Source organism: Impatiens glandulifera, chromosome 3 (assembly GCF_907164915.1).
Source record: "Impatiens glandulifera chromosome 3, dImpGla2.1, whole genome shotgun sequence".
Lineage (NCBI taxonomy): Eukaryota > Viridiplantae > Streptophyta > Magnoliopsida > Ericales > Balsaminaceae > Impatiens > Impatiens glandulifera.
In genome coordinates, this window is record NC_061864.1 from 3,200,735 (window position 1) to 3,265,509 (window position 64,775).

At 32.0% G+C, this 64,775-nt stretch overlaps 9 protein-coding genes, 1 long non-coding RNA gene and 2 pseudogenes across 14 annotated transcripts; 7 read left to right on the forward strand and 5 right to left on the reverse strand.

Moving 5' to 3' along the window:
• The first annotated feature begins 3,863 nt into the window (after nucleotides 1-3,863).
• On the forward strand, nucleotides 3,864-8,241 carry LOC124928891 (annotated as a pseudogene).
• Nucleotides 8,242-12,885: 4,644 nt separating this feature from the next.
• On the forward strand, nucleotides 12,886-15,557 carry LOC124929415 (probable methyltransferase PMT21). The gene is made up of 6 exons (XM_047469770.1): nucleotides 12,886-13,106; nucleotides 13,279-13,599; nucleotides 13,669-14,224; nucleotides 14,310-14,973; nucleotides 15,039-15,116; nucleotides 15,177-15,557. The coding sequence occupies exons 2-6, from the start codon at nucleotides 13,309-13,311 to the stop codon at nucleotides 15,373-15,375; spliced, it is 1,788 nt and encodes a 595-aa protein (XP_047325726.1). The 5' UTR covers nucleotides 12,886-13,106; nucleotides 13,279-13,308; the 3' UTR covers nucleotides 15,376-15,557.
• A 6,701-nt stretch (nucleotides 15,558-22,258) lies between these two features.
• On the reverse strand, nucleotides 22,259-26,419 carry LOC124928904. The gene is made up of 12 exons (XM_047469156.1): nucleotides 26,096-26,419; nucleotides 25,933-25,994; nucleotides 25,692-25,742; nucleotides 25,565-25,591; nucleotides 24,923-25,027; nucleotides 24,453-24,560; nucleotides 24,107-24,178; nucleotides 23,975-24,025; nucleotides 23,621-23,683; nucleotides 23,409-23,533; nucleotides 23,198-23,339; nucleotides 22,259-23,128 (listed from the first exon to the last, which is right to left on the reverse strand). Exons 1-12 carry the CDS (start codon nucleotides 26,172-26,174, stop codon nucleotides 22,379-22,381), a joined length of 1,635 nt encoding a protein of 544 aa, XP_047325112.1. The 5' UTR covers nucleotides 26,175-26,419; the 3' UTR covers nucleotides 22,259-22,378.
• Nucleotides 26,404-30,146, forward strand: LOC124928903 (pentatricopeptide repeat-containing protein At5g24830). 4 transcript variants are annotated; one of them, XM_047469154.1, is made up of 6 exons: nucleotides 26,404-26,532; nucleotides 26,659-26,789; nucleotides 26,869-27,029; nucleotides 27,117-27,293; nucleotides 27,366-28,974; nucleotides 29,213-30,146. In XM_047469154.1, exons 2-5 carry the CDS (start codon nucleotides 26,781-26,783, stop codon nucleotides 28,801-28,803), a joined length of 1,785 nt encoding a protein of 594 aa, XP_047325110.1. In that variant the 5' UTR covers nucleotides 26,404-26,532; nucleotides 26,659-26,780; the 3' UTR covers nucleotides 28,804-28,974; nucleotides 29,213-30,146. The 4 variants fall into 4 exon arrangements, with proteins under 4 accessions (XP_047325110.1, XP_047325111.1, XP_047325109.1 ...); XM_047469155.1 differs by having other exon boundaries at nucleotides 29,216-30,146; XM_047469153.1 differs by having other exon boundaries at nucleotides 27,366-28,961.
• On the reverse strand, nucleotides 29,140-29,805 carry LOC124928905 (leucine-rich repeat extensin-like protein 1). The gene has a single exon (XM_047469157.1). The coding sequence runs from the start codon at nucleotides 29,803-29,805 to the stop codon at nucleotides 29,197-29,199; it is 609 nt and encodes a 202-aa protein (XP_047325113.1). The 3' UTR covers nucleotides 29,140-29,196.
• Nucleotides 30,147-30,484: 338 nt separating the features above from the next.
• LOC124929399 (U-box domain-containing protein 34-like) lies at nucleotides 30,485-33,277 on the reverse strand. The gene is made up of 7 exons (XM_047469751.1): nucleotides 33,194-33,277; nucleotides 32,980-33,101; nucleotides 32,701-32,889; nucleotides 32,428-32,632; nucleotides 32,235-32,336; nucleotides 31,740-32,162; nucleotides 30,485-31,335 (listed from the first exon to the last, which is right to left on the reverse strand). Exons 3-7 carry the CDS (start codon nucleotides 32,778-32,780, stop codon nucleotides 30,652-30,654), a joined length of 1,494 nt encoding a protein of 497 aa, XP_047325707.1. The 5' UTR covers nucleotides 32,781-32,889; nucleotides 32,980-33,101; nucleotides 33,194-33,277; the 3' UTR covers nucleotides 30,485-30,651.
• Nucleotides 33,278-36,014: 2,737 nt separating this feature from the next.
• On the forward strand, nucleotides 36,015-39,477 carry LOC124929400 (peptidyl-prolyl cis-trans isomerase CYP57). Its single transcript, XM_047469752.1, has 10 exons — nucleotides 36,015-36,284; nucleotides 36,376-36,554; nucleotides 36,673-36,774; nucleotides 36,932-37,035; nucleotides 37,116-37,239; nucleotides 38,100-38,328; nucleotides 38,469-38,511; nucleotides 38,605-38,800; nucleotides 38,905-39,048; nucleotides 39,158-39,477. Exons 1-10 carry the CDS (start codon nucleotides 36,065-36,067, stop codon nucleotides 39,296-39,298), a joined length of 1,482 nt encoding a protein of 493 aa, XP_047325708.1. The 5' UTR covers nucleotides 36,015-36,064; the 3' UTR covers nucleotides 39,299-39,477.
• A 98-nt stretch (nucleotides 39,478-39,575) lies between these two features.
• On the reverse strand, nucleotides 39,576-40,284 carry LOC124929401. Its single transcript, XR_007098655.1, has 2 exons — nucleotides 40,128-40,284; nucleotides 39,576-40,044 (listed from the first exon to the last, which is right to left on the reverse strand). It is a non-coding gene; the product is annotated as an uncharacterized LOC124929401 (long non-coding RNA).
• Nucleotides 40,285-43,349: 3,065 nt separating this feature from the next.
• On the forward strand, nucleotides 43,350-46,324 carry LOC124930852 (protein PLASTID MOVEMENT IMPAIRED 1-RELATED 1-like). 2 transcript variants are annotated; one of them, XM_047471215.1, is made up of 3 exons: nucleotides 43,350-43,511; nucleotides 43,755-45,190; nucleotides 45,292-46,324. In XM_047471215.1, the coding sequence occupies exons 2-3, from the start codon at nucleotides 43,755-43,757 to the stop codon at nucleotides 46,145-46,147; spliced, it is 2,292 nt and encodes a 763-aa protein (XP_047327171.1). In that variant the 5' UTR covers nucleotides 43,350-43,511; the 3' UTR covers nucleotides 46,148-46,324. The 2 variants fall into 2 exon arrangements, with proteins under 2 accessions (XP_047327171.1, XP_047327172.1); XM_047471216.1 differs by lacking the exon at nucleotides 43,350-43,511 and having other exon boundaries at nucleotides 43,735-45,190.
• LOC124930853 (ankyrin repeat-containing protein NPR4-like) lies at nucleotides 46,232-48,473 on the reverse strand. Its single transcript, XM_047471217.1, has 2 exons — nucleotides 47,837-48,473; nucleotides 46,232-47,112 (listed from the first exon to the last, which is right to left on the reverse strand). The coding sequence occupies exons 1-2, from the start codon at nucleotides 48,425-48,427 to the stop codon at nucleotides 46,432-46,434; spliced, it is 1,272 nt and encodes a 423-aa protein (XP_047327173.1). The 5' UTR covers nucleotides 48,428-48,473; the 3' UTR covers nucleotides 46,232-46,431.
• Nucleotides 48,474-50,961: 2,488 nt separating this feature from the next.
• Nucleotides 50,962-52,659, forward strand: LOC124928892 (annotated as a pseudogene).
• Nucleotides 52,660-62,020: 9,361 nt separating this feature from the next.
• On the forward strand, nucleotides 62,021-63,202 carry LOC124932097 (solute carrier family 25 member 44-like). Its single transcript, XM_047472702.1, has one exon. The coding sequence runs from the start codon at nucleotides 62,105-62,107 to the stop codon at nucleotides 63,086-63,088; it is 984 nt and encodes a 327-aa protein (XP_047328658.1). The 5' UTR covers nucleotides 62,021-62,104; the 3' UTR covers nucleotides 63,089-63,202.
• Nucleotides 63,203-64,775: the final 1,573 nt, after the last annotated feature.

Genomic DNA, 64,775 nt, shown 5'->3' on the forward strand with positions numbered 1-64,775 from the left:
GTAGCGGCACGACAGCGGCACGATAGCGGCACGGCAGCGGCACGACAACGGCACGGCAGCGGCACGACAGCGACACGGTAGCGGCACGGAAGCGGCACGGTAGCGGCACGGAAGCGGAACGGTAGCGGCACGGTAGCGGCACGGTAGCGGCACGGAAGCGGCACGGTAGCGGCACGGAAGCGGCACGGTAGCGGCACGACAGCGGCACGGCGGCGGCTTTGATTCTCAACGGTCGCGACAAACGCGACACCAACAACGGTTGAACAAGACAACAACGACTTGTTATCCAGAGGCGGCAGCGACAAGAGGATTAAAGAAGGAACAGAGGACAGATCTGCGCTTACTGGTGAAGATAACTTATATCCTCCAACCCAATCTCAAACTTCAATTACAAACCCTAAACCCTAGCTCTGATACCACTGTTGGGTGTGAATGCGATTGAAGTTTGGCTCAGTCCTCTTGTTTATCGATTCCGTTGCACCACTATCTCACACAAAGGAGGCAACCCTCTCACTAGCATCCAAACACCACAAAGGAATTTGACCTCTACCTCCCACCAAGAGAGTAGTATCTATTTATATTATTAGGTCAAGCCCAATAAGCGGGTTACTAGAGATTGGGCCACAATGTTGGGCCAACCAATACCCAACAGGGTTCGAATTGCCGTATAGAGAATTGTGGTTAATTTAGATATATATATGTGAGAGTAAATAAATATTTGAGTCGAATTTTGAGTTAACCCGCCCATAAACTTAAAACGGTTAAAAAAAATTAAAAAGTCTATAGATATGTTTCAAATTTACAACCTAACAAAACAATTATAACTCTTTAACCAAATAAACTAATAAGACTTTATATTTTAAATTCAACACCAAATTTAATTAATGCGGGCCGTTTTAACAAGTTCAATTTTTTAACTAATATATATATAGATGCTTAAATTTTAAATTGTTCGAATTGTCGGATCGAGAGTTGGTTAATTTGAATATATATGTGAGAGTAAAATTAAAAATGCTATCACATTTTAATCGTAATTATTTTTCTTTATTTTTATATCATTATTCGTACAGATGCACTTGCTAAATGCTAGTTATTATAGTATAATTTATTTTTAATTTAAATCCTAATAATTAAACAGAAAATAAAATTGTAGATATGACAGGTGGGTGGGATAATATAATATAATATAATATAATATAATATAATTGGATAATCAATATTCAATAGTACTTCATATTTTAAGTTTTAACTATATTGTATATTTATAATGTAGATGAATATTAAATGAATAATCAAGAACTTTAATTTCAATCTTAACATAGTACTCAAGTTCTTAATGAAGTTATGAATAGGGGTGAGCATAATTTGGGTTTACTTAAACCTAACCTTAACCCAAACCCAAAATATTAATTTGAGTAAGTTAATTTGGATTGGGTTGGGTTAAGTTTAATTTTGGTTTAGTTAGGGTTACCCAAATTACCTAAATTATATAAATTTAATTTAATTTTCTATTATTAATCCAATATAAACTAATCATCTTCCAACTTCAAGTAGAACACTTTTTTGACATTTTAACACATTTTTTACATTTTGGTCACATTTTTGACATATTTAACACGTTTAATACGTTTTCACACTACTAACACGTTTTTCACATGTTTCATAAGTTTTTCACGTTTTTGTCACGTTTAACACATTTTTAACAGGTTTAATACATTTAACACGTTTTTGAAAAGTTTAACACATTTTTCAAAATTTTGGCACTTTTAACACGTTTTTGACAAGTTTAACACGGTTTTCACGTTTTTGACACGTTTCACATGTTTTTGACATTTTAACACGTTTAACACGTTTTTGATATATTTAACACGTTTTTCACACGTTTAACATGTTTTTGATATGTTTAACACGTTTAACACATGTTTTTAATGTTTAACGCATTTTTCACACGTTTAACACATTTTTGATATATTTAACATGTTTAATACGATTTTCACACGTTTAACACGTTTTACACTTTTTCATATTTTTTACATGTTTAACACGTTTTTGACATGTTTAACACGTTTTCACATGTTTACACATTTTTCACATGTTTAACACGTTTTCCGCATTTTAACACGTTTAACACGTTTTTGGCTCTTTTAACACATTTTTAGCACATTTAACATGTTTTGGTACGTTTAACACATTTTCACGTTTTTGGCATATTTTTCATGTTTTGGGCACGTTTAACACGTTTTTGACATTTTAACACATTTTGCACATTTAACATATTTTGACATGTTAACATGGTTTTGCACTTTAACACGTTTTGACAAGTTTTAACACGTTTTTGAATATTTAACACATTTTCACGTTTTGGCACGTTTAACACGTTTTTCACGTTTTGACATGTTAAACGTGTGAAAATGTATCAAATGTGTTCAAATTGTGAGAAACATGTTAAACATGTCAAAAACGTGTCAAAACGTACCAAAAATGTGAAAAACGTGAAAAACGTGTTAAACATGTCAAAAAAGTGTTAAACATGTAAAAATGTGAAAACATGTTAAACATGTTAAAAACATGTCAAAAATGTTAAGCGTGTCAAAACGTGTTAAACGTGCCAAAAACGTGAAAAATATGTCAAAATGTGTTAAATGTGTCATAATCGTGAAATCGTCTTAAACATGTTAAAAACGTGTTAAACGTGCCAAAAATATGAAAAGCGTGTTAAACGTGTCAAATACGTGAGAAACGTGTTAAATGTGTCAAAAACGTGTTGAATGTTAAAAATGTGTTAAACGAATAAAAATGTGTTAAATGAGACAAATAAATGTTAAATAAAAAATATTTGGGTTACCCAACTCATATTAGTAAATAATATGAGCTGGGTTATGGGTTGAATAAATTTAATTTGAGTTGAATATGGGTTGAGTAATACGGATTGAGTTTACCCGTTTGCTGACCCCTAATTAGGAATACTCAAGTTACTAATTGAGCTACTAGTGAAGCTCATAGTAAAAGTTAATGAAGCTACTGTTGGTAAAAGAAAAAGAGATGAATCTGATATTATTAATATTCCTAAATCAAATAGGAAAGCATCTCAAGTTTGGGATCACTTTACAAAACTAGGAAATTCAAATCCACCTAGGTGACTTTGCAACTATTGTGGAAAAGATTATGCATATGCCTCTAAAAGTAATGAGATAAGTAATATGTGCCTCCAAACTGTTTTGTGTTTGATACCAAAAAAGGTGTTGTAGGTGATCATTTGAAAGTTACTTAATACATTTATGAAGCTTCTAGAAAGTCTTTAACATAAATGATTTTTAATTTTTTTATCCAGATATTTGGAGATTGAAGGTTGGATGTTCAAAGTCATAAATGTCATGTTGGTGTTTTTTTTTAATTTCAATATTTCCATTTTTGAGTTCAATTGTTGTTTGTTAACTGAATTTTTGTTTAATTATTGAAAACTTAAAATTGGTTTGATTTTTTCTTGACTCTCTGGAGTGGATAATAAATTTTTGTTCAACTGTTGGTGCTTGATATAGTTTTTTTTGACTTGTTGTAATTGGAACAGATTTTGAAAAATATATTTTTGTTATTTTAAAATTTTGTTATTTTATTAAAATTTGATCTAACCGAATAACCGATCGAGCCGATCATCAAACCGATCAATAAACCGAAACCGATGATTTGTAATTTAAACAAACCGACTCAACAGTTTAGTTGTATATTTTGATCTATAAACCGACCGAACCGAACCGCTTAAAAGTCAAATATATATATATATATATATATATATTACAATTGTATTGATATATACTAGCTACTTAATTAATTAACCTCTTTCTTTGATCTTTGCCCGCAGCAGCATGACGAATAGCAGCTCGGATTCTACGGGTCAGATCGTAATTATTACCTGCAAATCGGATGTAACGGTACTGGATGCCCAACCGTCCTCCTCCGGTCTGGCGTCGGCGGCCGAGGATCAAAACGATGTTCATCAGATTCAGGAACAGGTAATTAATTAATTAAACAATATTGTAATATAATTAAGTTCAAATCATGATTAATTAATTAATCATTTCCAAAAGAAAATAACTAATTCATTTGAAAAACAATGTACTATGAATTTAACAAGAAATTAATAAACAAAGTTTAGTTATTTCTATGTATTAAGCTAACATGTAATTTATCCATTAATAGAGCAGGGTTAATCAACAGAAAATCACATAATTAATTAATTTTTTAAAAAACAAACTGTCAAAATTAAGAATTTATTTCAAATAGTTTATAATTTGTACAATTTTAAACCTAAAGTTTATTTTCAATTGTAAATATATAAATTATATTATAAAATCAGTTATATAAGTTAATTTATTTGGAAGAATAATTCTTTTTTAATTTGTAATACAATTCTGTTTTAAAAAAGAGTAGCATAAAATAGTAAATTAGTAAATTCGTAAATTTTAAATAGTAAAGTTAAAACAGTTTAGAGTATTTTCAATATCTTTTAAATTGTAATATTTTAAAAGTTCAATATAAATTTTAACTATCTTGATTTGAAATTTTTTACTAATCAACTAAATTTAATTATTTTATTAATTTTAATGGTTAAACTATTATATATCTCTAAATTATATAAGTAATGATATTTCTTTTTAGCTTTACTTATATCTCATACAATCACTATATTTTTTTTAAGTAATCGGTTGATTATTTAAATAATTATTACTTGTGATAATTTAAGTAAGTAGGTACTTAAATGTTATTAATACACAATAATAAAATAATAAATATTTTAATAAATTGAGTAATATAATTGATAAAAGAGTAGTTATTATTTATAAAATTATAACCTTGTTGGCTTAAATTGTTTTAAAAAATCATTATTAAATTCTTTATTTTTTAGTTTACTTCAAGCTTACGGAAATTAGGACAAAGATTTTATATTATAAATTAAAAGTTTTGTATTAATTTTTAATTAAAAACAAAGTTATTTAAATTTTAAGGAATCTCATAATTACGGGTTCATGACTTCATGTTTAATTCCACTAATCATGTTAGCCACGTGCACCCAAAAAAAATAAAATCCGGTTCATATATATAAAAATAAAGAAAAGTTAATAGTTTTAAGTGAATAAGTCTTATATAATTTTTTATATAATATTTTTTTAATAAAATATAATATATTCAATTTAATAATTTATTACTAATTTAATTTAAATATACTATTATTCTGAATAAACATTTAGAACTGGTTTGATATGGGATTTTAGGGATCTTTTTGAAATTTTATTTATTATTTTTAGAAACTATTTATTTATCACATTATTATTATTAGTTTAATAATCAAATTATTATTTTATCTATTAAAATACTAAAAAATACATTTATTTTATTTTTATAAAATTAAAATTTTAAATACAAAGGATATTAGAGTATGTTTAGATGAGTGAATTAGAATTGGTATTAGAATTCCAACTTTGTAGGAATTGAAATTGAATTACAATTTAATTATTTTTATTATGTTTGAAAAAACTATAAAATTTTAATTCATATGTTTAAAAAAAATATAATAAACAATTTAATTATATATTATTAAAATATTACTTTGATATAACTTAATTAAATATCTTAATTTGAAGAGTTTATTGGAATTTGATATTAACTTTCTAAATTAAAAAAATATTATTTAACATATTAATTTTTTAAATTAAAAAAAAAAACAAAATATTACTTTTTAAGGTTAATTTCAAAAAAAAAATGATATATATATATATATATATATTGACATTTTAATTTTCAAAATTAAAAAAATATATATGTTCAACAATTTAATTGTAAATATAAAATATTAAGATGTTTTATTTAAAAATATAAAATAAATATTAAAATTATAATTTTGAATTAAAATGAGTGGAATTGAAAATTATAAAATTAGTTCTAATTATATTATTGTAATTGTAATTTCTAACTTAAAGAATAATTGGAATTGAATTTCATTGGTTAGTAAATGAACTCTCTTATATATATATATAATGATGCTTAATTTTTAAAGTGTCCGGAGGGTCGAGAGATGTGGTTAATTTGGATATATGTGAGAGTAAATGGATACTTGGGTCGGATTGTGGGTTGACCCGTCCATAAACTTAAAACGATTAAAAATAAAATTAAAAATATTAAGTATGGTTTGAACTTGCAACTTAACAAAAACAAATACAACCTTTTAAGCAACTAGGCTAATAACACTTTATATTTTAAATTCAACTCAAAATTTGATAAACGCGTGATATTTTAACAATATAAGTTCAACTTTGTAGCTAATTAATATATATATATATATATATATATATATATATATATATATATATATATATATATATATATATATATATATATATATATATATATATATATATATATATATATATATATAATGATGCTTAATTTTTAAAGTGTCCGGATTGTTAGGTCGAGAGTTGTGGTTAATTTGGATAAATGTGAGAGTAAATAAATATTTGGGTCGGATTGTGGATTGACCCGTCCATAAAAATTTTACCGTAATATTTTTTTCACGGTTTTGTATAATTATTACTCGTGCAAATGTACGGTATACTAATTCATCAACCATTAAAAACCCCTCAAACAATCAAACATCAAACAAGTAACTCAATATATATTAATGTCATATATGTTTCTCAAAAACTATGGATCGACATTCTTTAACCATACATGATCACCATCTTTCTTCTTCTCATGCAGAGACTAATACACACAACAAGCAACAGCAATATTAGCAATAGTGCGACTGCAGAAGGAGAAGAAGGCCGCCAATCTCCTCCTCCTTCTCCCGCTCCAATATTATTAATGCAGCACAAGGAAAGAAAGTTGCCAGTTTTACCCCTTATGTTCCTCATTTACTATGAAGTTTCAGGGGGTCCTTTTGGGATCGAGGACGTTGTAGGAGCAGGTGGCCCCTTCCTTGCTCTCATGGGTTTCATCATCTTCCCTTTGATATGGAGCCTACCCGAAGCTTTCATAACTGCGGAGCTCGGCACCATGTTCCCCGAAGATGGTGGCTACGTGGTTTGGGTTTCATCTTCTTTGGGCCCTTACTGGGTTTTCAGGTCGGTTGGGTCAAATGGCTTAGTGGAGTTATTGATAATACCGTTTATCCTTTCATGCTCCTCAAATATATCCAGGCTGGAATTCCCGCTCTCTCTGAAGGCTATCGGAATGTAATCACGGCACTTGCTTTGAATCTTTTCCTCACTTTCGTCAACTTTCGTGGCTTAACCATCGTAGGTTGGGCTGCCGTTGCAATGGGATCGTTCTATCTCGTCCCATTAATTTCTAGTCATGATGTTCATTTCAATCCCAAAATTAAGGCCGGGACGATGGCTTGTATCCAAAGAACTGAAACAAGTCAAATGGAAGTTATATCTCAACACGCTTTTCTGGAATCTCAACTTTTGGGATTCGATAAGCACTTTGGTCGGAGAGGTTCGTGATCCGAAGAAGTCGTTACCCAAGGCTTTGTTCTTCGCGTTGATCCTCGTCGTTTGTTCCTATTTCTTTCCCATACTGTGTGGGACAGGAGCTGTCCAAGCAGGCGTAGTAGAGTGGGAGGAAGGTTCGTTCGCCAAAGTTGCCGAGTTAATAGGAGGAGCTGGGTTGAGTTGGTGGATTCAATGGGCGACTGCGATGTCCAGCATGGGGATGTTCGTTTCGGAGATGAGCAGCGATTCTTTCCAGCTTTTGGGTATGGCAGAACGAGGAATGCTTCCGGAGTTCTTTGCTAAGAGATCTCGATACGGGACACCGTTGATTGCGATTTTGTTCTCGAGCTCGGGGATAGTGTTGCATTTTTGGTTAGAAAGTGTTAGTGATGCGATCGAGGTTCAAAACTTTTTGTATGGCGTGGGGATGATATTGGAGTTTGTGGCGTTTATACGTTTGAGAATGAGATATCCAAACGCATCGCGGTCATACAAGATCCCTGGAGGAACATTGGTTGCTGTTTTGATCTGTGTTCCTCCGACGGTGTTCATTTGTGTGATGCTGCTCGCCCTGTCTGCTCGCAATCTAAAGATTTTCATTCCGGGTTTAGCTGCAGTCATTGCGGGGATAATTATTAGACCTTGTTTGAAGATTGTGGAGCACAAGAAATGGCTCAAGTTTTCCACAAGTTCTCATCTCCCTGTCCTTCCAGGGTCTGAGCTCCAAAACATTATAAGTAATTCATAATTGGATAATCGAATAATCTTAATCTATTACATAAGCTATCCCAGTGAATTAAATTATGTAATGTTTATCGGGTTTAATTGGGGTCTTGTATAATTTTGTTTTTTTCTTTATATATTATTTCAAACTTTAGAAAGAAACATATATTTTTATGCAACAATTTCATATGAAGGCTATAACTATATATATTGAGTAGTTACTTCGATCCTACTACAACACAGTGTCATCTCATTTGTATAAATAAACAAAAATCAACAAACAAAATGATGTTTTATTTTTGTGTATATATATATATATATATATATATATATATATATTTTTGTGTGTATATATATATATATATATATATGTCATTTCATTAGTTCGAACTAACACTGTATAATGTTATTCAATATATTCAAAATGAAGAGTGAATAAATTGATAAGCAATAAATGCAGCATTTACTTATTTAATACTCTCTCCATTTAGCACTAAATTTAAATGCTTTTATGTCTACATCTTACAAAACAATTTTGTTTAAATTTGTAGATATTTTCTATAAGAATTTGTTTGATCTTGTGATATTTTTTTAGATATTTATGATTTAAAAATAAAATATTGATTATAAGAAAATGGGTTATTTGAGATTTTATTTTAGGATGAATTATTAAAATTAAATTTAATAAAAGTAAAATAAGAATATTAATTTTAATGGATGAATTATTAATTTAATAATTAGAATATGTATGATATCATAAAAATATTTTTTTTTTCTAAAATAAATATAACTAACCAGCTAATATGAACCGAATTTTCCTAAAAAAAAAAGAAAAAGTGTGTAAATAATTTTTATCATCATATCCATCTTTGCTGCAAAAGTCAAAAAGCCAAACTATTTGTTTATTCAATACACATGAAAATCTGATGATATATATGGCCCATATGAGCAACTTTCTTCTCATCTATTTGAGTAGATAAAAAAAATTAAATACTATTTCTAAACAATCTAATCATCATATCTTTAGTTTTCTAGACATAGTTAGAAATTCAGAATAAATTTTTATTTATTTTTTTATTTTAAACATAAGACAAAAGAAAATATTATAATATATATATATATATATATATATATATATATATATATAAATGTCCATAAAGTCTCCTACCAAAACACAACTTGAGCTCCTACTTTTATTATTTATTTTGCTAAAAAAATTATAATCACATTGTTAATTGTTACTTAATAATGAAAAAAAAAAACAATGTTTGGTGCAACTCCACATTTTAACTACGTTTAAAAAATAATTTAGAGTAGTTGCCCTAATATCGTGCTCTCTATTTTAATTATTATTATTATTATTATTATTATTATTATTATTATTATTAGAGGAGTGATAGAGGAAGAGAATTTGAGAAAAGAAATGATATGTCACTATGGTTAGAAAAAAGATAAAAGGTGAGAAGAGATAAATTTTTTTTGTTAATCAAATTGGGCCACTTCATTCTTTCAACCGTTCCTTCCCTAAAATTCTATCTCCCAATTATTATTATTATTATTATTATTATTATTATTATTATTATTATTATTATTATTATTATTATTATTATTATTATTATTATTATTATTATTACAGTGACATACATAAAATGTTAAAAGATTGAGAAAAAATAAATAAATATAAAATATAAAATTTAAAAAATTATGAAATAACGTGGCTCTAAAACAAAACAAAGGCATTGATCTCATCAATCCCATACCGTCACGTCGCTACAAGAAGAATGGGCCTCGTTTGGAAGATAGACAAGCCATGTGAACAGTCAATTTTGGTTCTATTAAGTCAATAATGGTCAATTTTGCAACAGTTTATTTTTGTCAATTATTGTATCATTCAAATTAATTAAAATCCTGAATTAATCATCTTAACAAAGAAAAAAACAAACTAAATTAGCTTATTTTATCCTTTATTTTTTTTATAAAATGCAAAAGATGTTTTTATTGTTTTTTTAAAATAAAACTCAGCATAAATAATTAAGGACAGTAATTCTTTCTCTCTCTATAAAAAGTCACCAACTCAATTTTTATTCGTATTAAATTGATGAGAAATATAATGAATTTTAAGGTTATGATTTTTATTCGTATTAAATTGATGAGAAATATAATGAATTTTAAGATTATGACAATTACCTTTTATCTTTTATGCAAATACTTTCTACTACCCAGTACCCACCTCAACTCTTGAGGTTTATTAGTCAATTTAGTTATATATAAGCAGTTATTTAAATAAAAAAAATCTTTTGTTATTTATTATCATTTTATATAACTATGAAAACTAATTTTGATATTAACAAAAATGACATTTACTTTTTGTTAAATATTTTTATTGAGAAAACTCTTCCCAAGTTTAAATCATATCTTAATATTAATATGAATTATGTGTTGAATTTTAAGAGTAACTATTATTGTTTATCTTTTATTTATTTTGCTGGAAAATCCATGTATGTGATTGTGTCGGTGCTCTGCTTCTCAATAATTTATTGAGAATATTTATCCTCTTACATTAATATATTAGATGTTCTTGAGAAATCACCGTATATACTAATTACTTATAAGAGTTCATTTAATAAATTATAAATAAATTCATGAATACTCAGGGATGGATCTTTGTAGAACTCGGGTAGGTTGAAGCTCACCCCGAAAAAAAAGTATATATATTTTTAACGATATAAATGTGACATAAACCTTAATTTCTTAAAAAAATTCAATAGAATTCATTGTTTGTTTATTTAATTAATATTAATAAAATGATAAAACTTACTTTTATTCACTTATTTTATAAAAAAATTTATAATTATTCTTTTAAATTTAACATAATTTTTTTTAAGTTCAGTCCAACTCAAAATTCTGAATTTACTACATTTTCCTTATGTAATCTTAGTTGAGTTTAAGTTGTTATTGAATAAAATTAATATACACCAATTAAATTCATACTAGACTAATAGTAAATATAAGATGTGATAGAGTGATTAATTGTCTTGATAATATATATATATATATATATATATATATTAATATTTTTTTGTTAAAAAAATAATTATTTACATGAATTTAACCATATATATTTGATTCTAGTTCATAAAGATAGTATAAAACAAACATTGATTTAAAAAAAAAATTAAATTAAGAAAACTGATCATTTAAAACCTGAATTTAAAGACGTAAAAAGTTTAAAAGGCTGTCACTGATTATTAAAACAAAAGATAAAGATAGTAAATAAAGGAGAAAACGACATTTTGTTTTAATTAGCTGGATATTAATTAGCCTCCACACAAAAATAAATAATAATAAATCCCTTTTGAAGGTGTGTTGCAAATTGCAATGCACCAATCTGTATATTAATTGGGGTTTATTATTTTATATTAGTATTATTTATTTTGTCTTGAATTCTCTTTTAAATTTTTAATGAAATAAATTCTCATATTAAAATTCAAAATAATATTTTCTGCTATTACATATCAATTTTAATTTTAAATTAAAATAAACTTTTTTCTAGGATTGTCATGATATTTTATGAAAAAATAATATCTTGTAATCAAATTAATATCAATATTGATTTTATAAGGTATTTGATCTTTGGTTATTAGGGTTAGTTTAGGAAAAAAAATTAAAAGTTATATTTGATAAATTAAAAAAAAAATTAAAGATTAAAAGTCAAATTATATTCTTTTTAAAAAAAAAAATAAATTTTATATAATTAAATATGAATAAGAAAATGATTATATTTTAAAATAAAAATTCTGAAAACCATTACATCAAACTAGTCAATTACTTAAAAACACACAATTGTGCTATTCTCTTTGGATCAGAAAAGTACAGCCTAATCAATGTACTCTCACAGTGTTTTAAAAACACACAATTATAGAAAAACTTATTTAAAAGATCAAGGGTTTTAGTGAGTATAGATAAAAATAAATAATGCTAGCTTGAGGAGAAAAAAACATTTTTATTATTTCAAAATGAATTTCCAAAGGAATACATGATATAAAACCATGTTACTTTAAGCACAAATATATATTAATAAAGAAAGTATAAAACACTTAATATATGATAATTAAAAGTTAAAAAAATAAAGAAAAGTGTGAAGAGTGGCAGTGGCCAGTGAGCACAGTACATGTGTACATGGACATATGTATAACGATGATTGCCAGCAACATGGCATGTGATGAGGGAAAGGGGTCTTGTATTTATTCTTGTCGGTGGTCGGCAATTTTAATATCTTATTTATTTATTAATATTCACTCATACAACCAGAATAAAACACTAGAGATTCATTTAACATTTAAATTTACTAACTATTCACCCTAATAAGTAATAATCATAGTTTGATTCTACTTATAATAAAAGTGAATATAAGTAATATTCTAACTTATAAATTTAATCGAAATTTGAATCACTTTAATCTGAGTTCTCAAAAAAAAAAAAAAAAAAAAAAAAAAAATCAAACGATGAGGCTTGTTTGACTAACACTTAAGGCGTGTACACAGAAAGAAAATTCTATCTACCATGAGTTACCTACCAGTAAATAGTTTAATAGAGTAATTTGAGTTCATTTATTTATGGAGCAGGCAGGCAGAAAGAGAGTGCCATTATTATATATCTGTGAGACCTACTTCTTCTTCTTTCTTCTTCCTCCCCCCACTATTTCTTCAACCTCACACACACACACACACACACACAAATAGAGAAACCAGACAGAAGAAAAAAAAAGAAAGAGTTCATTTGTCTGAAGGCCAGCAGCTAGTTGGAACCGAGGATAAATGGTAACTGCTGTTTAAGGTTGTTGTTTTGGATCTATATACTCTTTTATCCAAAGCACCAACAACCGACGGGGTACGTACACATCTATACTCCCATATTTAGCTACTATGAAAATGGCTCATCATCAATTATTCATCTTCTTCTTCTTCATTCATTGTAAAGCAAGATCTCATAGTAATCTGCTCGAATAACTGATTGTATTCATAGTTTGTTTGTTTGTTTGTTTGTGTCCCTGTCTCTGCAGGTAATTAAGGTACTATTATTATTATTCATCATGAAACACAAAGATGATGATGAAAAACCAATCATTCACCCAGATAAAAGATCCAGACTATTTCCAATGTCGATCGTGTTCATCGTTCTATGCAGCTTCTCCTTCTATCTTGGAGGCAATTTTTGTTCTTATAACAAGAACAACAACAACAACAACACGCACAGACTGTTTGATGATTCTCCAAAGAAAGCAGCAGCCATTGCTATCACCTCTGTACAGAAGATTAAACCAATTTCCTTCCCTCAATGTTCCATTGATTATCAAGACTATACTCCCTGTACAGATCCAAAGGTATTTTAATTATCCTTCTTGCTTATTAGTTATAATAATATGAATGCTGATTGATCAATTTATTTACAGAGATGGAGGAAGTACGGATTGCATCGGTTGACGTTCATGGAACGACATTGTCCGCCTGCCTTTGACAGGAAAGAATGCTTGGTTCCACCTCCAAAGGGTTACAAGGTTCCGATCAAGTGGCCGCAGAGCAAGAATCAATGCTGGTATCGGAATGTGCCCTACAATTGGATCAACAAAGTTAAATCAAATCAGAATTGGCTAAGAAAAGAAGGGGAGAGGTTCCTCTTCCCTGGCGGAGGAACTATGTTTCCTAATGGCGTCAGTAAGTACGTTGATTCGATGGAAGCTCTCATCCCAGAAATGAAAGACGGTACAGTTAGAACCGCCATTGATACCGGCTGTGGTGTTGCTAGTTGGGGAGGTGATTTACTTGGACGTGGTATTTTGACTCTTTCACTTGCGCCTAGAGATAATCACGAAGCTCAAGTTCAATTTGCTCTAGAACGCGGAATTCCTGCAATTCTCGGCATTATCTCAACTCAGAGACTTCCTTTCCCGTCTAATTCGTTTGACATGGCTCACTGCTCCAGATGTCTCATCCCCTGGACTGAATTCGGTAATTTCAAATTTGAACCAGTTTCTAGAATATGAAGAAGAAGAAGAAATCATAATTAATTTTGAAATCTATTTTCTGTATATAGGTGGGGTTTATCTTCAAGAAATACATCGCATACTTCGACCGGGAGGATTCTGGGTTCTGTCCGGACCTCCGATCAACTACGAGAATCGTTGGAGAGGATGGAACACGACAATCGAAGCGCAGAAGTCAGATTTCGACAAGCTTCAAGATCTACTAACATCAATGTGCTTCAAGCTGTACAACAAGAAGGATGATATTGCAGTCTGGCAGAAAACTAAAGACGGCAACAATTGCTACTCGAAGCTATCTGAACCGGAAGCCTACCCGCCCGCCTGCGACGACAGCATCGAACCGGACGCGGGATGGTACACCCCGCTCCGACATTGCGTCGTTGTCCCAGATCCTAACCTGAAGAAACTCGCGTTAAAGTCGATTCCCAAGTGGCCGCAACGCCTCCATGTCGGTGCCGTTCGCGGCGGAAACGAGGGAGCGTTGAAGCAGGACGAGAGTAAGTGGAAGAAGAAGGCGAAGCATTATAAGAAGCTGGTCCCGGCGCTTGGATCGGATAAGATTAGAAACGTGATGGATATGAACACTGTATATGGAGGTTTGGCTGCCGCTTTGATAGATGCTCCTATATGGGTTATGAACGTGGTTTCTTCGTATGCGGAAAACACGCTCGCGGTTGTCTATGACAGAGGACTGATCGGAACTTACCACGACTGGTAATTGGTAAACAACATATATTCATTTCCAGTAGTTGAATCTGATCTTATCTTAATACATGTAGGTGTGAGGCATTCTCTACTTATCCTCGAACATACGATCTTCTTCACCTCGACGGCCTCTTTACGGCGGAGAATCACAGGTAACAATTTCGTTTTGGGTCGAAAATTGAGAATTGAATTTGACAATAAATGATTGGCAGATGTGAGATGAAGTACGTGTTGCTGGAGATGGATAGGATTTTGAGGCCGAACGGGTACGCGATAATGAGGGAATCGAACAACTACGTGGACGCGATTGCGATATTGGCGAAGGGGATGCGATGGGGTTGCCGGAAAGAAGATACTGAAAACGGCGGTGCTGGGAAAGAGAAGGTGTTGATTTGCCAGAAGAAGATCTAGTATGCCTCAAACCAGAGTTCAAGATGAAGATGATGATATTTAAGAAAATTATTATTAATTATATATATTTTTTAAACAAAGCTAAATAGCAACTGTACTATTAATTAATTTAATATTTACATCTTTTGAATTTGGAAATGTAATACAATATTGACTTTATTAGAATGAAATGCTCTTATATACGTTCTATGTCACAATTAATCAATAGTCAAAAAATAATAATTTCATATGTATCTTGATTGAGAAATTTATATATTTGTAAAAATATATATATTTTTAGATTAATCTTAATATTATTATTATAGATTTTTTTTAAAAAAATAATTAAACTTAATATCATTATAATATATATTATGTGATACTATTTGTATTTGTACACGTAATTATTATAAATTAAAAAAAATGGCTCATTTATCCCTTCAATCTCTAGCTAACTTTTATTTTATTTTATTTTAATGACTTTTCAACCTAAAATCTAAACATACATTTAAGACCAAGGTCTCAATGTCTCGTTCTTTGGACGCACCATCGTCCGACCATCTAGATAATAAGTGGTGTATAATGAAGCCTTCGGTTAGGATTCACAGTCGGGCGCCGATGATAAACTATACTTGTAGTTTCACTGAGTGTACAGACTCAATTTTAGAATGTTGGTAAGATTTCTGTGCTCAGAATAATTAGGAGAGCTTGGGAATTGTAAATTTGAAGTTATGATTGAGCTTTATTATAGTGGTACCACGAGGAGAATGAATATCTAGAATGGTTTGGACAACAATTAATTTTGTTAAGGATAATTGAATGTACTTTTGAATTAATGATCTAATTTATTTATTTAGATTTAATTAAACATTAACTAATTTATAACTAGGCTAAATGAGCTGATAATATATATGTGTTATATGATATGAATTAGTTCTACGTGAGTTTATTTTATTTTTTTCATATTTTAATTTTAAGAATAATATGGAAAGAGTATAAAGAGATTGATTATATATAGAGAGTAAAATTACAGAGAGCAAAATACAGTTTTATCCCTTTCAGTTGGCGGAGGAGGAGGAGACGGAGCAGTTGCCCTAGCGGCGGTGGTGGTGGTGTGGGGGTTGTTTAGGGATTGCGTCTTCATCAATAAATGAATTTTGGCGGGAAACAGGAACGGAAGAGGATAGCCTTGGATGATAGGTAGATATTCTGTTTCCATTCTCGTCGTAGCAAACGGCGTCGTCTTCTTCGTCTGGAACCCTACATCTCTCTCCCAGTATTATCGTCTTCTTCCAAATTGAATCTTCGTGCTTCAACACTTTCCCTTTCTTACCGGCTCCATGCATCACTTTCATGCTCAGGCTCATGAACAGTTGCTTCTTTGACGACGACGAAGAAGACGACGACGACATTGCCGCCATGGATTTCGTCCTCAATTTCCGGTAATTCGGCGGAGGAGGAGGACCTGTATCCGCTGATGTTATTCCTGGCGGCAATGGTATTGTCTTCTTCTTCTTCTTCTGTGCTTCCTCCTCTTCCTCCTCTTCATCATTGTCATCATAATTAATTGATTGCTCTGTTTCTCTTGCCCCCGCCGCCTTCGCGAATCGGTCTTTAGGTTTTTTAGTGTTTTCATCTTGGCTGTGATTGTGGTTGTGTTTGGTTGATGATGAGACCATTTTTTTCCTGAATAAACATAGGGATAAGAAAGCGACCATTGCAATGACCGCGGCGGCGAGCGAGCGAGGATGAGGATGGTGTTTGTTTGTTTGTTTGTATGTATTAATTAATGACGACGAATTCTAATTAAACTGCTCCTTTTCTTTCAATTCAATTGCAGAGACGTCCTCTTCGTCTTCTTCGAAAATTATGAATATATTTTGGAAAAAGAAAACAAAAAAATTGGCAAAAGCTTGGAATGGAGATGAGAATGGGAGATAAAATTGGGTGATTTCGGCTATTTTTGGTTTAATTAGGGTTTTGTTCTAATTATGGCATTCCAAGGGGAAGAAACTAGCGGCGGAGGAGATATGCAGACTTCTCTCTCCCAATTATAAAATCTGACTTTACTCCTTTATTTAGTAACTATTTGTATTTTTTAAAATAATATAAAATAAAATAATAATTAACATGAAATATATATATAATAAATAATATTTTTAAAAGATTTATATCTTATTTAATACAAAATAATTTAAATTAAATATTAGTTATGAATATATCAATGGGCTTCAAATGTATCTAGCTGGAGGAGGGAACACAAGTACCTGTATACAGCCCGATAGCCCATATTCAAAGGTCCATAATGTCAAAAAAAAAGATATGGGTTATTTAGTTATTGTTAGGCCCAGCTAATTCTAAAGAATATTTTGATACAAGGGTGGTGCGAAGATTGAAACGGATTTGTGCTTTATCGTCAGTTGAGTTATGAGACTCTTTTCAAAACACCGAATCAAAACAAAATTGGAATATGATTACAATTATCTTTAAATTCAATCAAGTCAAATCAAATTAATTAGGTTAAATATTTTTAAAAGATAATCACGACACCTCTTGAACTTTTATCCTTAAAAGTCTTTTGAAACAACTTATATGAATTACATATGTAGTTTTTTTTTTTTTTTTTTTCATTTTACCTATATATCATATATGAATTTTGTATGAATTCTATTTCGTTTTTCTATGTAATTGCCTATTTTCAAAGTTATTATATTAATTTTCTCTTACCTTTCATTGGTGGGATTGTTTATTTATATTTTTCAACATTTTAATATAATATGATATTTATTCTTTTATAAAAGACAACAATTTCAAGATGTAATACACCTTCTCTAAATAGTACGTAATATCTCATGTAATGTTATTAAGGGGACTTAATTCCTCGCTACAATCCAAGTATTAAGGAACTAAATATTAATGTTATTGAAGACAAACAAAATAGATGAAGGGATAATATAAAATAATAAAAAAAAGCTCAATATCAAATATTTATGGATGATGTTTTTTTTGAAAAATCGAATAAATATTTGTACGTACATTAGAGAAGATGCTCAAATATATAAATAAAATAAGTATTGGTCAATTAGCTAGCTAGGTTAGCAAGTGGGTTGAACCATTTCCTGTCCTACCCACCTTTCAAACAATTTTTCCCAAACTACCCACCTTTTCATTCACATTCCCAAACTACCCACCTTTCTCTCTCTAAATCATTAATCAACCTATTAATTAACTCACTCTCTATCTTAACCCACTAATTAACTCTCTCTCTCTCTAAACCTATTAATTAGCTCCTTTCTCTCTCTCTTTCAACTATTAATTAATATCCTCACTTTTAAACTATTAATTAATTCAATTGAAATATATTATATAAATATTAAAATAAAATAACACATATGTTTTATTTTTATTTAAATCTATAAATATAATATATATTTCAAATTAAATACACTAAATTAAATAATTTAAATAACTATTATAAATTAAAATAAAATAGAATACATTACATAAACGGGAACTTGAAATAAAATATATTACATAAACATTAAAATAAAATACATTACATCACAATAAAATACATAACATAAACATTACAATAAAATAAAATACATAATAAATATTAATCACGTTCAATATACAATAAAATAATAAAATGCATATTTTATCTTTATAATTCAATTTTTTTATATATTTGAAATTGCGACGTTTAATGACCTTCAAAATGGTCAAATTTATTGTCAAAGGTCAAGAGAATTATTTGAAACTGTTGAGAAAAAAACATCATCACACAAGGTTATTCCATACAATGAACAAAGAGGAGTCTTCGAAATCGTTACTGCACAATACAGAACCATAAATGGATATTGAAAGGGTGGTAACAAACATAATGTGGATTTATATAGAGGTTTTTGCTCTAGTGGAAAATGGAGTAGATATCATAAAATTGAATTATAAAGATAAAATATGCATTTTATTGTATATTGAACGTGATTAATATTTATTATGTATTTTATTTTATTGTAATGTTTATGTTATGTATTTTATTGTGATGTAATGTATTTTATTTTAATGTTTATGTAATATATTTTAATGTATTCTATTTTATTTTATTTTATAATAGCTATTTAAATTATTTAATTTAGTATATTTAATTGGAACTATATATATTATATTTATAGATTTAAATAAAAATAAAAATATGTGTTATTTTATTTTAATATTTATATAATATATTTCAATTGAATTAATTAATAGTTTAAAAGTGAGGATATTAATTAATAGTTGAAAGAGAGATAAAGTTAATTAATGAGTTTAGAGAGAGGGGAAGTTAATTAGTGGGTTAAGATAGAGAGTGAGTTAATTAATGGGTTGATTAATGATTTAGAGAGAGAAAGATGGGTAGTTTGGGAATGTGAATGAAAAGATGGGTAGTTTGGGAAAAATTGTTTGAAAGGTGGGTAGGACAGGCAATGGTTCAAGTGGGTTATCCAATAGCTAGCCATTATACCTGTGTTTGTGTAAGCACCCACGTCATCACCCACTCCAAAAAGAGAAAGTCTATATTTCTTAAACTAACGATCACTTCTAAAAGCGGAAACTTTTTATTTTTATTTTCTTGTTAAACCATATCTTGAATTAAATATCCTTAACTCGAACAATCAAAATCTCTAATAGTATTAATTTTAATAGATATAGTATATAGTAGAGATATCACATAACAATTAAGTGATATTATTCCAGCTGATGATTGGTTAATCACTTTGACTTTCATAATGGGACATTAATTAATCCATCTAATTATGTATAATTAATGCTTAAGCATATTTACTTTAATTTTGGCAACGTCATTTAGTATTTAATTAATTATACAATTCATGATGAAAAGCATATTTACTTTTAGACGTTAGAATAATTATTAATTAGGGACAAAATTAAATTAATTACATGTTAATTTGCATCATTCAACATATAATTCAATATATAGTCTATGTGACGTATGAAATCGTGAAGCATGTATTTGCCAAGTTATCTGTCATTATATCTTTGACATCCTTAACTAACAAACAACCGTGTTTGCGGTCCATAAAACACTAGCATCAATTGAGATTCTTAATATTGTTTAGATTAAAATAAACTGATAATGTAAAATTTATTTGGATCTGGTTACAAGTTTAACAATATTTGTCCCTTTAGTCATTCTTTTAATTGATAGAACTCTCAACTTCATCCAAAGTGGATATAGTCCATATTGGCTTGATCGAGTTATTAATGAAACTCTAGCACGTACGTGTAACGGTGTACGTGTACATATAAGAAAATGAAAGAAATGGATCGAGCTCGTCTTTGTATAACTTTGGTTTTGGATTTTCATTATCCAGAGGTATATATATATGGTGATACTGGAATGGCTTTAGAGAGTAATGAAATAGTTATATGTTTATAAATTTAGAAAGTTAGTATGATTCTTAGTGGTTACCCTCACTTCAACCTAAAGCGTGATCGAACCTGTGATCATTGGTAATAACCGGCGTCTTTTAGCTAGGCACTAACTCTTTAACACATGAACTATTTTAGTTATTATAAACACGACAAACTAGAATGCATGCATCAAATAATGGAATTGGGTGTGTGAGGATGAGGATAAAAAAGGATAGAGAAGAATTAAAGCTAGAGAATTATTTAGGATGGGACACTCACTAGCTTGTTAAAAAAGTAGTAGTAGTATTATTGCATGTTAATTACTTAAAGTAAAATATAAGGTAAGGGCTTGTTCGGATTAGAGTTTTTTAAAAAAATTAGAGGGAGATAATAATAATGATTGGTGATGATTTTGAGAAAGTGATGATTATTTTTGTAAAATGACTTAAAGGGTATTGATATATATAAATAAAATAAAATAAAAAATAATAATTTAAAATAGAGGGTGTTTTAGTATTTTGGTTAATGAAATGAGTGATGTGATTGTTTAGAAGTGATTGATTAGAAAATTGATTTTGTTTGGATTTTTTAAATAATCCAAAGAGAACAAGGCCTGAGAAGGAACCAATGAATTTGACGACCTTTCCGGAAAGTTGCTGCTGATGCTAACTAGGCAAAAAAAAACAAAGATTCTAATAACTAGCTAGCTAGCTAGCTTCCATATAAATAAAAGAAAGCATAATCATGATGATGACTCATTGAAATTCTTCAAAGTAAAATAATATATATTTAATGTATTAGCGGTACTGATGAAAGCACGAAAGAGATCAACTCTCAGATTTATTCCGATTTAATTATTATATATTACCCATCAATCATCATGAAAAATATATATATACCCTCCACCCTCCCTGCATGCATGAATGTATTAATTCCTGATCATCCCTATATATATATATAATTAAGTCTCAACTCTCTTCATGATCATCAACATCGATCTAGCTATATAATTAATTGTGTGATCTCTCATGCATGCATGGCTCATAATTAATTTACAGGAAAGGCAGGTAATTAATTAAGTAAGTAATTAGGGAGGTGACAGAAGAGAGTGAGCACACATGGCCTTTTCTTGCATTATTCATTCATTCATATGCTTGAAGCTCTGCGTGCTCACCCTCTATCTGTCATATCCCCCCAATACATAATTTAATTACATTTTTATTTCAGTTTAATTTGCTTTTACATATTCATAACATCTTCAATTATGTTTAATTCCATCTATTATTCATGTTGTTAAGCAGAGATCCAGCATCGCTTACATCGTAACAATGAAAAAATGTATCATTATGCATGGCTAGTCAATGACACGGGATCGATCGATCTAATGGGCTACAACATATTTGTTTCTGTCTTAATTTGAATTATATATATATATTCTAACTTTTCCTCACCTATTTGAATTCAAATAAATTATACTGTTATTAAGGAATAAGAATATCTCCAAATAAATTCATTAATAATGATAAATAAAAAAAAATACTCCGTTCAACAAATTACTTAACATAATTTAATATATTATTAGTGTACATAACACCAAAACACAACAACTTCAACTGGCCACTCTCTCAAAGTACATAATATGTAGAGCCTTGCTCGGTATGAAATCTTCTGCATCATCATCATCATCGATTTCTCCAAACCAGCTCCTAATAATACTCCTCCTCCTCCCATCTGAACCGGCACACGACTCAACTCCACTCTGCCAATCATCAACCAGCCGAAACCCAAACCGAGATGCAGTCAACAAGATCGATTGCTGGTCAACCCTACGCAACACATGGCATAGAATCAAAGCCGACGAACGCCCGTCTCCACCTGAAATCAGCAGCTCCTTTGCAGTAGAAAACAAAGGCGATATTGCTTCTGCAACATAAGTCACGTCTGTGCCCAGTATAACATCAAAACCTCTCGTGTCCTCGTTCAAAACTAATTTCAAGGCTTGCAATTGGTCCGAGTTTCCCCATTCAAGCCTCTTTATCATCAGTTTCTTGTTGATTGACTCATCATTCAAATTCAATTCAATGTTATCTGTCAGGAGGGAGATTGCCTTTTCATCTCCATCTGTGGCAACCACAAGATTAGCAGATTTAACAGCAACCATGGAACATATACCAGCGCAACCACATCCCAGTTCTAGGACTCTTTTTCCCTCGCAGATGGAGGGATTTCGTTCCAAGATGGATGCCATTAACCGTGCTGATTCCCAGAGCATTAGTCCCGTTGATTTACATGTGTGCTGAAACTCCTTCGGAAGGACTTTTATCTTGAACCTGCTCTCTTTTAGGTTTACCTCAATAATCTGATCAGAGGGATAATCATTTTAGAATAATAAATTTGTACAACTACTTATCACCATATTGTTTTTTACCTCATCATTAGAATTTGAGATACCAAACATGTCAGCAGCCACACCTTCTGACATATCTATTACAGTTTCGTCACCAATGGCTGCATCAACCTCCAGTCTTGTATTAGCACCTCGTAATCTGAATGCAGCTTGGATCCAACGACTGAAAATTATTACATATTGTCAGTAACCTCCTTAAAATTAAAAATTACAGTAAAAAATTATAGTTTACCGGTTCATCACAATCTCCCTTGAACGATTCTCCACTTGTTTGCAACATATATTACTTTCTTTCATGTCAAATCCATTTTCTTCAAATAAATTGGCAAGGAACTCTTCGGAAAAATAGAATGCACGCTGGAAAACACAAGAAACAAACAGAACAACTTTTGTTCAGAAAAATTCGTAGATATTCTTGTGAGAATTTCATCTAGACCAACTTACCGTGCCATCCCCTCTCACATAAAAGTTTTCACTGAGCTTTTGATCCTTACAAATGAACCTTTCCTGAATATGGAGCATCGAGATGTTAAACAAGACAACATGCCATGAAATGGTTAGTTGAATCATTAACTAAAATATCCTTAATTGATTCTTTATAATTTTTAAAAATATTAAATAAAGAACATTTTGGTCATTTACCAAATAATCTTACTATTCATTGAACAAGATATTTTCCAAACAAAAACAAAACAGATTATTTCAAAATAACCCTAGACTTCAAATCCTTCATTCCTACTTAAGAGTGCATATACATACACTCAAAAGCTCAAAAGAAAATTATTGTGGGAATCTAACCTGAGCAAGATCCCCTGTAGCATAATCACGGAACAACAAACAACCACCTGGCTGTGAATGAAGAATTAGATTTAGACATTTAGTTAATACATTTATCAACTGAATTTTGTAACTTCGTTATCATCTCTTTACCTTAAGAACTTTGCTTATATTCTTGATTGCCAGAGGCATCTTCTCAGGGGAAACTGCAGACAAGACAAATATCTGCTTAACAAGTCAGCTAGTCAATACCAGATATCATGCACAAAAAGAATGCTAAAAAAGTCTTGGACAATTTAACTACACACTCAATGAAGCTTCAGAGAAAAATAACTTCAGCCTCATAATGATTAATATCAGGGTAATTCTCACTAAGAGACTAAGGTCTCAAATTCAATTCGCACTAAAAGCACATTTGGTTGTGGGAAGTTGTGCAGACTCATCTAAGATAAACTCTGGTCCAAAAAAGGGGAAAAATATCAATATTCTGTTGAAGTACCATGGTAACAACATCAACGGAAGAAGGAGGAATATTCTGGCTCAAATCATCAGCTGTCAGATCGCACACAAATGCATTTACGCGGGCCTCACTGAAGTCCTTGTGTGCCTAGCAAATTACAGCATCCACATTTTGATTATTCATGATATCAACCATTCAAAATCAATAAGAAATGAAATCCAGAAGTTAAAAAAACAATATTGGGCTTAGCATGACATAAATTTGATAGTTGCATTTACCATAAAAGTAAAAAAAATGTGTGCAGAAAGTTTGCAGGATCAGCTGATTGAACTAACAAATGTTCCATAATACTTTCATAAATGAAAAATGTTCCAGATTTTATGGTTTCTAGCAGTTATAAAAATAATGTTAACCTCTAAAAACTCATCAAGTTTCTGTTTATTCTTAAATTTTGGAAACTAAATCTTGAAACATAGTTTGTTGTAGTTGGGTATGACAAAGAGACAAACCTTAACCAGGTTAACTGCTCGTGTCGAGAAATCACATGCATGAATGAATATATCTGGGTATGTAGCAATCAAAGGGAAGATGGTGTTGCCAGCTCCACACCCAACCTGTTCAAAGCACAAAATAAATTTATTGTATATACCTGGACCATTCTTTACTAGACAGTAAACCAATTTTTTAAGTTGCCCTAGACCATTCTTTACTAGTAAATAGATTGAAATAGCAGGTGGGAAGTATGACTTAAACACAACTCAAAAAATTCATATAAATACTCTTGCAATCAATGACAGCCGATGAACATCATTTCTGTTGTAAACCATTTTCATCATTTTTTTTTTTCTTTTTATCTCTTCTTGTTTCTGTATAGACCACGGTTTTTTTCCTTGGAGTAGGCTAGCACAACATCCCCCCGTCATGACCCCCACTTCAATTAATGGGATTTGAAAATCAGACCTAAGCCTTCTAGTTTAAGACTCTTACCACCTATGTCCATCTTTTACCACAATGAGGAGAATAGTAAATGACTAACCAAGAATACCTTACACATATTTTTTTTCAAACAGAGTTTTAACATTATGAAGAACAAATTTAAGTACATATCCATCAGAGTTGTCACATAAGAAGGTAAAAGGCAGGAGATTTACCTCCAAGATAACTCTTTGTCCATCCCCCTGAAAATTCAAGATCAAGGTGGCAGAATTAAGGACTGAACAATTAATCATCATATTTAGCATGTTACAAAGGGAATGGAGTATGCATATTGAAACTCACAGGAAAATAGTCGCCCCATTCTTTGTCCAAGTAGTGTCTGTCCTTAAAGAACTGATACAAGAAAATCATGTGTATCAGTCCATAACTGGTCTCTTTTTTAACAGAACCATGATTGAGGTCCAGTCAAAATCACACAGAATTAGTGTGTGTATGCTATATATCAGATTTGGGTCTTAGATTTTAAAAAAGGAAAACCATCATAGTTTAGAGTGTTTAACATAAATCGAAGAAGATGACTTACTTTGTCCTGATGATGTTTATAGAATATATCCCAATATTTCTTGGCATCTCTTTCATACTTGTCTGTCAAATCAAAATCATGTACGATAAACCAAAAGAAGAAAAGAGTATATGTAGCTGTTGTCCTATAAGCATTTACAAAAAATGAGGGCCAAGAATAAGACCTATCCAAAATTGGGAAATCCCACTGCTTGAAGTAGAATATATTTGTATCTTTGAAGACGATGAATTCTGTAACTCCATTATCTCTCTCTCACTCTCCTGAACCTAAGGCGGAGGAGGACTGATAGTTGCTCAAGAAGATCTAGCTATGCCGTCGTCTCTCTCCCCTCTTGAACTTACTGCACCGAGGAACTCAAGACCTGGATTTTGGGCTTCTCAAGTTTTGTTGTGCTTTTGTTTGTACCCTTTATTTAAAAACCAAGAATAAAAAGTAAGTCCACAATTGGAAACCAATTCTATCATGGGCCTGGGTCTAGACCCAAAACCATTCGAAGCCTCTCTTCCACTGGTCGTCTTCTTCCATAATCATAGCTCCATTTTCACTGCCGTCTCTCTCTCTCTCCAGCCAGCATCCGCCGCAGCTTCTTTATCATATAATGTAAGGATCTATTTTATATATTTATCCAAAGTTTAGGGTCTCTGTTTTTCTTTTCAATTACATGTTTAGGTTTGACCTTTTAATGGTAGATTTGATTTGTCCTGTGGTTCCAAAACCCTCAAGCAGATGAGGCGGCGTCGACGAACGAATAAAGAAGATCTTGCTTTTTGAACTCACTCGCGACGGCGGAAGGACGGCGTTTAACCTCTAGGGGTCTTTCCCGAAGCTGATATTAATTTATCGATAAGATGCAGACTGTAAGCAAGTTACCCATCAAATACTAATTCTTTTGAGCTACATTTCATGCCGTAATTACCTTTTCTTTCTTTGTTTCAGCTATTAGTGACTATGGAAAAGTCGCTACTTTTCATTCGTTTCTATTACTCCGGAATCCAAACCATTGAATCGATGACGGACCGTGTTCGTCAGGTGTATAATGAGTTCGTCTGGAGCAAATTTGACTTAGTACAACATTATTGTCACCTGTCTAATAGAAGGTAGCACATTACATTGTTGTCAGCTTTCAATATATCCTTACTACTACTACTACTGACATACTGAATACTTGTTCTGTTGATGCGTAGACGAGATGATCCATGGCTTTCTGCCTCAAATGATCGGACAATTGATGATGACTGTCGCCTAGAAATGAAGAGTTGGCTCCCTAACAACAATGATAATGATAATGAAAATCCTTCTGCAGTGTTCAACTTACTGGACTCAATGCTGAAAGACAGTTTGGAGAAACTCAAATCAATGAGGTAAGTTACAACAGTAGATGATTTACAGCAAACAGTTTATATATAAATTGACTAGTTCTCGCAATCTTTTAGGGAAAGTATCGTGTGGCCAGATACATGCCCAAAACTTCTTACATCAAAATCCGAGTATAATCAACAGGCAGCCCAAATAAGGATGTTGAGCTTGGAAGGAAATGCAGGGTTAGCACAAAATCTTTGGAGAAAAATGGTTCAGAATGGTCTTATTCCTGATATATTAACACATAATTACCTCTTAAATGGGTTTTGCAAAGCTGGTAACATAGAAAAGGCAGAATGGCTATTAGAAGAGATGTTAGAGAGAGGTTGTGCCCCTAATTGTGTTACCTATAACACTTTAATTAAAGGTTATTGTCTCAGAAATGACTTTGATAGAGTAAACGATATCTTATCTACAATGGGAAATAAGGGTGTTACACCCAGTAGAGTGACCTTCAATATGGTTATAAACGCACTTTGCAAGACAGGTTTTATAGATGATGCCAGGAGAATTCTTAAAAAGATATTGGATGAAAAATGTGAAAAGGAAAGCTTGAACTTGATCCCCTCAACCATTCTTATTGATAGTTTTTTCAAGAAGGGCGATATTAATCAGGCGATGGCTCATATTGAGGCTATTTCCCAACTAGATGTAGTTTCATATAATGTCATCATCAATGGATTCTGCTTGAATCGTAATATAAGCCTAGCGTTAAGATACTTATCCGCAATGTATAAAAGTGGTTTCCGACCTGATATTTTCACTTTCAACACTCTTATCAGCGTCTTCTGTAAGGAAGGGAAAATGGCCGAGGCTTGTTATATTTTCAGCGCTATGTTGAAAATGGGTGTGTCTCATGATCATATCTCGTATAAGATTCTTATTCAAGGGCTGTGTATTCAGGGCAATATAGCTATGGCTCTTAATTTTCTTCGTAATATGCTTGAGGATTCCATTTTACCAGAACCTCTTATTTGGAATGTGATTATTGATGGATTTGGTAGATATGGTGATTTACAAAACGCTCTTTTAGTTAGAGACGAAATGTTGGCCTATGATGTATTGCCAAATTCTTTTACATATAATGCATTGATTCGTGCACATATAGAAAGTGGGAACATTGATGAGGCTTATTCACTCAAAAGTAGTATGCTTTTAGCTGGCATTCATCCTGATTTAGTCACTTATAATCTTTTGTTAGGTGCTTCACTTAACTATGGTGATATCAATTCTGCACTTTGGTTATTTGATGAAATGGTCAGAGAAGGATATGAACCTGATACAATAACTTACACTCAGCTTATTAAAAATTCCTGCGGAAGAGGCCAAATAGAGGAGGCAGAAACACTATTTGGCAGGTTAAGGAAGTTGAAGTTACCTATTGATCACGTTCCTTTTATAGTACTCATGAAGAAGTATTGCATATTGAAAGAATTTGATAAGGCTTACAGACTTTATGAACTATGGTTGAGAAACTACAAACCATCAAGCTCTATTCCATCGACTTCTTAATATTACGAATTGAGTGCAAATCTACTTGAAGCTGGGCTTTTGAACTTCACTTGAACTAGTTTCATGTGTTTTGTCCGCATTGTCCTTGGCTCTTAGAATCAACTTGCATGTAGAAGTTTGCAATGCTTGAAGATTTTTGAGGGAGGTGAAGGGAGAAGGTATAACAATGAAGTATGTATTTTTTAATGGTCTTGCTTTTGTTGGCTTATTCATATGTTTTCATAATGGCTCCATTCCAAAACACCTGGATCCAAAAACTTATCTTGGTTTTTCCCGATCATGGTCAGATTATTTTTGTACAGCCCAACAATTCTTTATATATTGTCAAATAGAATTTATGAACAATGTATATAACAGATGGTTTAGTACAATCTAATAAATCTGATTGAATCATTAAACATTTTCCCAGCAGGAAGAAGCTGCTAAAAGTGCAACTACTACCAATAACAGGTTGGTAAAGAATGTAGAATGAAGAGAAGAGGCTGCATTTGATCCATTGAAGTAATAATAGTAAGGATTGGAAGGATTATTGCCTTGGCCTGCATTAGGAACCTGAATAGAAGGGAAGTTATTACTTCTGGTCTGAGGTGGCGGTGGAGGAAAGATCCACGTCCATGCAAGTGGTGGAGATGGCGGCGGTGTCTTCCTCGGTGGTGGTGCATGATAGTATGACTGCGGAGGCGACTCCAAAACTTTTGGTGGCGGCACCAATGGTGAAGTGGGTGTTGGGTATATTATTGGTGGTTCTTCTAATGCTACTGGCGGCGGTGGTGGTGGTGGCAGTCGCCGCTGTGGTGGTGGTGGAAGGAGTAATTGGGGTGGTGGTGATTTTGCTACTGATGGCGAAGGTGGCGATGAACATATGACTGGACAAGTGACACAATCGCTGATGCAGAGTATGCTTGTGTCTGGACCACCGGATTGATCCTCCGAATGCCCTCTCCTACTAAACATGAGCATGAACACGACTAGTAAGGTAAATCTCAACTGTGGATTCTTCATTGGTTTTTTCAGGTGGCTTGAGAAATTCCTCTACTATAATGCTTGTGTAATCAAAATGGTTAGTCTTGTTTCTGCAATACCTTGATACCTTGATGGAGCTTTATTTTATACTAGAAAGAGTTGTCCAAAAGGGGGGACTGAAGATAAATATAGGTTTCAATTTTTTTTTTCATCATTAATAGATAATAATGCAATAAACTCGATTTATTATGTTTATTGTATGAAACATTTGTTATATTTTAAACATATCTTAATAAAAATGTGAACTTTTAAAAATATGAGAAAGGTCTGAAGAGAGACTTTATCCCTTCCTCTAAATACAATCTACAACTTTGGCATCAGTTCTTTCCTGTTACTTTTTTATATGCTTTTCTTGGATGAATGAGTTAATGAATCTATTTGACAAAGTGTATAATATATATATTCTGTGCACATTTTGAACAAATAGGGAATATCTTGTGCTATAATAACAGTTCACAAGAAATTTTATTTATTTTTACCCAGTTATTTAGCATGACAACCCTCACAGTCATGACACCCTAACTTTCTTAGTGAGAATCGAACCTTAGACGTTTGGTATGAGATAGGAAGTATATGAAGTTTTGTAAAAGGAATTGTAACAATAATATCAATGTTTGATCTTTGAATTAATCAAATAAATAATTGAAGGAAGAACATATGTAAAAAATTGTCTTATATTAATCCACTGGTTGGTTTTGTTTTAGGCCACCAATAATGTAATTGCACAAAAACAAAACATAAGTACCTATGCAACAAAAAAACAGCCATTGGGATTAGTCGAATAGTCCCAAGGCAATCTCACAAACTGTTGTGAATTGTGGCACATCAGAACATATTGCTTATTCGTCTGAGTTCAGGCAAAACAACATTGTCTAGATCGGGTCTATCCCTCTTCCTCAGCTCAACACACTTAAGTGCTAATTTTGCAAAGTTAATAGTCTCCTCAATAGGCCAATCCGATACAGACCGATCAAGCAAGCTTTCTAGGGTCCCTTTCTCGAGAGCATCCTCCACATATCGTGTTATCCCCGAAGGTGGTCTTCCTGTTATGATTTGAAGTAAGACGATACCAAGCGAATATATATCGGATTTAGTTCCCAGACTTCCTGTCTGTTGATACTCTGGATCTATATAACAGAGTGTTCCTGCAGCCGAGGTCATGTGATACTGAGTAACCTCGTTGGCTACTGAAGCGGGGACCAAGTGGGCTAGTCCGACATCACCTATCTTGCACACAAAGTTCTTGTTCAATAAGATGTTTGCGGGTTTTAGATCGCGATGGACAAGTGGCTCAGGTTTCGTTTGGTGTAGGAATAGAAGTCCAGTTGCTATATCTGTTGCGATCTTGAATCTTATTCTCCAAGGAATTGGGGGGGTCTTGCTTCTTCGATATAGGCGGTCTTCTAAGCTTCCGTAGTCCATGAACTCGTATACTAATGAACCGTACTCTGGACATGCGCCCAGAAGTAAGACCATGTTTGGATGTCTGATGCAGCTAAGTATCTCAACCTGATAACTGGAACTGTTAGATATTACTCATATACACATGAATCTTATTTTAGTCCCTTTTTTACTTGATTTACTCCTAGGGTTACTTGATCTTCCTTAACTCTACCTTTAGGAATGGTGGATCACTAGGACCCATTTGGAAATTCTTTCTGGATTTGAGTTTGTATCCGTTTCAAGTGTGGTCTCATTTGATCCACACCAAGATGAGATACTTATTGAAGAAAACAAATACATTAGAGAAAAAATATTGACGGTTTCACATCTAGATCCGAATCCAGACTCAAACCTAGAAAATGTTTCCAAATGAGACCGAGACCTCGTTAACTTTTGTGTTCTTTCTTATAATTACATAAGAGATCATCAGTCATATATGGATGGATGGAAGGAAGGAAGCGCATGCATACCTCTCGTTGAAACTGTTTCTTTCCTTGTTTAGCATCGGGTCTAAGAACTTTAATAGCGACTGCAGTGTTCTCGAGTTTTCCTTTGAAAACGGGTCCATATCCACCTTCGCCGATTTTCAATGATTCTGCAAAGCAATCAGTAGCTATTTCTATCTCCTCTAGAGTATAGTTTCTACAGGTTATACTTTTATTTGACGAAACAGTTGCTCTTCTTTTCTCCAACTCTTGCTTGGCTTGCATTTCCGCTACCAATCTTTTCTGTTTTTCTAACTTAGCTAGCTTCTGAGCCTTCTCGGCAGCTTCAATAGCAGTTTTGGCTTTAGCCTTTTCAACCTCTACAGAAGCAAGAGCCGACACTTCTGAGAGCAAGGCTTTTTCAATCCTGGGTGCTTCTTCTTTCTTCCATGTGTTCAGCTCGTCGGCCTAAAAGCATTCATTATTAGCCCAGCCCAGCTCAGTTAAAAGAAATTTAAAAGAAATCTCTCAAGTTCGTACCTTCCTTTTTTCTGATATCGCTTCTTTGCAAGCTGTGTCAAACATTCTCTTGGTTTGCATCAGCTCCATCTTCAACCTTTTCATCTCAGCTTCCATATCTTTCTAAATTTCATAAATACATGGAAATTTAGAATGAGACATGTAGTGTGTTTTGATCACTTAAAATCCAACACAAGGAACTGTTCCCACTTACTACAGATCCCATAGTGCTGTTGCCATCTTTCTCAGACTCGGTTTTCAAATCCAAATTTTGAATTAAGGCGTCGAGACTTCCCGTCTTCTGGATTGGCAAATTAATGGCTGGGGAATCATAGCTAGGTAAATTTGACAGAGACGAATTCAACTTCTGCGGAAACCTCTCCTTCTCCCTTTCATTTCCTCGGTTTACAGGTTTATTCCTGTTTAAAATGGAGATGGGATTATTATTATTAGAGAAAAAAGCAAAAAGAAACGAAAGAGAACCTACCTGATTTCATCTTCCAGTTCAGGGCGTGAAGGTTTGATTGGAGATGGTGTACTTGGAGGATTTATAACACTGAGTCCCATCACGGCTGGCCTGACGGAAATGAGCTTCTCTTTTGCAATTACATAAACAGAACAAAAATCCGGTGAATACTTGTTGAGGATGGTTGGCACATCATGGCTTCTCAATTTCCTGGGATCGATCAAGGAAGAACAAAAAAATGTTAATAAATATTAATTATGTTGTTCTGTTTTGTATTATTGTTGAGAAAAACAACTAAACCTAGCAATAGCGGGTCTGGTTGATGCGCCTATAACGAGATTGGCAACTAAGTTATTGCTGACATAATGAAGAAGCGCTTTAGAAACATCTGCATCATCTATGGTTATCTCTTTTGCAGAAACCTGTAAAATTATAATTGAGATGGATGGCCTAGCAATGAATAAAGAAAGAATCATCTATCTAGATAGATGGGTATGGGTATAATATCTCTTACCCCTGTACGCGCACAATAGACTCGGAATGAAGAGAAAACATCAGCTGCTGATTGTGCCGATCCTCCTCCTCCACCACCGCCATTATTTCCATCCATAAGATGGTCATTCCCGCCCTCTGCAATAAGTAGAAAAAAACCGATGAGAAATGTTATATATATATATATTATTGAATGAATGAATGAATGTATGTACTGACTATTTGGCACGGGATTCTGACGATTGTTGCTGACATGAATGAGAAGGAGAGGGGTATTGGGAGGTAAGATGTTCTGGATCGTCCAGCGAACAGCGTGAGGGCTGTTTCTGTCCCTATCAATGGCCACAGCAACAACTCCACGGGCCAAAGGAATGGTTTCATTATCGGCTGGTACCCGAACTGCCGTCATTTTATATTATTATGATTATCAATTGCAGCAGCAGCAGCAAGAAACACGACAATCATTTGCTGCAATTGATTTCTCCTCTGTCTGTCTGTCTGGTTTCCCGCTTCCTTTCTCTTAGAGAAAATGGAAACAACAAACAACCGTTGGGCATAAACTTTAACAAACCAACCCACAATATATAATATACACACGTGTAAGAAGATATGATCGTCAATTAGAGGGTTCAAATTTGCATCTAAACCACCTACAATAATTGTGCCACACTACTTTTCACTTTTTTTTTCTCAATTTTTAATTGCATAATTGTGAAAATTTGCTTCTTAAATATTATAAATAGCTTGTATATTTCAAATTTTAGGTCTGGTTCTACTTTTTTTTAGTTTTCTTATCAAAAAATAATCATCATTTGCTCAAAATCATCACCAATCATTATTTTTTTTCTCTCTAGGTTTTATAAAAATTCCGATCCGAACAACCTCTTAATTCGAGTTAACATTTTATAAGAGAAATAAAAAAAAAAATTAATAAAAAATAAATTATATTCAAACTTTTACTTAATTAGTTCGGGTATACGCAAATTATTCCCTAAAAAGGCAATTTAATAATTTGAATAGATATTTCAAATATTTGTACATTAAAAGTTTTTTATTTAAATGATGAACCATTCTATTAATAAATTGAATACAATTTTTTTTTTAGAAAAAGATAAAGAAGAATATTGTGTTGGGTCCATTTGACCAAGATGGCGAAGATCAAAACCTGGTTCCGAGCCTGGAACAACAAATTACCGCAAACCTGATTTGGTTCTACAAAGAGCATGCATCAAAAGATTTAAACAGAATTTCTCAAATAAAGAAAAATATATAAAAAAAAGCCATACCACACAATGACTCATCTGAGTGAACTATTTCTATCGAATATTTAGCACTGACTCGTCTTTGTATTTTAATACTAGTTTATTTGTCTCTCAATTTACCTTGCTCTTTATATCATTCTGTTTGTCTCATTTAACATTTTAGTAATGTACAAAAACTATCAAATCGACGATAAGGGCGACATCATTTTACTTCACGAATTAGGTCCGGGTATAGTTGGTGGATCTCCAACTAACTCTTTTTACTCCGGCCCTTTAGTTTGGTGTGCCCTACGCAAGATAGAGAACAAGCTATTTTCGCCCTACGACTGCATATATTCCAAGCTATTATAAGGAGTCACCGAATAGAAGCGATATCGAAAATATCTTAATAGATGGTTTGAAGGTCTTCGAAGTTTTCTTGCTTGAAAATGATGGAATGAAGGAGGAATGTCGTCCCTGCGTCAAAACTTAAAAGTGTTTATTCAAAAAAAATATTCAACATGCTACTCTTTTAGAGTAACAAAGTGTTAGTAGAAAATGGAATAGAGAGGGAAAAAAGAATAACATAACATGACTTAATTAGATTGATCCTCTCCTTTTAGTCATAGACGGATCTATATAGGGGTTCGGGTAAGCTGAAGCGCACCCCGAAATTTTTTTACAATTCAAATTTGACAATATCTGCTAATTTCTTAAAAATCTTCATTATAAATTCATGGTTTGTTATTTAATTATTAAAAAAATAATTAAACTTACACTTATACATTCGTTTTATTTAAATTTTTTTCGTTATTTTTTTAAGCTCACCACGTTCCTGATTTTAATTGAGTCAGATCACTATTGCTGAGAATTTGGGCGAGTCAAACAAAACACTTTTATGGAATTTCATCCATAAATGCTGGTTGTTCAATTATCATTTTAAAATAAGAGAAAAAGAATGATCATAGAAAAAATTAAACTAAACCTGAATGGAATGATATAAGAAACCTTGTAAAAATGAAATTCTGAATAAGAGACTTATAATTAAAAGTATTAATATATTTATTAATATGAATATGCGTTCAACAAAATTAGTTTTAATTAAATATGAGTTATATTTAATTATTTATCATTATCACCGACCAATTATAATGGCACTTATAAATTAACATGTATGTAATGAGAATTTAAAAGACGGTCTTTATACTATTTCTTTTTAACTTAACTAAATAAATGTAAAACAAAAACTTGTCAATTTTATTAGGATAACTGGTATGTATTCCACAATTGATGGAAGGATTATTTCGGGGATATTCTAATTATTCCAAACAAATAATTATAAATTCAATATTTTTAAAATAATAATTCATTTTCTAAGGAAACAAATGAACCAAGTTGGTCAAGCAATATGAAAATAATAATAAAATGTATTTAAAAATTAATAAACCTCTTGGGTTATTTTATGTAAAGATTGATTTGTCCAATTATGATTAAAATTAAAATGAGAGGGGTTTTTGTTTTAAAATGTAAAATAAAATAAAATTATATATACAATGATACGACGTCGTGTTGTCTCTGAATGTACCAAATAAAAACCAAAGTAGGAGGTTCAACTTTGGAAGAGGAGAGAAGAGCTTAAATCGCCGGCATCAATGTCGACGGCGTACGTTCTAGAACCCCCGACCAAGGGTAAAGTCGTCGTCCATACGACGTACGGTCCTATCGACGTGGAGCTATGGCCGAAGGAAGCGCCCAAGGCTGTTAGGAATTTCATCCAGCTCTGTCTGGAGGGCTACTACGACAACACCATATTTCATCGTATCATCAAAACTTTCTTGATTCAAGGCGGCGATCCCACTGGCACTGGAACAGGTTTCTTGATTCAAAACTAATGATGTTTCACTACTTGTCAGTTAATAAAGATGTTAGTATTTTTGGACTTTATTTTTCTCAACTGGTGCAGGTGGTGAAAGTATTTACGGAAGCCCGTTTTCTGATGAAATCCATTCCCGTTTAAGATTCAAACACAGGGGTTTGGTTGCTTGTGCTAATGCTGGGACACCTAATTCAAATGGAAGCCAGTTTTTTGTTAGTTTGGATCGTTGTGATTGGCTTGATAAGATGCATACCATCTTTGGCAAGGTTACCACTCAGTTTTGTTGCAATTGTATTTATGTTTGTTTGACTAAGAAGAGAATAAAGGGAATTAAGATTTCTTTTCTCTTCCATTTTATAATATGCTGGGACTTGTTCTTTTCAGGTTACTGGTGATTCTATCTATAATCTTCTCCGTCTAGGTGAAGTAGAAACTGGTAAAGATGATAGACCATTGGATCCAGCTCCAATGATAATCTCAACTGAGGTCAGTTTTTTCTTCCTATTTCATTTCTCTTGAATTCATTTGTGGTAACAAATGAATTCACAAGTATGTTGACCCTATCTCTATGTAACAATTCAAGAATTTTGGTTTACTGATGAAATCCCTGATTTCCTTGTTCTAAATCATTACTTCTTATTAGGTCTTATGGAACCCTTTTGAGGACATAGTTCCCAGAAGACAACCAGCAACATTGTCTTCTTCGGTAACTGAAGCAGATAAAGGCCCGAAGAAAAAACCTGTCAAGTAAGATATGTCTGAACAGTAAAAAGGCGTGTTGTACTATGAATGTCTCAGATAACAAGAAAGATGAACTTGATGTGCAGAAAACTGAATTTGCTTTCATTTGGGGAAGAAGCTGAAGAAGAGGAGAAGAGTTTGGCTGCAGTCAAGACAAAAATAAAGAGTAGCCATGATGTATTGGATGACCCACGTCTCTTAAAGAATGAGGTAGGCATTATGTCTTAATATGCTTATCAACATTTGTGATTCACAGTCACAGTTCAATGAATATTTTACAAAACATCTTATCCTAAAGTATTAGTTATTGTCTTGCAAAAAAAAAAATTTTTCTTTATTCACAAGGATCCTTGCAAGATTAAGTGACATATTCCTATGGATGCTTTCAAATCTATTTTATTATTTTGGTACATCTGATTGAAACTGTCCTTGGTGTTTCTCTCCATAGTTTAGCTGCTTGTAGGGCACAATTTATGATAGTTATAATCCTTATCTGCTAGTCTGAAAAGAGCCTCATGTTGGTCATGTCAATAAATGGGAAGAGATCTGTCTTGTTGCTGGTTTGAACCAATGGTGAACACGTAAATTGTTGGCTACGAACTATTTGAAATTCACTAACTTCAAACCCATATAAACAAAAGGAAAATTGGACATACTAAGCATGATTTCCGCATAACAGAATAGGCTGGACATACTAAGCAGGATACATAACAAGTAAAAGTCAAGCCATTTAAGAACAGAACCAAGCAAAGTAGCAAATAACAAGAACTTAAGATAAACAATAATTCAAATAATTAGTTGGAACGGAATAACTTAAGGTGAAATGAAGAATGTATTGAAGAAATATATAGACATAATAGCAAGAACAGCCGCCAACAAGGACGATGACAATCAGAAAAAGCAACTAATGAAACTCTAAATAGTCACTAGGGCTTTGATATCATGTTATAATAAAAATAAGAAGACATTTTATTTATAGGAAAAGTGGTTGCAATAAACTCCCAACTATGACTTATATTTTTTTTTTGCTACGAACTGTGCGTTATATCTAATGTAATATATAAATGCAGAACTCATCTGATGCCAAAATAACCAGAGATGTTCAACTAAGTGTGAGAGAAGCTTTGAACTCAAAGAAAGAAGAGAGAAAGATTGGATCAGAAGCCAAATTTCCTAATTCTTTTGATAATAGTGATGATGATGATGAGGCAAGCTTTGATGCAAGAATGCGTCTACAGATACTTAAAAAGCAGAGCGAGTTCAAGGAAGTTCCACCATCTAAGCAAAAATCTAAAAAATGTATGAATGTTTCTTTTAAAAGGCTTCAATTTTATATCCCTTTTTGAGTTTCTGACATGGAATGTGTTCATCATTTTGTTTAATATTTGCTTAGCTTTGTTAGGAATCGTCTTCATAAACATGTTCTTTTTTATATGCAGCAAATTCTTCTCGGAAGGAACAACGGGAACATTTACCTTCAAGGTAGTGTAGTGTTTTATGTTTTATTATATATTATATGTATTGCTTTTGATTAAAACTGATTATGATTCTCTAAATGTGGTGAACGGATCAAAGATCTGATGATGATGACGACGGCGACGATGGTCCAAGTGTGGAGAAGTTGTCACTAAAGAAGAAAGGAATGGGTTCTGAAGCTAGGGCGGAACACATGGATAAGGCAGATTCAGACTTACAATTGTTTAATGAAACTGAACGGCAAAGACAGTTATTGAAAATGAAGAAGCGAAGACGCCAAGGACATGAAGCCGAGGTAATATGTTGTTCCCTCTTGCAAAGCTTATATAGAATAATATAGCAAGATCTAATCTTCAGAATATATAATAAATACACTCTTCTCTATTTCTTCCTCATTAGATGCTTGCAAAGCTGGAGAACTTCAAGAGTTCCATTTCTACAAAACCAGTTGAGTCAACTGGAAAGTCTACAAGCGGAGGAGGAGAAGAAGATTTGTCTGATTGGTCCAAAGTTGAGTTAAAATTTGCTACTGAAACGGGCAAGGTATGTCAGAGTCTGTCCAGACTTACTTTTATTTATTCTTTGTAAAGTTGATGAATGATGAATAAACTAACCAACCACCAACCATTTGTGTATGTGCACACAACAACAGGGTAAGATGACACGCAAAGACGATCCCAATGATTATGTGGTGCACGACCCTCTATTGGAAAAGGGAAAAGAAAAGTTCAACAAGATGATGGCTAAGCAAAAACGCAAAGGCCGTGAATGGGCTGGCAAATCTCTCACCTGAAGCTGACCTTGATGTTAGATTTCACTTCAGTAGCTTCAATATCCTCCCCTAGTCCCGATTCAGACTTTTTTTTTTTTTAAGCTTCTTCTTGTTAAATAACTTTGTATTCTATATAATTAGGAATTGTCTTTGGCCAACTCCTTTGATATTTTCATGGAAATTAGATTATTGTACACTTTGAGTGTTGAGCTATTAATTTTTATTTAACAAGTGAGGCTTGTTAAAGCAATAACAATGAAACCTTTGAAACATATATAATATATAACCATTGAAACCACAAACCCTTCTTCTTCTTCTTACATACAAAACCAGGTGCAAGAACACATTTTTAACCTCCTGAAACTGAAAATGAAATCAGAGACAGATCTCATCAAACTAACATTATACATGGCCAAGAAGATGCAGCACCTATTTCTCTTCTTCTTTCTTCTACTTCTTATCTTTCACGTCTTCTATTTTGGTGGTGGTGGTTCATCTTTTGTTTCCTTCTTTTCCTCTACGGTCAACTTCTCCAAAATCAGAAGCATGACAGATGCAAGATTTGTCATTAGCGGCAAGTTGTTGCACAGATGCGAAAAATACAAGGGTGCAGGAAATGATTGGCACAGCACAGATGTTGAGAGTCTTGGATTGATTGATTGACGCATGATCATTGATCAGCCTAACTTAATTTACCAGTTTCATTTATGTTTGAGAATTTTTACAGTCCCAGTACCCCTCTTTCTTTCCACTGATTGCTTGCTTTCCTACATCAAATCCAAACTATTATCAGGATCAATCAACAAAACAACCGACAGACTTTTCTGGGTATTATATAATATATATATACGTACAAGTCCAGGAGAATTTCTTCATCTTCTTCACCGGTAGAAACGGCCACTTCCTCAAGCTTGACGATCGGGCCGGGCCACTTGTGCCCCAGTATCTTCGTCTTCGCCTGCTTCTTCCTCCTCCTCTCCTCTGTGCTTGGCCTCAGTCGAACTCGCCATTTCTGAATGAACGACAAAGCAATGTGAAAACCGGGTTCTATATATTGAGAGTTTTGACTACTAATCTCCTTATATTTGATAATCAAATTAAGTTAAAAATGGATAATTAAATTTGTGATATTAATTTTTTTTTTATTTATATAGATAATTAAGTTAATTTGTTAAAAGACAAAATCTAGTTTTTATAATTTTATAACCACCTCAAATTGAAATTTCAATTAATCTTTAATAAGAAACCTCTATTTAACCCATTCTTTTTATTTCAATTAGTCTTAAATATATATATATATATATATATATATATATATATATATATATTAATAAGAAAAGATAAATAAAATTTATCTAAAACAAGTTTAAATTAAAATTAAAGTTATGATGTGCGGGATGATGCTAATAACTTTATTTTACATATAATTGTATTTGGATGATATCAAATGTGATTATTTACCCTTACAAAAACAAAAAAAAATGCACTTAGTAGCATTTTATAAGGTTAGACGTAAAAAAAATATTGTGTTAGTATGATTCAAAATTTAATTTAGTTAAAACAATTATTTTAACAAAATAATGTGAAATGTTATATTAATCTTCTTCAAAGAAGATTAACACTCTGGAATTCTATGAATATAGTTCTAATTGATTGGAAATTAATATACCTCAATGTTTTGAATTCTTGGTATTATAAATCATTTAGTTTGAACTAGTAAAATAATTAGAAAGATAAATTACTTAATTGTGTCTAGTTGACCTTAATTATCATCATTATCTGTTGCAAGTTTCTTATTATTTTGATGTTAATTTAATTTAAATATAATAACATGATTAAATATTTGATTGATTTTCACTTTATTAATAATAAAAAATAAAAAGATCCCACTCATGAAGTAACACCGGTACAAAAAGGTGAAGTATCACCTTCCTCATTTGTTGATTTTTTTTCTCTTTTTATATGTGGCGTTTTCTTAATGGATAAATGCACTACATGTACTCGTAACATCGAACTAACCAAGACGAGGAGAAAAGACAAAAAAAAATTGTTATTTTTTCGACCAATCAAATTACGTCACGTCATTACTTCTCTCGTTCTCTCCCAACTTTTCTCTCTTAATCATTTTTCTTTATATATTTACTAATTTAATAAATAATAATAATAAAATAATAAATGGGTAAAACGTAAACTTTCACCCTAATTTGTTTATGCTGCAACAATAAGTTTATATACATATTAAGAATTTAGAAAATTATGAGTCAACCCCAGTTTAAAACTTTCTTAATATTAAGTTTAAAAATGGACATTTTTAAATATTAATTTTATTTTATAAAAAAATAATTCACATTAAATACAAAGAGTTACATATGAAAATTTTAATTAATAAGTATTTAATATAATATAATGTATATAAAATCAAAATTAATAATTAATAATTTAGTATTAAATTGCATAAACAATTTACAAAATTAAAATTCTCATTATAAATGATTCAACGATTATGTAAATTGGTTGCGGATTCCTCCAAAACGAACTCATATTTGTGTTCTTAAACGATGACTATTATAGACTTATAGTAGAGCAACGAACAAACAAAACGGTGTCGGAATAATCTATATCAAGGAATAATCTATATCAAAGATTCTGAATTGCAGTTAAAATTATCCTTAGTTAAGGGTTGATAAATAACATTAAAAAAAATTATGCCAAATGAAAATGAATTTGAAATAATGAGAAATCATATAATGAAAAGATACATATAGATATCATCCATACAAAAGATCAAATTGAGTAACATTTTATTGTAAAAATAAAAAAATAACTCTAGAGTCTATTATTCAGACTATAAAAATCTGAGACGAAAAATATATAAGCAGAGGATGAGCACAGACTCGAGAAATGATCATCAACACAATTGAAATGTATAAACAGCAAACGACCTACCGACGATTGAAAATATTATTCAAACTATAAAAATCCGAGACGAAAAATAAGATCTAGTTAAATAGGATATCGGATCAAAACAAAATATAACATCAACTCAAATCTGAGTTATGAAAAAAAACAAGACCGATGCTAAAAAACAATCTAAATTTTAAAAAATAAGATTAAAAGTAAAATAGAATTTTGAATATATTTAATATATAAATATTATTATAATTTTAAATGAATTTTATATATTAGTTTTGTGTTATGAAATAAATTATAATTAATTAGAAGTTGATAATTAATTAATATGTAAACTATTTTTTTAAAAGGATAATATTAGTTATGATAGTTTTATATATTACACACAAAATTATTTTATATTTGCACATTGCACAAAATATATATTATATTCTATATAGTTTCTTAATAGAAAAATCCTTTAAATATAAAATATTAATATATGAAAATACTATAAAGTGTAAAGACAAAAAGTTAAATTGAATCCGATTTTAAAAGTAATGTAATATTTAGAAAAAGAAAAAAAAATGTAACGTAATACCAGGAATAATAAAATCAAATTTTTAATGTGAATCTGAAAACATTCGGTTAATTCTTAAATGAGTCAAGAAGATCAATATATTTAAAAACAGTATCATTTTCTTTATAATATTTTATCATAATATTTTCTTACATTTTATGATAATATAAATTAATGAATTGATTTTATAAATAAACTAAATTCAAAACAATGAATAAGAACCAGATTATAATGATATTTGTTTGAATTTATTAAATTAACACCAGGGTATATGTTTATAATCTTACTTTAATCTAAATATCATATAATTTTAACTCATATATAGTTGTAATATTACAAATTTCATTATTCTTACTACTTAATTCAATCTTACATATAAAAAACAAATTTACAAAATTAATAATAAAACAGCTTGTAGGACTTATTTGAAAATATAAAATTTTGTAATATTAATTAGACGGGATTATGATCTCCCCGTAACCTAGCTAGCTAGCTAGGTAGAGAATCCATGGGAACCATCACCATCATGAATGTGGTAAAAGCATTGACAGAGATTCGGTCTCCATATTTTGTTATTCAATGAATAGTAGGGCCAAAACGCACAAGAACTTTTCTCCCGCTGCATTTCCATGCGGTTTTGTTAAGCATCCGCCTTGAATTCTCTCTATCTCTCTTTTGCAAATTTAAACCACCAATCTTTAAGAGAGATTCGCGTCTCCTCCCTCTCAATCGGAGCATGGTATCATCAATGATCAAACCCTGGTGGTAAGTTCGATTCTTTCCTTTTTAATCGATACAATCTTATTATATGGAGATCGCTGCAAATTGTTCTTTAATGTAGGCAATTTCATCATCTGTTATCTGTTATCTGTGATCATCTGTGATCGCGATTGATTATAATCATGATTATTTAAGAGAATGAATATGATTTTGCTTCATTCATTTAAGAATGAATAAAACCGACCTCAGATGTTTCTCTTTAAAGTGTTTAATTGATCAATTGAGCAGATGAGGTCTCTAAGACACAATTCGAAGAAAGAAAACAGATCAGGTGATATAGGTTTTTCAAATCCAAACTTTAATTCCTCCAACGAAGACTTGCTAAGGTATCAGAAGAATAAATCCATGTGGAAGTGGAAGAAATTGAAGGCCTTGAATCACACTCGCCATCGTAAATTCAATTGTCATTTCTTTCTCCATGTACATGCAATTGAAGGTTTACCCTCTGTTTTCGAAGGACAAAGCTTAAGGATAAACTGGGAAAGGAATGACAGGGTGCTCCAAACCCGAACCGTCGTGGTTTCCCATGGAAATGCTAATTTCGAAGAGACTTTGTCTTATAAAAGTTCTATACATGCTAATCAAGACCAGAATCAACATACCATCAGATATGATTCAAAGTGCTTTAAGATTTACGTATCAACTGTTGGATTCCCAGGACATGAGACAGGCATACACTGGATCGATTTTTCAAGATTTCTTCCACTTACTTTGGAAGAATTGGAGGAGAAAGGCTCGGGTAAGTACACAGAAAGTTTAAATCTTACGGGAAATGCAAAAGGTGCTACATTAAAGGTTAGTCATGTGTATTCATTGATGGGGGGTCATCATTCAGTTGATACAAATGTTAACATGACTGTTTTCCGACTTCTGAATGATAATTCGAACCCAACCAATCATGCTTCAGACGTCCATTGTGTTAATTGTGGTACTAGTAGTGGCATGTTCAGTGAGGTTGGAAGCGTTTCAAGTATGTCTGATGATTTCGGTACCTCTCTGGAAATATTGACACCTTCAGAACCAACACTAGTTCGATTAACCGAATGCACACACGACGAGAACGAAGACATATGTGACTGTGAGGAAATTACTATAATTGACAGGGGTGTGGAATTTCCTGATAACAGAGAACCTGAATTTCTGGAAGACGAATGCAACGAGGAAAAGAAGGATTTGTATTCCAGCAGTTTAATCTATGAGGAAGCTAGGTTCATACCAGAACCAGAAGATGATGTAAATGAATCTGCTCTTAAAGAATTTTTGGATGAAGCAGAGAATGAAGAGAAGGGACTTTTGGATCTTCCATTGGCAATTCAATTTCAAACTGATGAACAACAAAGGAAGGAAAATCACTCCTTGGGAAACAACATAGATGTAAAGACGATTGAATTATTAGAAACACAGGCTTTGATGGAAGAATGTAATTTGGACGAGCAGGCATTTTCTAGTTCAACGAGTCCATCACTCTTAAGAAAAGCTAAAAATGAAGCACGGTTGATCTTGCAAGTAAGTATACCTGTTGTTCTTCCTATAGCAATGGGTTCTAGCATAATGGAGATACTTGAACATTGGGCATCGGTTGGACAAGAAAAAATGTTTACGCAGCTCGATGTGTTAATGCCTTTTGAAGACTTTAATAGGAAGAAGATGGACGAAACTGAGAGGTATATATATATGCTGGAAACATTTTCTGTTTTTGGATATAAATCCATACTCAGATGAGAAACTTACGGTTATTTATTTGATTTGTGATATTCCTATGCAGATTGTCTGTTTTGAATAGAAAACCAGGTGGTGAAGTTGACTCTGATTTTGTTTCAATTGAAGATGTTGCTCCTCTGGCCATGGAGAAGATTGAGGCCCTCTCCTTTGAAGGATTAAAGATTCAGTCAGGCATGTCAGACGAAGAAGCGCCTTCAATCATTAGGCCCCAGTTGATTGGTGGAAAACCGACCTTCCTAAATAAGGAAGAGGATTCTGATGACAAACAGGATACCCAAATGAATGATGTCAACGAATTAATAGACTTATCTATAACATTGGATGAGTGGATGAAGCTGGATTCTGGGAATTTCGGCGATGAATTAGATGTTCAAACTTCCAAGATTATTGCTGCTCATCTGGATGAAGATGCTGCCTTTGTTGGTGGAACTGGGGGAATTTTGGGAAACATTTTTACAGTGGCTATAAGGGTGCAGTTACGAGATCCCCACCGTGAATTTGAAACTGTGGGTGAACCTATGGTTGCTCTTATTGAGGTAGAGAGGGCTGTCATTGATGTGAAACCGAGAATATCCAACACAATCTCAAACAAGCCATTGTCGGGTAACAGAGACTTCCCTTTGTTCAAAATTATCGAGGTTCATGTTGTGGGATTTGCTACCAATCCCATGAAAAGGGAACCGTCTGGTGTCAGTTGGTTGGTTGCTTCTGGCATGGGTAAAAAGAAGAAGAATGTTTTTAGTAGCCATGGGAAGTCAAATGATTCAGAGATGCAAGATCATATTCAGTCTAGGGTGTGGAGCATCTCTGCTCACGTTTATGGTCCCGGGGCTCATTGGAAAGAGGTCGCAACGCAGACTGCACATATACGAAATCCCGACGTTGTTTTCCTGTCTTAATCGGTCAGGTTCATAATTTTTTTGAGTTTAATATATTACTTCATACAAGGAAAAAAAAACTCTTCTCAAAAACCAAAAAAAAATGTTTCAATTTTTAATTCTTTTAAGGAGTTCATTCATATTCATAGTTATTTCTCATATTTGATATACATTATTATACAGTTTATTATTTTGCATTAACAACCTCCTTGATAATAAATATAGAAAAGGATCTAAATTAATAAAAATCTCACAAGAACAATATCAATCAACCAACAATAGATGCTACAGACAGAATCACATAATTAGTAAACCTCGTTAGCATTGGGGATCCACCGGCGATTCTTCTGGTCCTTCCAAATCTTCATCAACAACCGAATGCTATGAAACACAAACAAGAGTAGCATTACAAAACACCAAATGGGGATAGCCACATACATAGTCCGCCTCATAGGGCCCCTTCCCTTCTTTGGGGTTATGGCCACGATGGAGAAGGCGTAAGTGAATGCCATGGCAGTGATAGTGAGCCACATGATGACCACGAGAATCCACATTTGGCTCCTCTTCTTGAATGGCAAACCGCTGATGAGGAGAAGGATGGTGCTGAGTGAGGCCACAAAACCAATTGTATTGGCCCGGAGGAAGTAAGGGTAAGTGTCGGGGTAATTGTAGGCCAAAACCGCCTCACCGGCTCGATGACCATTCTGGTCGTCTTGCCAGACGCCCCCGGGTGGGCTTACACCCGCTTGGAAAGCCATTGTGGCGATTAGAGAAGCCACCACCATTAGGGATTCTTGTTGCTTGGCCAACCACTCTCCTCTGGCCATATCTCTCCCGGTTAAAGCTCCACGTTTTACTAGTAGATTTATAATTTTTTCTTTGTCTTTGTCTTTTGCCATTTCTTTTACAATGTCCATTACCGTTTTCCCTCCCATATTCATCACGTTAACATTCACTCTTTTGTTATTCAACAAAGTATTCAACATCTGCATATCATAATTAGTGTATGTGTCTGAAAAATATATCACACAATGACAATAAAGATATTTTAAAGTAATGAAAAATATTATAATGAGATTCAGCCTACACTCAAGGAATCATAAATATTTTATGAAATCCAAATAAAGTAAACTATATTGTAATAATTAGTCATAAAGACTAAATTATTCTTAGTTCAACCTAATAATAGTATATTTTACTTTTCTATATATATATATATATATATATAAGAGTCATTTTCATCATTAATTAATAGACAATAATGAAGTTCATATATAGTCCCACCATAAATAAATAAGTAGATAGGAAAAATGAATGCAATGGTAATAATTAGGGTTAATTTGATTCAACTTTTATTCTTAATAGCTTATTTATGGTCACAGCTTTAAGCCGAACCCAATTAAAATAGCAAGAATATATATATAAAAAAGAATAAATAAGTAAAGTAAGAATATATATATATATATATATATATATAAATAGAATAAAGAAGTAAAGTAAGAAAAGTGATGAGCTTAATATTAAGAAAGAAAGAAAGAAACAAACAGAAAAAATATCTTGTCTGGAGAGAGTTTCTCTTTTATTGGTTTTGGACAATGATAAATTAAAGCATTTATAAGATTGTATTAATTATTATATATAAATTTTGAGCAATTAAAGATTAATAATAACTTGAAATGAAAGTAAAAGTAAAAGTAATTAATTACTCACCACCATATTGTGAGAGGTGGCAGCTAAATGCAAAATTGTATTTCCGTTGGCATCTTTGGCATTCAAGAGTTCATCATCATCATCATCGTAGGATACGTTTTGGACGAGGTCCTTCATTGCATCGACATTAATAATTCCTCCCCTTTTCATAATGAGATGCAAAATGGTCTCTCCCTGATCCGCATAAACCCTAGCCGCATGAGGACACTTACTCATAAGTGTTTTTAAGACATCAATGTGCCCTCCCATCGCCGCCAGATGTAGCGGATTCCTTCCGTCGATGTCGCGCGACAGGCAAAGATCCGGACTCGACAAAACCAGAATGTTCTCCACTGCTGCGGTGTGTCCCTTCGCCGATGCCACGTGGAGAGCCGTCCGATTCCGCGAATCCAGGAGATCGATCAGCTCCGGCGTCTTGTTGAGGACGGCGGAGACGAAGTCGCTGCGGTTACGCGCAGCCGCGATGTGTAAAGGAGTCCAGTTGTAACGGCCTACTAAGAATCGATCGAGTGAAAGAGGATCTTTCTTCACAATTTCTTCCAATTTCTCCACGTTTCCTTCTGCAGCTGCTTCGATTAGCTGCTGTTCCATTTTCTCTCTCTCTCTTTTTAGATAAAAAAAAATGATAATGGTTCATGAATAATAATGTTGAACTTTTTAAAGGGTAGTATTGGAAAAAGCAAGAACATTGTTATACTCCACCACCACCACCAAGAATTCCTTTTGTTTGGACTTTAGCACAGCTTGACTGACTTCACCACCTAATTACAAATGATATTTATTGTATTTAATAATTTGGATCCACATCAAGTTCTTCATTAAACTGATTTTAATTGATTTTGAATAGTGTCTTATAAATTAATATTTTCTGAGGGTGGTTGGGTGATCATTTCAATTTCAGTTGTCAGATTTTATAAGTTTAAGTTTGTTTTTTTTTTATAATAAAATATTTTTATATTATTTAATTTATTAATTAAAATAATTTATTTTCATTAAATTTAAATTTCAAAATAATTTTTAATAATTTGAATAAATAAAACTAATTTTCCTTAAAACAAAATATTTTCAAATATCATCTCAAAATCCCATTATTGAAGATCAAGCAAGCCTTCTTGTCGTATGGATACATGTTAAAGACTAAATTAGGGTTTAATATATAATTAATTATCAGTGATTTGCATAGTTTTGAAACGGTTCGGACCGGTAAGCCCGGTGAACTGATCGTCAAACCTAACTTCGTTGATGAAAAAATTAAAAACACAATCAACACAGTTAAACCCGGCCAACATGTTGGTTTGATCGAAAATTCAACAGCCCAATCACTTATTTTTTCTTACTTATCAAATCTTTCGGTTCTTTCATTCCCATTTTTTTATTTTTATTGAGTTTATATATTTCTAGTTTCATGTTATAAATTACTTATTTCTAGTTACACGTGGATAGATTATCAACTTAAAAAACTTAAAAATTTATATTTATTTTAAGTATGTTGTCCATAATAGATCTCTTCTTTAACTATTATTGTATAAATAATTTAATGAATTTTTACTATTTTATAGTATTTTATTATTATATGAAGTGAACTAAGGCCTTGTTTGGATTGGGGTATTAAAAAAAAACTAGAGAAGGAAAAAAAGTAATGATTGATGATAATTTTAAGGAATTAATGATTATTTTTAATAAAAAAATTTAAAGGGTTTTGATATATATGAATAAAATAAAAAATAATAATTTAAAATAAAAGGTATTTTAATATTTTGATTAATGAAAAAAATAATGTCATATTGTTTAGATGTGATTAGTTAAAAAATTGATTTTAGATAAGTTTTATTAAAAACCCATGAAGTCGGCCTAAGTAAATCAATGACTAAGTTTCTTGGTCATCAAGATGATTTTTATTAATATACTTTAATTAATATTATTTAGTTGGGCTAATACATGATTCATCCTTCAATTATGTACTAGTTTTGAAATCTACCATTAAAGTATTAATTTCTAATTTCTTGTAAGTGAATCTTTCAAAGTAGAAAAAATTAATATTATGTCATCTAATATAAATAAATATATATATATATATATATATTATGAGAAATGATTAAGAGATGGAATTTGAGGGAGGGGATGAGATAGGACGGGGAGGAAATGATGTGGGACAATTTGATTAGCTAAAAATTTAACAAAATTTCTCTCTTTCTTCTCTCTCCTCACTTTTTATTTTTTTTCTAACTAGTGACACATCATTCTCTCGTTCCTTCTTTCAAATTCCCTCATATATCACTCCTATATATATATATATACTATCATTTTAACACAAAATTTAAGAAAAAAAACTTAAAATCATTTCTTCTCTCTTTAATTTTTTTTCTTAAAAAAAAAAAAACTAACCTAAGTACACCATTTATACATTTATAGATATATTTATTATTTTTTTATTAGTTCTTTTACAAACATTTCATCATTTATTCTATATTTTATATTAGTAAAACATTTTTCATGTTTTTTATATATATTTAATTTCGAATTATATTTTTTACTGTAATTATCTTAAAAAAGGAGAACTAGAATAAATTTTTTAATTTTATAACCAAACTATGTCATGTCATTCATTTTCACATTTTATCTTTTAAATTAGGGAAATTTGAGGAAATGACCCTAATAACAGGTCTAAATGCGTATAGTGTGGAGGCATAATTTTTATAGCGTTGGTGACCCTCTTTTTTTAATGACAATTACACAACTCCAGTTGCTTGACGCACCAAAACCCTATAAAGTCACAATTTTTTTTTTCATTTTTGATTCATTTTCTCTCTCATCTAGGTCTTCTCCGCCGTAAACCCTAATGACGGAGAAGACTTTCTATTCTTTTTCATCGGCGAAGAACAAATCGAAGAGGCACCATTCCACTATATTCAATGGCGTAGAGCGGCGAAGAACTTCCAACGGCGAACTGCGTCTCCAACGACGAACGACGACGGCCAAAGATAAAATTTTCATTATATTTGTTTATATTTTGTGTTGATTTCGTTTACATATGATTGTTTGTGTTTATTTCGTTTATAGAACGACATTGATTCGGCCTGATTCGTTAAATGCAGGTTGGTTGGTTGATTTGTATATGACTGTTAATGGGCTCTCAGGTTGGTTGCGTCACGCAGTTACGTCACGCAGCTGCGTAACGCAGTTGCATTGCGTCACAAATTATACTCCCCATACCAGGTAGTTGGATTATACTCCCCCGATCAATCCTTCTGGTTGTGATCGCACTAGTATGTTTGGTACACAAATTTAATTTTTGTTTTCCATTGTGCCCCATAGATGAGGAAAATTAATTGTGCTGCAATCAACTTCTGTTTCTTAAATGTCAATTGGAATGCACAAATGATTAAATATGCTCTTTATCCATTATCCCGTATTAGTGAAATTCAATACTACTAGTCAACTGCATGTTGGTAGCACAAGATACCTATTGTTCCTCTTTTAGAAAAGATACATATTTAATAATAAAATTTAAATGGTAATTTTATGAATATATTTTTATGAACCAAACTTTTATTTGCTATTATATTCTTACAAGTTCTTTCACATGCTTGTCACATTAAATTGTGGATCACATTAAATTGTGGATTTGATCTTTCTTTTCTTGGCAGAACCATACAATTGACTTGGAAAGAGAGGTAGGAAAGAACCTGAAGTGTTGACTGCTGCATCGTTGAAACGATCATATGTAGAGAATAGACCGTACTTAGTCTCTGGATACAGCCAACATGAAATCTTTCCCAACTCTTTGGTTTCAAGTGCAATCAACCTCAAAAAGTTGAATTCATCGCAGCTTAATTCTCCCGGAAAAATTTGTTCCATGGCTGAGAAGTACAGATACATGAGCCAAACTTTTAAAAAGAAACTGGCATTTGGTAAAAACTTCTGTTTCCTATTCACTAAATTTGTTTGTTTATATAAGTTGTGTATATCTCATTTTCTGTGTTTTTTCTGATCCAATTATATCTAGAATACATGGATATGGCATTTTCACGAAACTGCCACATAGAGCTGGAGACATGGTAGTTTTCCCTCCTTCTAAACCTTTTTTTCGTTCTAGTCATGCGTTGTCTTCTCCTTACATTTAACATTTAATGTTGTAGGTAATCGAATATACTGGAGACATTGTAAGACCTTCCATAGCAGACCGAAAAGAACATTTGATATACAACTCTCTAGTGGTAAATTCAAACTTTGTATCAATTCATTTTGGATATGTATCACCATTTTTGTCTAGCATACTCAGTTATGCACTGATGATGTCACTTTCTTTGGTATGGAGTTGGAACTTACATGTTCCGTATTGATAATGAACGGGTTATTGATGCCACCAGAACCGGAAGCGTGGCACATTTAATTAACCACTCGTGTGATGTAAGTAATCAAAACTTAATTATATTGTAATCTTGTTTGGTTAAGTTGTATATTTTACATGCATATTTTGTTTTGCAGCCTAATTGCTATTCAAGAGTTATAAATACAAATGGTGATCAGCATATAATCATATATGCAAAAAGAGATCTTAAGCAATTGAAAAAATTGTCATATGACTACATGTTTTCAATTTGAAGTCTTTTTGCACTTTTTTTTATATATTTCCTGAAATTGCACAAATTTTATATATGTACATTGCCTGGAATTGCAGATTCTTCTCCAAAGGCGAGCAATTAGCGTGCTACTGTGGTGCTGAAAGGTGCAGAGGCGTTGTGAATGACGCCGAATCAGATGCACAGACATCGCCTTTATGTGTACAAAGGAAATATTTGATAGAATGGAAAGGAGAATGAATTGATTCTTCTGTAGGCTTAAGAATTTATGCATTGTTACAGATTTTCTAATACATTCTTTTTTTCTTGATTATTATTATTATATATATTGTAATTGACATCAGATGAGAATATATATATACATATAAGGGAAGTGGGAATCCAAACCAACCTATATGTAAATGGGCTTGTGATGAAATGTGAAATATTTATATTTTAAATATGTATTATCAATAATTTGGCTCTGCCATCTTTTTAACATCTTCTTATCCAGCTTAATATTTGGTTGTCATTAATTTCATTTTTTTTACATTATGTAATCTTTTCACATAATGTCAATATATGTCCTCATTTTGACCTTATTGAATTTATTTTCATAAATTTAAATAAAAATGTAACTCCTATGAAAATTTGATAAATTTTGTGCTTTTAATAGAAAACAATTGGGGGATGAGAAAAAGAAAACAAAACAAACGACAAAATAAGGGATTAGATGCCAATAAGGTCAAAATATTATCATCTTGTACAAAACCTCTCTTCCGAATAGAGACAAATGCATAGAGCATAAATCATTTTAATCTTTCAGTGCCATAACTCCTCTCTTAGAAGGTTATTCTGTTATTTTCTTTCTAAATCATTTTCTTGAATGTGAATGGATGTTCAGTATTCATGATTTTGCACGGAAAGACCTAGTACTATCGGCTGCAATTTTCCACTCTCCATTATACACAATAAATACGTCAGCTAATACTTCAACTGCAATTGAAAAAAATGATACTATCAATCGAGAGACACAACCGTAACAATGAAATGCAAGTATTAACTATAAATGGTCTGGTCGCGTTACGCACCTGCGTGACGCACCCGCATTCACGAGACGCACTCGGATTCCGTCGCAACGATGACATTTACCTAATCAATCTCTAATTTCTAAACCTTAACAAACAATGCATTCAAAGAAAGAAATTGTAACGTTTTGCCTTTAGTATAGGAATTAATAATTTCAGTTATTTCACATTTATTCAGTTATGCTTATTAAGTTAGGTGTTTTACGTTTTATTTCTTTTCTGACTTTAGATAGCTGCAATTCTTTTTCATTAGTTGTAATCTGTTTTATCTTTATCTTTTGACAATCAGAAATCTCTCTTCATCTGTTTAATTTCCACACTTCATTGTTCATCATTTTCTTGCATTCCGCACAACAATTGGTATCAGAGCGGGTTAGATCCGATCAGATTATCACTTTTGTTTTCTGGCGAGAGAATGTCTTCAATGAATTTGAAAATCGAAAAATTCACAGGGCGGAACAGTTTTGGTCTATGGCAGATCAAAATGCGAGCCTTGCTTAAACAACAAGGCGTCTGGGCACCATTGTCGAAGGAAAAGGCGAAGATAGTTGCAGGTCCTGCAAATGAGTCTTCCTCTGGTAAAATCACTGCTGAGCTTGAGGTCTTGGAAGAGAAGGCGCACTCAACAATTTTACTCTGTCTGTCTGATGAAGTGATTACTGAGGTATCAGATGAAGATACCGCAATCGGTCTGTGGTCGAAGTTAGAGGCTTTGTACATGACAAAGTCACTAACTAACAAGTTGTTATTGAAGCAACGTCTGTTCAGTCTTCGTATGCTTGAAGGTAAGTCTCTTCGTGAACATCTTGATAAGTTAAACACTATATTACTTGAATTGAGAAATATAGATGTTAAGATCGAAGATGAAGATGCTGCATTAATTCTGTTGGTATCTTTACCCAACTCGTTTGAAAATTTTGTTCAATCGTTCGTTGTGGGTAAAGACTCTGTAACTCTAGAGGAAGTTCGGTCAGCACTTCATACTAGAGAACTGCGTCATAAGGCGAGCGGTGAAATTGTAGACAATCAAGCATCTGGGTTGATTGCCAGCACAGTCAACTACAAAGGGTCTGGAAAGAAGAAGGATCAGAAATACAAAGTTAAGGGCCCTAATGCTAAAGACATCTGCAATTATTGTAAAGAACCTGGTCACTGGAAGAATAATTGTCCTAAGAAAAGGGGCAAATATTCTACGGCTGCGATAGCACTTAAAGACAGAGACACCAACTCGGAGGAGGACATTGCCCTTGTAGCTAACGCTTCTCTACACCCTATTGATACGTGGGTGTTGGATTCAGGGTGTTCATATCATATGAGTCCGAACAAAGAATGGTTCGATACCTATGAAGATTATGATGGTGGAAACGTTGTCATGGGAAATGATGCCATATGTAAAACGGTGGGTATTGGGACTATCAAAATTCTGACTGATGATGGTAAGATACGGACCCTAACTGGCGTTCGGCATGTTCCTCAACTAAAGAAGAACTTAATATCTTTAGGCATTTTAGATTCTAAAGGTTTCAAGTTTAGCGGTGAAGAAGGAACATTGTGCATCAGTAAAGGTTCAAAAATAATACTGAAAGGTATTAAACAGAATACCTTGTATATACTACAAGGTAAGACGCTGACAGGTTCCGTTGCGGTCGCATCCAAATCTGTGAATCGACACCCTGATGTAACCAAGTTGTGGCATATGCGACTTGGACATATGGGGGAGAGGGGGATGCAAATTCTGTCCAAACGAGATCTTTTATCTGGCCTCAAGGTTACCAACCTTGAGTTGTGTGAACACTGCATTTTTGGGAAAAAACATCGCCGCAAGTTCAGTAAGGGAGTTCACAAAACTAAGGGCACACTGGATTATATCCACTCTGATTGTTGGGGTCCTGCTCAAGTTGAAGGTATAGGAGGTTATAGCTATTTTGTAACATTCATAGATGATTACTCAAGGATGACCTGGTTGTATCTTCTGAAACATAAGAGCGAAGTATTTAAGACCTTCAAACATTGGAAGGCACTGGTGGAGAATCAAACTGGAAAGAAGGTTAAGAGGCTGCGAACAGATAATGGGCTTGAATTCTGTTCATCTGAGTTTAATGAGTTCTGCAGGGATATGGGGATTACAAGACATCACACTGTCCGAGGTACACCACAGCAGAATGGTGTAGCAGAAAGGATGAATCAAACATTGTTAGAGAGAGTTAGAAGCATGCTCTCTAATGCGGGATTGACTAGAAAGTACTGGAGCGAGGCTGTCTTAACAGCTTGCTATCTGATAAATCGTGCACCACACACTGGGATTGATTGCAGAATCCCTTACGAGGTATGGTCTGGTAATGTCGTTGATTATTCTCATTTGAAAGTCTTTGGGTGCACATCTTACTATCATGTTAATGAAGGAAAGTTGGAACCAAGGGCAAAACAGGGTATTTTCATGGGCTATGGAGATGGAGTCAAGGGATATAGAATCTGGTCATCTTCTGAAGGTAGAGTAATCCTCAGCAGGGATGTCACCTTTAATGAGAAGTTTATACTTAACTCCTCTATCAAGCCATCACTTTCTGGAGAAAATAATAATACCGAGAAACAGGTGGAGCTTGAGGTGGCTCCAGTTCAAGGGACAACTGACATGACACACGATACTGATAAGCCATCTGAGGAAGTTTATCAATTTGGAGCACCTGAAAGTCAATCTGACATTGCAACACGACCTAGAAGGCAAATTAAAGCTCCTGACAGGTTAATTCATTCAATCGAGGGAAGAAAAATCTCAACTGGTCCTGGAAGTAGGACAATCAGTCCCTCTATAAATGATACTGAAGAAATGGTAAGTTATGCACTTCAGGTAGCTGAAGATGTCATACATAACGAGCCATCTTCTTACAATGAAGCTGTTAATGGTGCTGATTCTGCGCAATGGATTGCTGCCATGTGTGAGGAGATGGAATCACTTCACAAGAATAATACATGGGAGCTGGTTACTTTACCTAAGGGAAGAAGAGTCATTGGGTGTAAATGGATTTTCAAAAGGAAAGATGGAACCTCTAGTGCTGAAGGGACCAGATATAAAGCACGATTAGTTGCAAAGGGATTCAGTCAAAAGGAAGGCGTAGACTACAATGAGATATTCTCACCTGTAGTCCGACACACTTCTATCAGGGTACTACTAGCTATAGTAGCACATCAGAATCTGGAACTCGAGCAATTAGACGTGAAGACGGCTTTCTTACATGGTGAGATTGAAGAGGATATACTGGTGAGTCAGCCTGAAGGATTTCTTGTTCCTGGTAAGGAAACACATGTTTGTAGTCTGAAGAAGTCTTTGTATGGACTTAAACAGTCTCCTCGACAGTGGTATAAGCGGTTTGACAATTTCATGATTGAACATGGTTACAATAGGAGTGCATATGATTGTTGTGTCTATCACAACAAAGTCAGTGATGGTTCTTTGATTTATTTACTCCTGTATGTAGACGACATGTTAATCGCAGCCAAGAAGATGTCGGAGATTCAAAAGCTGAAAGACCTTCTTAGTTCTGAGTTTGATATAAAAGATCTAGGTGGAGCACGAAAAATTTTGGGCATGGAAATAGTAAGAGATCGAGTTCAAAAGAAGCTATTTCTTTCACAGAAGAGTTATATTTTGAAAATGTTGTCTCGTTTTGGGATGAGTACAGCAAAGGCTCTCAATACTCCTACTGTTGTTACTGATCATTTGTCTGCATTCGCACCCCAGTCTGAAGCTGAGAAGTTATACATGTCTAATGTACCGTATGCTAGTGCGGTGGGTAGTTTAATGTATGCCATGGTATGCACTAGACCTGATATTGCGTATTCAGTTAGTGTTGTTAGCAGGTTTATGTCTCGACCTGGTAAGGAACACTGGAAAGAGGTAAAGCGAATATTTCGCTATCTGAGAGGCACATCCGATGTTGGTCTTATTTATGGGAGTAATAACCAGTGTCTCGTAACTGGTTATTCTGACTCAGATTATGCTGCAGATATCGATGGTAGAAGATCAATGACTGGTTATGTTTACACCCTTGGTGACTCTGTGGTTAGTTGGAAGGCAACATTACAGTCGACGGTGACGTTGTCCACTACCGAGGCTGAGTATATGGCGCTAACTGAAGCAGCCAAGGAAGGTATATGGTTGAAAGGATTAATCAGTGACCTTGGTATCCATCATGATCAGGCAATTGTTTTTTGTGATAGCTTAAGTGCTATTTGTTTGGCCAAAGATCAAGTGCATCATGATAGAACCAAACATATTGATGTTCGTTATCATTTTCTTCGTACTGAGAGGAGAATCAAAGTGAAGAAGATCAGAACACATCATAATCCTGCTGACATGTTCACGAAGCCGGTCCCACTTAGCAAATTCACTCATTGTTTGGATTTGCTAAATGTTGACAGTTGGAAGTAGCCTGATAAGGCTTTTCTTGTTGGGTGATACTAAGGCAAGGTGGAGATTTGTAACGTTTTGCCTTTAGTATAGGAATTAATAATTTCAGTTATTTCACATTTATTCAGTTATGCTTATTAAGTTAGGTGTTTTACGTTTTATTTCTTTTCTGACTTTAGATAGCTGCAATTCTTTTTCATTAGTTGTAATCTGTTTTATCTTTATCTTTTGACAATCAGAAATCTCTCTTCATCTGTTTAATTTCCACACTTCATTGTTCATCATTTTCTTGCATTCCGCACAACAGAAATAAAGGAAGAAGTAAGCATACCAGTAGCAGCGGACATCCTTCATTCGTTGGGATTTTGATGTCTTCGTCGAGGGTCATCGTCGGGGGTCGTCGTCTTTTTAGAGAGAAGAAGGAGAATGAGAGAAGGGGAAGTGAAGAGAGAGAACAAGGAAGAAAGAAATGAGAAGAACTGAATTTTTTTTAATTATATAGCAAGGGCATTGTGGACTTTTCATAATGCACTCGGGTGCGTCACGCAACTGGAGGATGCATGACGCAATAGGGGCATTTTTGTCAGAAAAATAGAGGGTCACCAGCGCTATTTAAATTATGTGCTCACACCTAACATATTTAGGCTTGTTATTAGGGTCATTTCCTCGCATTTCCCTTATATTGTCCTACCATTTTCTAATTATCTTTATATATTAACTGAGTAATATATTCTCATGAAAACAATCTAAGTTGATTCATAATTTTCTTTTATTGGGGAAGATTTGTAAGGATTTCTAAATTAATTATTATTATTTTTTATTACTGATTGATTCTTATTATTGATTTAATATTATTTTTACTTATGTGTTTAGAATTTATAAAAAGTTTCTTTATACAACATAATACTAAAAAATTGATTGAGACTAAATATGTACTTTTTATTTTTTAACTAGAAAAACAAAATTTTCTTTTTTGTCAAAAAGAAAATAATTCAATAATATTTGAGAAATTTAACTTTACATGTCTTCTATTAGTCTAAACATTCGTACCAATACCAAAAATTTTCCTTTTTGTCAAAAATAAAATAGTTCAATAAACAAAAACATAACAATTTAAATAAGGTATAATTTTTTTAGAAAAACAAAAAGTGATATATACATATATAAGAAAAATGATAAGAGTAAATATATATTTTTTTTTGCAAATAAATGACAAAAAGTAATTCATGAACATAATAAAAATAAAAGAAATATAAATAACTGAGATAAAAAAAAAAAGGAGAGAGTGGAGAATTTATTTAAAATTATTTGTTCTTTTAGTAATATTATCTGTTAAAATAATAATGCCATGACATATTAGGTGTAAAATAATTAACACAATTAATTTTGTTTGTCTAAAAAAAAAGACTTGTTTCAAAATCATGTATATTTTAATAGAAATTAAGAAATTCACATTTAAAGATTTATTTCAAAACATTAAGATATAATTTAAGGGTAATGTCTGTTTAGTTTATTTAGCTGGCCTATATAAGTCATAAATCACATATAATTTTAGAATAGTATATCTACAAAATAGTTAATAAATTTAATAGATCAAATATAATTTACTTTAATTAAATATTATCTATAAGAATTCAATCATTTGTAAATAAAAAAAAAATTATATCTTCTAAGTAAAAATAACTTATTGATATGAAATATTTGTTAAATTAAATAAAAAAACTCATGTACAAGTTTATTTATTATAATAGGTTAATATTTTAAGCTTTCTCTTTTTTCTCATCTTATTTTTAAGTCAAGAGATTGGTAAACTAACAACATTTATACATTTATATATTTAACAAATTTGAATATTATATATTTCAACTTTTTATAATATAGTTTTAAATTAACATTAAGTCACTTCAAGTAGCTAGCCCGGCCAAACATAAAATATATATTTTTACTATAACACGTCAAATATCTTATTCTAAGTTATATTGCTATGAAACATCAAAATTAAGAAGGTATGACCGTATGAACACATTTACGATAGGGTTAGAAAGGATATTCTATTTTCACGCATTTTGAGATAGATAATGTTATACAACTTCAAGAAAATTCTAATTTACTGTTGTTGATTTCAAATACTGTATAAGAAATTATAAACATTATTAGCTAGCACTCTTACATGAAAAATATCTTTAAAAAAAATATGTTTTATGTCCATGGTTTCAGAGCCTCCTATATATATATATATATATTTGAATATTGAAAATAAATTTTAAGAGCTATACTTTGAAGAGTCAAGTGGTGATGTCAGAATTCTAATTTATTATTGGGAAACAAAACAAAAACCAAATAAATTGAAGGGTCATTCCATTTATTAATTTCTTTTTCTTCTAATGTAAGATAAAAAAATAATAATTTCAACGAGAATATGATTAAAATATTTAATTATTAACTTTGGACTAGTTTTCAACTTTTTCACTCTTCCAGTTTCAATATTAATAATGTCTAAATGTCTCATTCATCTAAAGATCAAATAAATATTTTTATTTAAATTTGTTTTTTTACTAAATAAAATAGCATGAATGTATGGTATCATAATTAAAATTTGGATTGACATTGAATTCTAATATTTGTTAGAATTAAAATATATAACTTAAAATGTTTTTTTAATATTAGAATTTGAAATATATTTTTAATGCAATTTTTTTTTTTAAATTCGTATAATATTTTTGTTAATTTTTATTAAATATAAAAATTGTACATGTCTCTAGTAAAAAAAAACAATAATAATAATATAATATCCTATATATAATTGATGATGTCGCAATTATAACATACGGCTCATCTGCAATATATATAATAATAATAAATAAATTTATGGGTCCAATACCCATTCAAATGGCCCGCCTGCAAACGGGACAGTATTTCCGCCCATAAAACCTAATAATTCATTATTATTTTAATTTTTTACTTTGCCACGTGATTTTTTTTATTTTGTTTATGCATTATATATTATAATTAAATTATTATAATTTTAATTATTAAATCACTTATTTAATAATTAAAATATTTAAATATTTTATTAAAATTTTATTTTAAATATTAAAAAAAAAATAGTAATTAAAATAATTAAAAACTCAAATAATATATTTTTTTATTTAACAAAAAAAAAAAATTGAACAAAATTTTGAAAAATCCTTAAAAAAATAAAGATCAAACAAACTATTATGGATTATTATGTGAAATTGTTATTAATTTAAATATTTGTTAATTGTAAATGAATATTGGTAAACGGTGAATATGTGAATTAATTATAAAAAAAAATAATCATAACTAAATATCATTTTATTCATTTTAATATCAACTATATTATCTAATTCATTAATAAAAATAGAATGTATTTAAAAAATATATTATATCATTATATATTAATATACTTTGAGTCTTCTTACAACAAAAAAAAAAAAAAAAAAAAAAAAAAAAATATTAAAATTACAGCCACTAAATATTTTTTTAAAATAAATCAAAATTTTTTTAAATAACTGCAACTAAACTACATATTAATTTATATGTAGATTAATTTTTTTTAATTTTATTGTATAATAGGCTAGTTTCACTATTTCTACAATAATAAATTTCTAATTTTTTTCTCTAAAATTAACCTTGATTGAAGTATCGGAGTTTTTCAGAATTATGTCTCTCAATAATAAATATAATAAAGAATAATAAAAATAATAAATGTTATTTTATAAATAAAATAAACCGTGAGCAAAGTAACAAACAAAGCACGTGGTTTGATCATTTATGGGTTTTCATTGTAAATTGTTTTGTGAATATAAAGGTAGCTAATATCTCATATGAACTTTTTGAATGAACCAGATAACATGAATTATTGATGTTTGTATTCAGAAAAAAAAATAAAATAAGAAGTATTATTGATGTTTTCTGATAAAATATTTCATGTATTTTGTTTATAAAAATACTTACTTTTTTTTAAATAAAAAATAAAAATAAAAAGCTTTTCACTTCAATTGTAATATATTTTAGTTTTATCATTTTCATTTATATAGCGTAGTAGACAGTGGTCTGATAAATGGTAATGGGGGTTCAGCCACCGTTTTCTCCATTTACACTCTCTCTCTGGTAAATACTTTCTCTATCCTCCTTTAAAAGGAAAATAAAGAGTTGCTGTTTTTGGTTTATCCAATTCAAGTTGAAGATGATTTTTCGAACGACGGAAGACGATTCAACGTCAGAAACTCATATCCCATCCTCGGACATCGACTGGGATATGCTCGACAAATCCAAGTTCTTCTTCCTCGGCGCCGCCTTATTCTCCGGCGTATCAACCACTCTGTATCCAATAGTAGTTCTAAAAACTCGACAGCAAGTCTCCGTCGATAGAATTTCCTGCATCAAGACCGCCTTCTCCATACTCCGCCACGAAGGTCCTAGAGGCTTCTACAGAGGACTCGGCACCTCTCTCATGGGTACAATCCCAGCCAGAGCTGTTTACATGACCGCACTAGAAATCACAAAGACCACCGTCGGAACAGCCGCCGGAAAATTGGGTTTCTCCGATTCCACGGCGGCCACTGTTTCCAACGCTGCAGCCGGTCTTAGTGCGGCCATGGCCGCCCAAGTCGTATGGACACCGATCGATGTAGTTAGCCAGAGGCTAATGATTCAAGGCGGTCGACCGTATGGATACAATAATGGAATGGATGCATTCAAGAAAATAATGTATAGTGATGGGATGAGAGGATTGTACAGAGGCTTTGGAATTTCGTTGTTGACTTATGCACCTTCAAATGCAGTATGGTGGGGTAGTTACAGTTTGGCGCAGAGGATATTGCTGCGGCGGCGGAGGAAGGAGAAGGAGGAGGAGAAAGGGTTAAGGAGGGTTGGGGCGCAGGGGCTGAGTGCGGCGGTGGCTAGTGGAATGTCGGCTATAGTGACAATGCCGTTGGACACAATAAAGACTAGGTTACAAGTACAACATGATCATCAGAAGAGTGAAGGTGGAAAGTGGAGATCATCATCATCATCATTATCAGGTACGGTGAGAGATCTTGTTAGAGAAGGGGGATTGGGTGCTTGTTATAGAGGATTGGGACCGAGATGGGTTTCCATGTCCATCTCTGCTGCAACTATGATCACTACTTACGAGTTTCTCAAGAGACTTTCTACCAAGACCAATTAATTATCTAGATTCTATTTTAATTACATCCCTTCTTTCTTTCTTTCTTTTTCAAATAAATCATTTTCAATGATACAACAAATGAGTAGAGCAGCTACACTAACTCATGTTTCAATTTTCATACAAAAAAAAAAAATACTACAAGCATACAATGTATTTCAGTCCAGTTATAGATAAGGTTCAATTATTTTTAATTAAAAAAAAAAAAAAGTTAGCTTGAGAGACCATTCATATAGTCAATATCCAAACAAGACCTAAGAGGACTGAAGGTACCGCTGCCCCAGTACACAGAAATAGTAATCCAGAGGACGCAAAACAATGGGCTGCAACATAAAACTTTATATTCTTATAGATATATATGGATGAAAAATATTAATAAATTGAAAACATTATTTTATCTAAAATTTAAATCAACGTTTAAATAAAATAATTTGATAAAAAAAATGTTTATAAATAAATTAATTTGATTAGACTCTACAAATATTTATAATAAAACTTATCTAAAGTTTTCTCATCCGAATGCATAAATTAATTTATTTTTTATTGGAGTATTATTTAGAAATAATATGGTTTTTATTAGGTTCATATTCAAACACTCTTGGAAAAATTGAGTTGAATAAGATATATTTTATGGATCTTAATTTAGTTTTCAAGCCTTAATACTACTTGAAAGTATTTCATTAGTATTATGGTGATTAGGGCAACTTTTAACATAAATGTAAATAAAATTGTTCATATAAACCAACTTCTATATATATTAATCGGTAAAACCAACTACAATATTAAAAACAAGCAAATAAGTACATTATCTACTTTAAATAAGTTACCTTCTAGTTTTATTTGCCTTTCACGATTTTTTTTATATGAAAGGATAGATAAATGTAAAACTTAAAACAAATAAGAAATAAAATGTAAAGTTAGAAAAACAAAAATGAGAAATAAAATTAGGTTTAGAAACCATTTTCTTATCATTTTGACTGCACAAATTCAGAGCTTTAGAACCCATATAATTTCCAAAATGTTTTGTTAATGAAACCACCCACCATCACATCACATCGGATATGGGGCCACTATGTGAATAAATTTAACAGCGGCCTTGGATAGGATCAAAACAAACAAACGTGATTAAATTTAACAGCAGCCTTGGATAGAATCATTATTAGAAGTTTTGACGATTTTTCATAGTCCAAAAAAGTTAATTAAAATGGTAACTTAAATAGATAGATCTTCATAATTTAGAAAAAAAAAAAGAGCCCAAGTGTAAGAGAGATAAACTCTTTTTTATTGAGCGGAAAACCTTTTTCAATTTAAATGAAAAGAATATAAAAGTTAAATAGCTAAATAATTAAATAAATAAAAAATAATTTATTTAAAAACAAATAGGGGTTATTATAAAGGGAAATTTGATGGAATAACCCTCCCCATAAGAGGGTTATTACCACTTTTAGCAGGCGCTTTATAATTTTTTCATTTTTGACCTTTTGCTAAAGTCAGTTTTACCCTTTATTTAAAAAAAAAAAAAATTAAAATGTTAGTGCGCCTTTCAGTTTTTTCTTCTCCCCTTTCCCTCCTCTCCACCAACCGTCCTTTCCTTCATCAACTTTCCTTCATCATCAACGCTTCCTTCATCAAGGTTCTTCATCATCAAACTTCCTTCATCATCAACGGATCCTTCCTTCATCATCAACGT

What these genes read in the sequence shown, in the direction of transcription:
- LOC124929400 (XM_047469752.1), top strand. Translation starts at nt 36,065, where the DNA reads ATGTCGACGGCGTACGTTCTAGAACCCCCGACCAAGGGTAAAGTCGTC. An exon ending in CAATGATAATCTCAACTGAG is followed by an intron (nt 36,775 to 36,931) that starts GTCAGTTTTTTC and finishes ACTTCTTATTAG; the next exon opens with GTCTTATGGAACCCTTTTGA. An exon ending in CGGGAACATTTACCTTCAAG is followed by an intron (nt 38,512 to 38,604) that starts GTAGTGTAGTGT and finishes AACGGATCAAAG; the next exon opens with ATCTGATGATGATGACGACG.
- LOC124928905 (XM_047469157.1), bottom strand. Translation starts at nt 29,805, where the DNA reads ATGAAGAATCCACAGTTGAGATTTACCTTACTAGTCGTGTTCATGCTC.
- LOC124932097 (XM_047472702.1), top strand. Translation starts at nt 62,105, where the DNA reads ATGATTTTTCGAACGACGGAAGACGATTCAACGTCAGAAACTCATATC.
- LOC124929399 (XM_047469751.1), bottom strand. Translation starts at nt 32,780, where the DNA reads ATGGGACTCAGTGTTATAAATCCTCCAAGTACACCATCTCCAATCAAA. An exon ending in GAACTGGAAGATGAAATCAG is followed by an intron (nt 32,633 to 32,700) that starts GTAGGTTCTCTT and finishes CATTTTAAACAG; the next exon opens with GAATAAACCTGTAAACCGAG. An exon ending in AGAAACAGTTTCAACGAGAG is followed by an intron (nt 31,336 to 31,739) that starts GTATGCATGCGC and finishes TCCAGTTATCAG; the next exon opens with GTTGAGATACTTAGCTGCAT.
- LOC124928903 (XM_047469154.1), top strand. An exon ending in TGTCACCTGTCTAATAGAAG is followed by an intron (nt 27,030 to 27,116) that starts GTAGCACATTAC and finishes GTTGATGCGTAG; the next exon opens with ACGAGATGATCCATGGCTTT. An exon ending in GAGAAACTCAAATCAATGAG is followed by an intron (nt 27,294 to 27,365) that starts GTAAGTTACAAC and finishes GCAATCTTTTAG; the next exon opens with GGAAAGTATCGTGTGGCCAG.
- LOC124928904 (XM_047469156.1), bottom strand. Translation starts at nt 26,174, where the DNA reads ATGGAGTTACAGAATTCATCGTCTTCAAAGATACAAATATATTCTACT. An exon ending in AATGGGGCGACTATTTTCCT is followed by an intron (nt 25,592 to 25,691) that starts GTGAGTTTCAAT and finishes TTGAATTTTCAG; the next exon opens with GGGGATGGACAAAGAGTTAT. An exon ending in GACAAAGAGTTATCTTGGAG is followed by an intron (nt 25,028 to 25,564) that starts GTAAATCTCCTG and finishes TGCTTTGAACAG; the next exon opens with GTTGGGTGTGGAGCTGGCAA.
- LOC124930852 (XM_047471215.1), top strand. Translation starts at nt 43,755, where the DNA reads ATGAGGTCTCTAAGACACAATTCGAAGAAAGAAAACAGATCAGGTGAT. An exon ending in AAGATGGACGAAACTGAGAG is followed by an intron (nt 45,191 to 45,291) that starts GTATATATATAT and finishes ATTCCTATGCAG; the next exon opens with ATTGTCTGTTTTGAATAGAA.
- LOC124930853 (XM_047471217.1), bottom strand. Translation starts at nt 48,427, where the DNA reads ATGGAACAGCAGCTAATCGAAGCAGCTGCAGAAGGAAACGTGGAGAAA. An exon ending in CCACCTCTCACAATATGGTG is followed by an intron (nt 47,113 to 47,836) that starts GTGAGTAATTAA and finishes TATGATATGCAG; the next exon opens with ATGTTGAATACTTTGTTGAA.
- LOC124929415 (XM_047469770.1), top strand. Translation starts at nt 13,309, where the DNA reads ATGAAACACAAAGATGATGATGAAAAACCAATCATTCACCCAGATAAA. An exon ending in CTCCCTGTACAGATCCAAAG is followed by an intron (nt 13,600 to 13,668) that starts GTATTTTAATTA and finishes ATTTATTTACAG; the next exon opens with AGATGGAGGAAGTACGGATT. An exon ending in CATCCCCTGGACTGAATTCG is followed by an intron (nt 14,225 to 14,309) that starts GTAATTTCAAAT and finishes TTCTGTATATAG; the next exon opens with GTGGGGTTTATCTTCAAGAA.